Source organism: Dermacentor silvarum, chromosome 9, assembly GCF_013339745.2.
Source record: "Dermacentor silvarum isolate Dsil-2018 chromosome 9, BIME_Dsil_1.4, whole genome shotgun sequence".
NCBI lineage: Eukaryota > Metazoa > Arthropoda > Arachnida > Ixodida > Ixodidae > Dermacentor > Dermacentor silvarum.
In genome coordinates, this window is record NC_051162.1 from 43,064,576 (window position 1) to 43,136,664 (window position 72,089).

The window sequence follows — 72,089 nt, forward strand, 5'->3', positions numbered from 1 at the left end:
CTGAAATGGGCACCCAGGTTGCCATCGCCCTCCCCCAACCACCCAGTCGCGTACGCTGATATCTGGCAGAGACAGACCCGGGAACCTCTGCGTGAATGCCCTTGCCAGACCAGTCGGCAGACGAGAGAGAGTAACACATCAATCGTGCAAACTCGTTAGGTTCCATAAGCTTTTTGTGAAGAAATAATAGTAATTTTTTCCACAATCAGACGTGAGTTGACACCGACGCTGAGGCTAGCGCGTAATTGTGGTTAGTGCTTTATCGAATTTGCCTTCAGAGAGAAAAGTCGTTGCCGAGCAGGTTGAAGAAATGTTGCAGAACGGAGTGATCCAGTAATTCTGAAGCTCCTTGGCTGCACTTTTTATCGTAGTCAAGAAAGAAGACAACTTATGGAGATTCTGTGTGAACTATCGCCGCCTGAACACAGTCGCAAAGAAATATGTGTACCCGCTTTCACGAATAGATGACGCCATCGACTGCCTCCACTCCACGCTGTGTTTCTCTTTTGTCGATTTACGGTCAAGGCATTGGCAAATTTCAATGCTCCCCTCAGACAAGGAGAAGACAGCATTTGTAACACCTGATGGCCTGTTTGAGTTATGCCCTTTGGGTTGTGTGTCATTCCCTCGACATTCAAGTGATCTTGTGGGTACGGTGCCCCGTAGACTCAATTGGGAAACGTGCATGTGAATTTAGATGACGTCATTATATATGGCAAGACAATTCACGAGCACAATGCGCACCTGTCTGCCGTTCTCGACTGTATCCAGCAAGCTGGCCTTATATTAAACTTTAAAACCAGCTGTCATTTCGGTAAGCGTGAAGCCCTCGCTCTAGGATTTCTGGTCCAAAATCGGCATACGATAAAACCCTTAAATGTTTCCCGTGGTTCGCGAATTCCAACAGCCACAGACGGTGAAACACCTACAAAGTTTTCTGGGCCATTGCTCATATTTCCGACGGATTATCAAGAATTTCGCACACCACCCTTTTCCCTGACATCTCCTTCACAGACATCCCTTCTCGATCGCTGACTGCGAGTCTGCGCTTCACCTGAAATTTTTGCTGACTTCTGGACCGGTTATGCGGTGTTTTTATCCGTAGGCTTCGATTGAGCTGCATACTGACGCCAGGGGCGTGGTTGTTGGCGCTGTGCTCGTTCAGATCTGCGGGGGTCGCCAGCATATTATTACCTGCCTCTACTACTTCCAGGGACGGGCGTGAAAAGCAGTTAAGACGCACCATTCGAGACAGTAATACGGCTGTCTCGAATGGTGCGTCTTGTGCACAACACAGTGGGCCCGAAACCCATCGGTGCGCTTTTCACAGTGGCAGTGCAATGTGCGAAACACGGTTCTGTTTAGCGCGCGGTTCTGTTGTCTTATGTACAACGTTTTGCCGGGCCACAAAGTATCTGCGCATCCGTACGTTTGCAATATAACGAACCAGAAAATATTACCGGCACCAGGAAGCACGATAAACGAAGCGTAGGGGACCAAATGATCACAGCACACAAATGCACTGGCAGCCGCCCAAAGTTTCCTATTCAACGGACACTTTATCTAGTACCTATTGGTACTTAATATCATATTATCAATGAACATAGAGCACTTACTGCCTGCTGGCTGTTATCCATGTTGCCTTGGCGCGCCTCTTCTGTCAGCAAAGTTTGAAGCAAAGGCAGAAGAAAAGTGCACTTCCTGCAAAATTACTGCACTCGTCTGCCCGCACGCCCTAGTGCCCGCCACAGAGGGTGCGCGTGAATTTCAGGAAAGGTCCATTGATGCCGGAGCAAAACGCCGCCCCCCTTCCCTCCTCCAGGGTGTCCAGGCCCTTTTGGGCGACGGAAGAGGTTGCGCAACTTCTCCGCTTTCCTTCCTTGCGCGCGCCAGATTAAGCAGCCATCGTCGGCTCCCCTCACGCGCATTCACTCGCATATACAGCACACGGCACGCGGCGAAAGTGTTCTGGTTAATTGGATTTATACTGAACATCAGGGCAGCGATGACAGCAGAAGTGCCCATTGAGTGCCCAAACAATTGCTATCGCAATAAAACACGGAGAAAAATTGATGGACACACGGCCATGCTTCATGCATGCCAGGCAAGAGGTTGTGGTTTCAGCAACTGTTTGTACAGGCCTTGACACTGCATGCACAGCAAATGTTCCAGAAATTTACCACAAGTAGACAACTCGATGACTTCGCAGTTGTTTCAGCCCTGTGAGCAGCAGGAGCAAGGTGTTTCATAAAAATAGCTGAATTTGCAGTGCACGCTTGCACTGAGCCACGCGTAATATCCTGTGGTTTTGGAAGTGGGTTGGCTATTTTGAGGAGAAATGTACTATTAAATCTGAAGGAGGACAAACTCTAATGCTCATGAATTCAGCCGGACCTTCCGGATTCAGAAAAGACTGAAAGACGAGTGGAATACTTGTAAAACTACAAAATGGCAACTTTATTTAATAAATGAAAGGCTGTTTCTAGTAAAGAAGCACCTGCATCGACAGAAGCTGTAAGTTGCAGCAAAAGTTAGACTCAAGAAAGTGAGTGCACTGACGTAGTACGTTACACAAATAATAAACAATATTTCATTACACAGATGAAGGCAGTCATGTTTCATCTCAAACGTTGCTGTCACCTCTTGGCCCCATAAGCGCTGATTATTAAGATACATTCTCACTCTTTGTTATTTGATAACCACAAATTAAGCAATAATAATGAGGTGTAATATCAGCATAAGAGTGCTCTCTTCAGCACCCACTTTGTGACTGATGAAGTGGCTATGTACCCATAAGAACGCATCCAGCTCCACATGGTCACCACTGAATTGCCGTAGTCGCTTACAGGTGCATAGAGCGGTAAACCCCATGACAGAATGCAGAGCGGTGCAATTCGTTTCAGCGTCCAAAGAATTGCTCTTGGCGGTGCTTTTAGCTTTTAATGCTGTCTCACAGTTGTAGCGTATAAATAAAACAGACAAAACGACGCTAACCACGCGATGTGATCGCGCTGTGTGTGTGTGTGTGTGTGTGTGTGTGTGTGTGTGTGTGTGCGCGTGTGTGTGCGTGTGTGTGCGTGTGTGTGCGTGTGTGTGCGTGTGTGTGCGTGTGTGCGTGTGTGCGCGTGTGCGCGTGTGCGCGTGTGCGCGTGTGCGCGTGTGCGCGTGTGCGCGTGTGCGCGTGCGTGTGCGCGTGTGCGTGTGCGTGTGCGTGTGCGTGTGCGTGTGTGTGCGTGTGCGTGCGTGCGTGTGTGTGCGTGTGTGTGTGTGTGTGTGTACTAGTACAAATGAGGTAGTGCTTAACCGGCAAGCGCCAACGTTCAACCTCCGCGGCAGTTGGCTTTTTGGCGCTGAATTTGCGCTCAACCATCGCCGATTGCCGACCGTTACGATCGCGTACTGCAGCCGCCTGATGCACAACGAGGCATCTGCATTCCACTCGAAGCGACCTTGTTCTCGCGCGTGTACTGTGCACATTCCAATGATGTCAAACGCACTGTTTGAAGCCCTAACCCTGCATAGCATCTCATTTCGGTTAACCTCAATGCGCACTGTACACACAGTGGGCTTGGCGGCACGTCCGCGATGGTTAATGCTTACCAACCGCTGCTTTTTGCCATGCAGCTCCTAGGCCTGGCTTCTGTCCGTCTTCTGGATTTTGCCCTTGGAAGCCCTGGTGATTCTATTTCACTTCTGATGAACCACGGCGGCAGCCTCACATGCTCCCCGAGACCCACCCCGTGCTACGTGCACTCGCCTTCTCTGGTTCTTGTCACTGCGCCCACCGTGTGCACAAATGGAACTATCAAGCCATGTCACCTATGTCGGTGACCTTCCTTCGGTCCTCCTATCTTGGTCCGGGTTCCTGTGCCACAACTTCTGCTCCGTCATCATTTCCGCCAAGACAACATACGAGTATATTGCCTCCCCAGCGCCACCCGGCTTTCAGTGGGCTTGGCGGAACGTCAACGATGGTTCGTGCATACCAACAACTTCTTTTTGCCATGCAGGTAAATAATAGCTACTCCCTTTTTTCTAAGCGAACTAGTTCTCGAGCGTTGGTCGTGCTACCAAGTCCGCATTCGATTTGCACCACTGTTTATGACTGCATTTGCATTCTGTTTGACTTGGTACTATTGTCCGGTGATGTTGAATCGAACCCCGGTCCCCTTTCTACCACGGAAAACACTGAACTGCTGGTCAATTTAGTAGAGCTTCACTCCGGGCAGTCAGTTATTCTCGACCAACTAAAATCTATTCAAGTGTCCCTGTCACACCACGAAAAAAAAGATTCCTCGAACATAATTCTAGATTTGCCAACATCGAAACTGAGTGTGCAGCACTCGTGGCTACCAAGGCCGACATTGACAGACTCTGTTCAACAACCACCGCTTGCATGGCCCTTGTGCCTGACCTGATTGCCCGCGCTGAAGACGCCGACAATAGATCTCGTCGTTGCAACCTTGTTTTTATGAGCTTAAAGATTGTCGGAATGAAAACTGGCGAGAGTCTGAAAAGCTAATCATCGATCACTGCATCCAGCACCTTCAGTCGCCTATCGAACCACGTGAAATTGAACGCGCTCATAGGCTCGGAACTTATCATCATGATACGTCAAGACCAATAATTGAGAAATTCGCTCATTTCAAAGACAAAGACCACATCCTTTCTCTAGCTCACAAATTTAGAGGAACAAGTTTTGGCATTTCCGAAGATTTTTCTCCCAAAGTTCGCCAAGTTCGTAAATGCCTCATTGAATTTGGAAAGACTAACAGCGTGCAATTCAAGCTACGTTTCAACCAACTCGTTTGTGGCAACAAAACCTACATTATTGACCAACAAGCCGATAAAGTAGTTGGAACTCAAATGTTAGCAGTTACCAAGATCGAAGCCTCAAACCGCCCCACCTAGTCGCTTTTCTATAACTTTTTTGTGTAGCAATATCCGCAGTGTCATTCCAAAGCGTGTTTCCTTATGTGGCCTGATCGGCTCCTCCTCGTGTAATGTTGTTTTGCTAACGGAAACATGGCTTAACTAGTCTATTCTTTATTCTGAGATTCTGCACCTCCTTCCCGACTTTCACATATTTCGCAAAGATCGGCCCGATGATAATCGTGGTGGTGGCGTCCTTATCGCCACGAGTCGCCAACTACGCTGTATCCCGGTAATCATATCATCATCTCTTGAAATGCTGTGGCTATACAACAGCGACCTTCCCGCGAATCCTTCGTGGCATTTGTTATCGCCCTCCTTCTGCCGACACTTCATTTCTGCCACCTTTCCACGACGCCTTATGCAAGGTAACTACCTCGTATCCCAACAGACCTGTCCTAATTCTAGGCTATTTTGACTTCCCATCAATCGATTGCTCTAATCTAGCTTCCTCGATAGCAAAAAATAACATGGCCAGCGATATCACCAGCACGTGTCTCACATTTGGATTATCCCAAGTTGTCAGTCATCCCACCCGCACCGCAGACCATTCTTCTAATATCTTGGATTTGGTGCTAACTTCACACTCTGAAAACCTTTCCCGTATCACGTATTTGAATGGCCTCAGTGACCATAAAATATTGCACCCTACTTTTTTATGCTATCTATCCACGCAAACGAAAACTAAAAAAACACACACTTTATGACGGAGGTGACTATAACAGCATGACCCGAGATTTAACAACCTTTTACGATACTTTCACGGTTGACTTCTATTTTCCTTCGCTTGAGTCCAACTGGTTACTGTTTATTTATTTATTTATTTATTAAAAATACCCCTAAAGGCCCTCGCGCAGGAGGGTATTACATAGGGGGTGTTCAATACAACAAAAAAATGTTATAAAGTGGGTTTAGTCAAACGTGAAAAGAACAACGCATGAGCGAACACAAATATCACAATAATATTAGCTCCAAATAACACAAAGATAGACATGGAAGAAGCAACAACAAACAAAGAGAGAACAATGTGTCGGAAGTTATACAATAAAAATAGCAATAGTTTTATTTTCACTTCACAACTTCCGTCATTATTAGTTCATGAAATTTAACAGAATCAATGACGGTGGCTATGTGTGATGGCAGTGCGTTCCAGTCAACGATTGTACGTGGAATGAATGATTGTGAATAGTTAAGGGAATGACACGCAAAACGCTTCACTTTGAAAGGATGGTCACGTCTGGGAAGGATGGCAACTGGTGAAGAAAAGAAGTCGTCATGAAGCAATGGGTGATGATAAAGTTTGTGAAACAGTGATAACCGTGAAACTGTGCGTCGTTGAGACAAGTCTGGCAGTTCTGCCCGAATTTTCAATGCTGAGACACTAGAATGACGGGAGTAGTCTGAAAAGATGAAGCGAACTGCGCGGTTTTGAAGTGATTCGATGTTGTTGATTAAGTAAGCTTGGTAAGGGTCCCAAATGGCACATGCATACTCGATTTTAGGCCGTATTAGGGTGATGTAAGCAAGTTTACGTAGGTGCGATGGAGCATGCTTCAAGTTATGTTTTAAGAGACCTAATGAGCGGTTAGCAGATGCGAGTATGACGTTGATGTGATGATTCCAGGATAAGTCTGAACTAAGGTAAACACCAAGGTATTTGTAAGTAGTAGTAAGTTCAACTGCAGTATTATTTAAAGAGTACGAGGTGGCAATGCGATTAGGGCGTTTAGTGAAGGACATAAACTTAGTTTTAGAAGTATTAAGGCACATTAACCATTTAGAGCACCAAGAGGTGACGCAGTCCAGGTCAGCCTGGAGTGCCCGTTCATCATCTTTACATAAAATTTTGCGATAGATCACGCAGTCGTCCGCGAAGAGCCTGATTTGGGATAAAACTGTGTTAGGCAAGTCATTAATAAAAATTAAAAAAAGCAAGGGGCCCAGGACGCTGCCCTGAGGAACGCCTGAGTACACTTTCCCAAGGGATGAGGAACTGTTATTGACGGATGTGAATTGGACTCTTCTTGAAAGGAAATCTTTAATCCATGCGAGTACAAGCGGATGAATATTAACCTGTGTTAATTTGGTTAGCAACCTGTGATGAGGCACACGGTCAAAGGCTTTGGAAAAATCAAGAAAAATTGCGTCAGTTTGTATGCCAGCGTCAACGGAAGAATGTAAATCATGAACGAACCCAGCAAGTTGAGTGTCGCACGAGTAGCCCTTTCGAAAGCCGTGTTGATATTTGAAAATGATGTTATGCTCTTCCAGATAGTTAATTACCTGCGAGTGAATTATATGTTCGAGAAGTTTGCAAATGGTGCTAGTTAATGATATTGGCCTATAATTAAGTGGGGATGAACGATCACCAGATTTAAAGATGGGTGTTCTTTTAGCGATTCTCCAGTCTTCAGGGATTGAACCAGACGACAAGCACTGCGTAAAGAGAGCAGATAAGATGCGATGAATGCCCTGAGCAACATTTTTTAGTATCTTGTTATTGAATCCAAGGTGATCAGATGCTGAAGTCGTTTTAAGTTTGCTGAGTAAGGAAAAGATACCGGCTTCGTCAATAACTATTTCGGGCATTGAGTTAACGGAAAAAGGGATTACAGTTGGCGATGACGTAACGTCCTCTCGAGTAAACACTGACAAAAAGAAATTATTTAGGACCTGCGCGCACTCGTCCTCGGGAATCGCGTCACCGGTAGCATTTGAAAGGGTGATGTCGGGATGATTACAAGGGTTTATTGTGCGCCAAAACTTTCTTGGGTTGTTGGTTAACATTGATGGCAGATCGTGAGTGAAAAAGTTACGGCGGGTTGATTTTAGCAGCGATTGGTACTGACTGTCACAAAATTTGTACCGGGACCAGGAAGCCGATTCTTTATTTTTATTAGCTTGCCTGTAAAGGCGTTTCTTTTTGTTATTAAGTCGCCGAAGCTGGTTATTAAACCAAGGAACTGTGTTAGTACATGTAATTGTTATGACGGGTACAAATTTGTTTATGAGGTCGGCAAATTTATTTTTAAACAAACTCCAGTTTACATCTACTGATCGGGTTTCATGATTGTCGAGAAACACTCCTGCGAAAGTAGACAATTCCTCGTTGATACGATCGTAGTTAGCTCTACCGTAACACCTAATTTGCTTTTTAGTAACGCTTTTTGAAATGGGTGAAAAGTTCAGGTTTCCTGTGATAATGGCGTGATCGGAAAGACCATCATGATGTACAATATCAGAACAAAGATTGGGATGGTTTGTTAAAATTAGGTCAAGGATGTTAGCCGAGGTTGAAGAACGTCGTGTGGGCTGACTGATTAATTGAAACAATGCGAAATCAAGGCAGATGTCCAGGAAAGCACGAGGCTCCGATTCCAAGGAAGCTTCAGATAAGGTAGACCAATCGATAGTGGGAAAATTAAAATCACCAAATATGACTAGCGTTGGATTAGAAAACTTCGATGATATCTCGACTAATACTCTGCGAAATTCGACTGTGAACATATTCATATCAGGGGGACGATAAACAGTACCAATAATTATGTTGGTAGCACCATTCTTCAAAGACACCCATGTAGACTCGAGATATGTATGAATGAAAATGGGAATAGCAATAAGGTCTTTACTAAGGCCAAGAAGAACACCCCCACCTCGGCGGTTTTCACGGTCGCAGCGATACAACTTAAATTCAGAGTCAGTGAGAAGGATGGAATGATCGGGAATGCTGTCATTTAGCCATGTTTCCGTTAGTGCGACGACCGATGCAGAGCATGAATCGACCAGTGAGGAAAGAGGCACGCTTTTGGGCACTACACTTCGGATATTAGTAAACAAAAAACTCGTAGTCATGTTCGTATTAAGATGTACGCGTGAGCAAAAATGCTGATTAGCCCTAGTAGTTGGGCGAAAGACTGCAGAGTGTCAATGGCTGTCGCTATTGCACGGTTTTGAAACAGGCTGAGAAACACGTACAGCGCATTCAGCTTCAGTGTCCCAGAAATACGTGTCATTGTTAATAGTAAGTTTGTTAAAGTTAAGGCGCACGCGGTCACCATCTTTCTTTACCGTTTTAGAGAACTGCCACAGCTTACGTCGGATATCTCGAACAGCTTCTGAGTAGTCACGGGAAACGCTGAATGTCGTGTTTTTCAGCTTGAAGCCGTTGGCCATGACTGTTTCAACTTCCTTTTCGTTGAACAGCTTAGCAATGATAGGCCTCGGTTTAACAGGTGAAAAACGGCCTATGCGGTGCGCCCTAGCTATGGTGGATACGGATATGCCAAGTTTGTTAGTACAAAATTCACGGGCGAGACGCTCGGAGACGTCCCATGCTTCAGATTTGTTCGTATCGCTAATACCGTAAAAAAGAACATTAGAGCGGCGTGAGCGGTTTTCCAGGTCGTCTATTTTTTCTTGCATTTTTGAAATGTCAGGTTGAAAGGAAGTAGAAGCCCCGGGTGATGCTATCGCCTGGCTTTTTGACTCTAGTTCTTCGACACGTTTAGTTAGAGCCTGTAAATCATTCTGCAGTGAAAGATGAATCTGTAAAATTTTGTTAACGCTTTCAAGTAGGTTATTGTTACTGGCCTCAAGCCGCTGTACTGTGTTGAGCACACTTTCAAGCTTCTCTTCTTGGGCCTTAGTCATCGGCCCAGGATTCATCTCAATATCGCCTCCAAGAACCAAAAGACGCCACATGTGCATTGAAACCGCTCGGAAACGCTTCAAAACATGAGGGGGCCACGACACCGCTAACAGACAGACATCATTGCTGCGGTAACAACTGCACTCATAGTAACTGACCTGGAAGAACATGATGGGTGAGTGACACGGCATTGAATCAGCGATGCCGTGGCCCGTGTCTCCGCTGGAATCACCGCGCTTTAAAGGTTCAGGGTCAGCTGACAGCGTAGTACGTTGCCAGACGAAGAAGCGCGTCGTCACCAGAAGTGGCGGCTCGTCCAGCGGCTGAATCCGGGATAGGCCGTCTTCGGTTGGGAAAGCGGCAGCAGCATCAGCAGAGTAGACCGGCGGCAGGGTTGACGCAACGGCCGATAAACAGCTATTCACAGCCAGCAGCACTATCTGGAAGAACATGATGGGTGAGTGACACGGCATTGAATCAGCGATGCCGTGGCCCGTGTCTCCGCTGGAATCACCGCGCTTTAAAGGTTCAGGGTCAGCTGACAGCGTAGTACGTTGCCAGACGAAGAAGCGCGTCGTCACCAGAAGTGGCGGCTCGTCCAGCGGCTGAATCCGGGATAGGCCGTCTTCGGTTGGGAAAGCGGCAGCAGCAGAGTAGACCGGCGGCAGGGTTGACGCAACGGCCGATAAACAGCTATTCACAGCCAGCAGCACTATCTGGAAGAACATGATGGGTGAGTGACACGGCATTGAATCAGCGATGCCGTGGCTGAATTTTTGCGTCTACTTAAAATGTACGTTCCCACCATAACAATATTGAACGGAAACAATCCCTGTGGTTTAATAGCGCACTAAAACGTCTAAACAACAAGAAAAAAAGGTCTCTTTCGTTCCGCAAACTCATCTCAATCCGAACTTAAGTGGGAGAATATTACCTTGCAGTCAAGCAATACGACAAGCAGGTCTCGGAGGCCAAACACGGCTTTTTTTTTTCAACCACGTTGCCCTCTATGTTGCACAATAACCCGAAACGTTTCCGGCAATGCATTAATCCCCGCTGTCTAAGACTGTTTTTCTCCGTGAGAGTTCTGGCTCCCCAGTCCCTGAAACCGAGGTCGCGGATGCTTTAAACACTGCTTTCCGTTCTGTTTTCTCTAATGACTACCCTGAAATTCTTCCAGTATTGCCACCTTCTCCTTATCCCTCCATGGCAAACATTACTTTTGACGTGAATGGAATTGGTAAAATTATTGATTCATTAAAACATTTGTCTTCGTGTTGTACTGACGGCATTAACTCCAAGGAATTAAAAAGCACTAAGCACATAAGTAGTCTTTTTCTAACCTTGAAATTTCAACAGTTTCTCCCAACTGGATCAGTCCCCACTGACTTGAAAGTCGGTAAAAATATTGCCATCGTTAAAAAAGGCGACCTTACAAATCCTAACAACTACCGTCCAATTTACATCACCAGTGTTTGCTGAAAACTCATGCAGCACGTCACACACTCACACATTGCCACTTCTCTGTCAGATGTCAATTTCGTTCGTCCTAACCAGGGCGGATTTCGCAAAGATCAGTCTTGCGACACTCAACTTTCTCTGTTGAGACCACAACAACACAGAAAAGACAATAACCCATGGTTCCTATTAGAGATGGGCAAAACGGCTCACTTCAGTGAGCTGCATGGAACGGCTCAGCTTACTGAAATGAACCGGTTCATTTCAACGGCTCACCGGTTCACTTAAATCTTTAACCTGCGCTATGCATATTCTATAATTATTTGGCTTTGAAAAACGATATATGCATAAGTGAATAACCGTGTCATTGGTAATTTCACTATGTTTGGAGAATATTTTTACATATTTTAAAAGCGTGAATTTTTAGTCGTAATAAAAGAGAGCAAGCGAGCGAGGAAAGGCAGGGAGGTTAACCAGAAGTCAGTAATGAAACTTTGTTTTCTGATATTGGGGATAAAACACTTGTGATACTGTAACAGGCAGAATGCGACGTACTTTCGTCAGAAAAAAATATATATCACTTCATCGTCATTACAGGAGCTTTTCTGTTTTTGTGTTACTGTAAATGAACAGTGGTCAAAATAAGAATGAAAATTCTTGTAAATTACCTTTCAACTTTATTCATTTATTCACATACGCACGCTGACTATAATATGAGTGAGCAGTAATGCCGTACAAAATCAATGTCTAAATATTTCTTGAAAACAATACAAAAATCATATGAGAGATCCACAAAACTCCCGCGCGTACCTGTCGTTTTCTTTTTCTCTCTTGAGCGCACGCGCGATACAGGCGATCATACAAACATGGACCAGGACAAAACAAGAAAAAAAGAAATAAAGTTCTATTACCACACAACATATCATTCGCCTCGCTTTATTGATGTTCTATTAATTCACGCTCAGAAAATGCACAGAAATGGATGCCATGAGAGACATTTTCATGACTACACTAATTAGCACAAATGAAGACCAGGACGTAAACTGTACGTTCACCTGTTGTCTTTAACGACATAGAATACCGTCTTCGAAGTGTTCTTGCGCCAGCGCACGGATTAGTGACAGTCGTCACTAATCGTTCGAACACCAGCAGACAACGAACCGTACCATCCTTTGCCAAATAAAGCTTCTTTACTTCTCCATTCGGTGGCATCAAGTGCCACACCATAGGACGCACAAAAACCAAAAGGACGAGCAGCGAGTGTCTGCCCACGTCGGCAACCACTCGTCGGTCAAAAAACGAAACCTCGAAACCCAACAGAAGACCCGGCTCTCGTCGTTTCTCTTTCGCACCCGCTTGTCTTCGCGCCTGCGGGGGAGAAACGATGGTATTCACAAATAAACCCATCACTGTTTTGATGATCCAAATATCATCTCACTATCAGGGAGGGTGCAGTCTACTTGATTGGAGCAGTATTTGGGGGGGGGGGGGGAGGGTTGCTACGCAGCGCTCCGCAACACCCCAATGAACGCAGCTTCGCGTCGGCGTTTGTGCCCCCGTGCCGTGGCGGAAGCCGTGGTGCTGGGCGCCGACGCGAAGCTGCGTTCATTGGGGTGTTGCGGAACGCTGCGTAGCAACACCCCAAAAAAATACTGCTCCAGTCAAGTAGACTGCACCCTCCCTGATAGTGAGATGATATTTGGATCATCAAAACAGTGATGCGTTTATTTGTGAATACCATCGTTTCTCCCTCGCAGGCGCGAAGACAAGCGGGTGCGAAAGAGAAACGATGAGAGCCGGGTCTTCTGTTGGGTTTCGAGGTTTCGTTTTTTGACCGACGAGTGGTGGTCGACGTGGGCAGACACTCGCTGCTCGTCCTTTAGGTTTTTGTGCGTACTATGGTGTGGCACTTAATGCCACGGAATTAATAAAACGTGAATAAAACGTGGCCAATGATCTGTTGTGTGGTAATAGAACTTTATTTTTTTCTTGTTTTGTCCTGGTCCATGTTTGTATGATCGCCTGTATCGCGCGTGCGCTCAAGAGAGAAAAAAAAAACGACAAGTACGCGCGGGTGGTGGCTAGTCACCACCAGCCCAGCGTTTTCTTTGTCAACGCCTCCTCCGTTCCAACGACGGAGGCTAGAAACATGGTACGCACGAGCGGCGCAGCGTGGCGCCAGCGGTCGAGTACTGTATCTTCTAGCAATTGGAAAGTCGCGACCGGCAGTGCCCCGCCCCCGCTGTACCTACTAGCAATTGTAAAGTCACGTCCGGGCTTGGTTGACCAGGGCTTGTTGTGGTTCTGGGTCCGAGCTGGACAGGGTCGCCTCCCACTCGACTATCGTCGGATTATGCTTGGCCAATATTTTCGGATTATGTTGGCACGCCCAGACTAAGTGGTATAACCTGGCCGTCTGGGGACAGAATTTACATGGCGGATTGTACGTCGTATGATCTATCTTTGATAACACATAAGGATTGTGAAAGGACAATGTTTGTAAGCGTCTCCATGCTACCTGCGTTTCCGTATCTAATTTGGGATCAGGCGGTGGTAAAGTGGGTCTACTCAGCCGGAGGTGTTGCAGGATCACAGAATATGAAAAAGGGGCTGGGGATCGTCCTGGTCAGCGAGAAGTTTTGCTGTGGAGGAATCGGCGGAGTCCCGTTGAGAACCGGCTCCCTTTCTTCAAAAGAACCGCCGCTCACCTTTACTGAAGCAAGGCTCACACATTCTTAGAAAGCGCGGCTCACAAGATCCGGCTCGCTCCTGAGCAACCCATCTGTAGTTCCTATTTCAATTACTCGTGGTACATTTTGCAGAGAGTACACATAACTATTTCAAAGCAAACGAATAAACGGCACAAGCAAAAGAAAACTACCCAATTAAGCACGGTAAGTACTTCAGCTATTCTTCAAGCAGTTTGGAAGGCGTTAACAGAAGCGGACACCTTTAAGAATAAAGAAATCCGCCGAGTAAGTCGGAAAGGTAGCACAAGAAGTACCAGAAGTACTAGAATCATCAAAAAAGAAAAAAAAATGCAGAACACGGCTGCAAATTCAATTATTCCTGCATTCTAGATGACGCGAAAAGGATAAAAAGTCATAGGCCTGCGCGGCACACGCAGCACAGTCGCAGCGTAAGCTGGTTGAGCGGCGCAAGAGTAGCTCCAATTTCGGCACCACGCACAACAGGGTCTTCGCGGCAAAGTTCTCCACCTCGATTTTGACGAGAACGATCTGAACTGTCCGCCCGGCGTCGAGCTGCGGCTTGTAATGCTCTCTGCACAGCAGTCCACTGAGCCCGATGATGCCTGGTTGTAGCCGCGCACGTAGCTCTACGATTAGCTTCTTCAGCAGCGGTTCATACCTTGCGAGGAGATGCAATAACGTGTACCGAAGAGGTACCCACAATACGTGGCGCACATCTAACATCGGGATAGCGTTGATTGCGCCTCTCGTCTGAATTGCATCTCGTCGCACGCGGCGGTTTCAAGCACGTTAACTAGATGGCGCCACCATACTGGTGGAGGCTCGGGTCGTCTACGCCTGCGCGCCGCGTGTTTAAAGGAATATTTCTGCTGCGTGACAGCAAGCGCTTCCGTGGCTCAGTCGTAAAGCATCTGACTCTTGCCATCCAACCTGGGTTCGATCCCGGTGGAGAGCGGGTACTTTTTTTCGCATTTCCGGCGATAGCGGTTACGGCCAAACCCGGCAACGGCATCATCCCGAACTATAACAGCTTACGCTGTAATAAATGATTCAAAGAGGTACATAATCTCTAAACATTGCTTGATACGCGTTCTACTGGGCATACACCTGTCACCAACCTTCTTCCCACAACAAGCATCAATGCATCGCCGTCGTCCTTGTAAAACTGTGCATCCTCCTGAATTGGAATTTCGCGTTTCGGAATAGCGTGTGAACGATAACGTGCATAAACATAAAGATTGCACGACAATAAAGGTGGATAAACAGGTACACTTGGTGAGATGAATCGTTGCACACGATGAATGTAAACAAAATTGGATGCATTGCCATCAGTTGCAAAGCATTTTATGGACGGCTTTACTAAAACTTACCGTCGAATATATTTCAACATGTGCGATGGATCGGCATATTTGTTTCTTTTTATTCTCTGGAGCACCAAAGTATTTATGATGCTGCCACTAGCCCATTGCAATACGTTCAGTTGAAAGTAACATTGTACTTTAAATAAATAAATACGCCCGAATAAGTAACAGAGTGCGCGAAAAATAGCGTATTATTTATCTAGGTTGGATCTCTAGGCAGCGCTTCAGGGGTGATATCAATGGAGCTGAGAAGCTATCCCATCGGAGCAGTGAAGAAATGTTTACGCCATTAGAGCAGCTCCACTTTGCTCGAGCTGACCTCGTTTTCCTGTCATCCGGCATCCTGTCTGCGGGGTGGACGTTGCAACACAAAGGGCCTCGAGGAAGCGTCGCGAAGCAGCTGGCGTCGGTGGTATATTGGTAGCATAGCTCCCTTCCAAGCAGTTGACCCGGGTTCGATTCCCGGCCGACGCAGGAATTTTTTTTTATTTCAGAAGCTCAAATAATATCTTAAGATAGCATTGTTTTTATACAAAGAAACAAGGTGTTAGCCTTTGCGGAATATAATGTTTCGCTGATCAGCCACGTTGGTGGCGCCATCTTGTGGCTACACTTGGTGAAATGAATCATTGCACACGATGAATGTAAACAAAATTGGATGCATTGCCATCAGTTGCAAAGCATTTTATGGGCCGCTTTACTAAAACTTAGCGTCGAATATATTTCAACATGTGCGATGGATCAGCATATTTGTTTCTTTTTATTCTCTGGAGCACCAAAGTATTTATGATGCTGCCACCAGCCTATTGCAATACGTTCAGTTGAAAGTAACATTGTACTTTAAATAAATAAATACGCCCGAATAAGTAACAGAGTGCGCGAAAAATAGCGTATTATTTATCTAGGTTGGATCTCTAGGCAGCGCTTCAGGGGTGATATCAACGAAGATGAGAAGTTATCCCATCGGAGCAGTGAAGAAATGATTACGCCTTTAGAGCAGCTCCACTTTGCTAGAGCTGACCTCGTTTCTCCCGTCATCCGGCATCCTGTCTGCGGGGTGGACGTTGCAACATGAAGGGCTACGAGGAAGCGTTGCGAAGCAGCTGGCGTCGGTGGTATAGTGGTTAGCATAGCTGCCTTCCAAGCAGTTGACCCGGGTTCGATTCCCGGCCGACGCAGGAATTTCTTTTTATTTCAGAAGCCCGAATAATATGTCAAGATAGCATTGTTTTTATACGAAGAAACAAGGTGTTAGCCTTTGCGGAATATAATGTTTCGCTGATCAGCCACGTTGGTGGCGCCATCTTGTGGCTATGACATTCACCATAGAGGACACGGTAATATTGGACTGAGTCGCCAAATTATGCGCAACTGCTGGTGGAAAACGCTTCGGCAGCGACATAATCGTGAACATTCCATCATATTAAAATTTTATTGGACGAGAACACTTGAGTAGCACAACAACTTTTCGAACACGGTTTTAGTTGAATACAATGCCACAATATGTCTCTGCCAGCGTTACTGCCGGTGTCCACAGCCACCGTATAACTCTGTATACGCTGTGAAGGATGGTACGTTGGCTGGCAAGCTAAAACTCCCTGTGTTCACTTTATTGATCTCTCTTTCTAAATATATTGTCCCACCTGAGCATGCTGAATATAGTTATGTATATGTGTATGTATGCTGAATAGGTACGTATATATTCCTAGAAACTTGGAATACAACATGAACGCCGATGAAAGCCGTTTGTGTCACAAAAAGAAACTAATCTATATTTCAGCATCGACTAGCGCAAAAAACGCGATAGCACCAAAGTAAGCGCAAAAGATACGCTCTTTTATTGCAGCTGACTTCCACTGTCGGTACCTTAAAGCAACCAAATAAAGAAAAACAGCGCCACTACCTTTGGACGGCGGTGTGTCTGTGGGAAACAAATTCTGCGCCGATTCAGCCACGTGCACAAAAAAAGTTATTACGCGAGAACTGTTTGTAAGAGCAGGTGTGCGCCTGTCATTGTGAAGGTAGTGAATGACAATGGAACAGAGAAGACAGATGCGCTGAACGTTTTGACTAAGGGAAATTTTAACGCGATAGCGTTTAGGGCCCCGTGTCGGAGAAAATCCTGCGTCAGCGTGGGCGCGGGCCGGCGTCGTTGGCGGAAATCATCATCCCGAACAACCCCGACCGCGCAGGCCCTCCGCGTGGCGCAAGGCGTTAGTGAACAAGATTGAATTTATCAAAGTGAAATCCGTCAGAAAAATCGTAAAGTGCGACTTAACCACAACCTACGGACGCGATAGCGTGTGACTGTAATGTGAATATACCAGAAAACATAATTCAATTGCTTGGAAGCCTGATAATCAGCTAGGAATCTTTGAATGCTATCCCGTTTCACTATTAAAGGGGAAGCCTAAGCGTACGTCCTCTAAATTTTTTGCGGCTCTTCTTCCATTGCCCTTCTCCTTATTACAGCGAATCTTTGGATGGATAGGCGAAATCGCCTGTCCACAGAAAACTATCATCACCAGCATTGGCTCGAGCGTCATTATCTTCTCCTGCAGCTGGCTCTATGGCTCGGGCTTGTGCTCGGCATGCGCTCGTACCACTGTGTGCCCGCGTTCGTCATTGTCATGTGCTTCCACAGCTGGCTGCGTTGCCGCTCATCATTCCAGCGTAGAATTTCACTTCTCTTCTGCCATCGTAATGAGGAGGCCGCTTTAACGGGGGTATGAACCATTGCTTAAGGGTGTATGAGCCGTTCATTGTCTTACATAACGGACACTGCGGGCGTTATTGAGGTAGAGTGCTTTATGTAGAATAACGACATTATATACAACAGCCTGTGCATGCAAGTGTACACCAATTTGGGCTTCTCCGTGCTTCCAGTGTGTGACATATGAAGTTTTGATTGCAAGTGCAGGTAGTGTGTTCTGTGTTCTGGTTACTGGTCACATAAATCAGTAGCTCCATTTGTTTGGTAGTAAACACGTTCTTGTCAGAGACTATGAGTACTCAAATGTAATAAGTACGTCATATTCTGTGATATAAATATACAAGATTTCAAGCATGTCAACGGTAAGGGAAGTCTGTAGCCTTAGTGTTATCTGCTACGTACTGAACGAAGTCCCATTATGCATGCTATTTTCAAGTGCTTGTAGCAACGGCTGCGACGTTACAGCTAATTACTATGTCGTGTGTCCTGTATTTTTTTTTTTTGTCTTTATGTACCTGATGATAGAAAATGCCTGGAGCTAAATAATAGGTGTTTCTTACCAAATGTTGGCGCCGCTTTGACTTTGCGGGTTGTAAAGCGCCCCTTCCTGGACTTGTTGAGCCTCCTCTTCCAGCGCCTTTGTCTAATTCGGTCCTGAGCTTTGCCCATTGAAGCATTCTCGTTGAATGTAACACAGTGAGCTGAGTCCTGTGGGAAAAAAGTAACATTCGTGAAATCATTGTGAACATGAAAATGTAATGGTAAACACCTTGAACAGAAATCTGTCTGCCTGGGTAAAACGTATATCCTAAAAGGTGAGTCTCCAGGCAACATTTCTTCTAAGCAAAAACTAACCCACCAATTCGAGTTAAATTCAGTTTCCTCGTCAGGGGCGACTCACTAGCAACAGCATAAAGGCAACTGTATGCAACTTCGGAAAAACGCATGTGCATGACGACTCAGCACATGGCACCTTCTTCATTTAACGACTGCCTCTCTGACAAGTGTTTTAGTATCATTGTTTATTACTAAAAAATCTGGCTGACCACACGCATTCACACAAATCTGCTTTTCACTGTTATGAATAGCACACCTGTGCTTGCAATGCCCGAGTGAAGGCCTCCACAACACTGTCAAGACGATGCACCTTATTGCCTTGCTGCACATCGATTGAGCAACATAACATTGTCATATCATTCTGTCAGTTCACTGAAATTGCAGTGATGCAGTGGTGAGAACACATTCATAAGTGTGATGCCTACAGACAGAGGGCGAAAGAAACGTTTATTGTTGAAACAGTGTCCCGAGTGAGAGAAATATTTTATACACCCGTTTTCTTCTGCAGAAAGCATGCATGACTATCCGTGACATGCATAACATTTACATTAAAACGCACTTGTTTTCATAGTAGGTCCTGAATATGCAGTCGACTTGGGAGCAAAGCGGTTCAGCAGGCTATTAAACTACTCTAACGACAATGTCTGGACCATAGGAGACAGCTGGCGGAGGTCACTCAGAAGGCGAGGGTTCCCTAGAATAGCCTGCAGTTTCGTGAAGGTGGGAGATCCTGTTGGAAATAAAGATTCCGTAACTTTTGTTGAACTTGGCTTAGAAATGAATTGCAATTCTGTAACACCTGGTGAAGGTGCATTTAGAAAGCTACAAATAGCATAGATTGCTATGAATCCGAATTACCTCTTGTCATCCATTTCTTGTTGTCAAGAGGCCCATGCATGCAGTCTGTGAAGGGTCCTTCATGCCCGTTGTGTTGGTTACGTATGTGATCCAGCAAGCTTCGCCACATGCCCACAATGAGGTCCCCGTCACCATGACTTGCTGCAGCCACGAAGTACAAGTGGTTTATTATACTCCTACTCCTAGAAGTATGGAGCCACAGTTGCGATGCTTATTTGCAATGCTCAGTTTCTTATTTATACTTGCATGAAACAATAACATAAACTCAACTTCTGTAAACCAGAACAAAATCAAATAGCTTTGACATCGAAATTTACCTTTATTTAATTACCAGTTCAACAATGGTTTCCATAAAATGATGAGCAATAGTCGATGTTTCGTAGCCGATGCCCACTCATTTTGTTTCCTTTGTGTTGCATGTGGCGGTTACAATGACTCTGTGAAAATTGGTCTGCGAGTTTAAACTAGCTCTTATTCTTTTATTTTATTCAGTTCCCAAGCCCCAGGGTATTTTCGAACTAACAATAATACACCTAATCAAAACGTAGGTTTGGAGACCTCAAAGCAGCACAAATTGTCCACGAGCTGACTTTGTTGGGGGATTTACTCTAGTGAACTTTCAAAACATTTGTGTCAGCTAAGCAAAGCCATAATTATTCCGTGACATCAAAACACTGCAGTTTTGCACTCATGCGAAATGACTCTAAAGGCATAAGTTACAATGATGAGGGAAATGCACCACTTTTTAGAAATGCTGAGCAAATTGAAGTTGAAATTCCCAAAATACGTTTGCCAGAAAATTCGTCGCAGGTAGTGTAGTTTGGGCAGATGGGCACATCCATTAGCCAGTAGTATACAATAGAGGGGCTTTCGTGGCCCATTCTACAATGGCGTATCTCGATACCCATGTTCAAAATGCAATTTGTTTTTATGTATTAACTGGTCTTTTTGCTCGTTTTCCTCAACAGGAAAACGGTGCACTGCTGAATTTCGAAACCATGTACAAAACACCTGCATTTGCCTGTACATTTACGTTTACCTGGCAGAGTAACAATATTTTTATTGCTATAGTGCATCACATATTTTTAAAGAGACAATTTTCTATTTCATTTTGTGCATTTTTATTGCTATTAAGAAATAAAAGAACAGCATAATTATAGGCCATTTAATGCTTATCTTTCCATTTGTAAGTCCAAAATTTTTAATTTTGTGCACTCACATAAAAAGTGCGGTGCTTTTTAATATTCAGCATTTTCTTATCCCAATATAGCTTTCACATTGAAGTGACACACTTTTTAGCGTAAAACAATGTGTGAACTGTCATAATTATCTTTATTTTCTGGTGCTCCTCACATAATAGGACAAACATTCGAAGCCTGCATTTTTAACTCTAAATAGCTCTTGGATTAGTGTGCGTTCATAGATATCTTACTCAGCATTACAAGGTTGCTAGCCCAACTCTTGTCTCTGAGTAATCGCATTCCTCTAACGATGCACTTTTTATTTCGAATACACTTGAAACATACGCATGTAATAGCTAAAACTAAGTCGAATTAAGGCGGTCACAATAATTGCAAGACATACTGTACAGAAATGCTGCGAAATAATTTGACCACTGCGATAATCGTAGCTGCAAGAACAGAGATATGGCGAGCATCTTTACCAGTGATACGGGGCTTGGAAGAAATACGTCTATCCACTGCCTTGCATTACTGTCTGAACAGTGCACTTACCCATCACTTAGGATGTTATATTACATCAAATGGAATTAGGTTCATTCCATATGACACAAGTCAGAAAGCAAGTACGTGGTTTATAGATACCCTTGGCAATGGGCCAGAGGTCAAAGTAATGCTTCATGCCTGGCCTCTCCTTTCGACAATAGCTCCTGATGGCAGGGTGTCGGTCTACAAGGAATACTAACAGGTGCAGTGTGAGCATATAAATTGAAGGCAAACTATAAAGTTCATCTGCAACCGCGCTAAAAACTATTGTTCTTCAATTTTCATCCCCCATTTTATATGTAGCAAGTAAGGCAACCAAGCCTAGACAGCGGTCTCTCATTCACAATCACAACAAAAATTAGTGCATCACACGGGAACGAAGCACTGTAGGTATGCATGGTGTACCTTGTTTTAAAATTAGCTCATGGTATTCTCAGATATATGGAAATACTTACTGCTGGAGGGCGTCACTCGTGTGAAACAATTCATTACTAAACGAACGGAGTGGCATGAATCTATGGCCAGCAGCCAGTCAACTTGTGCTCATTACTAAAACGTAATCCAATGCATTGGATGGGAATGGAAACATGACTGCACTCATTTCATGTAACGTGAAGTGATGTTCATCAACTGTACGTGTAATATTAGTATTTAATCCAATAATTTGTTTTAGTGCAAAGTGCTCGATTGACACTTCTATAATCGTTCTACTTGCTTAGCGTCCGCACTGTCGTCTGCTAAGTATGAGATGAGTATAATAATTACTAGGCCAAGCATTACTTGCTGCATTGCACTTCCACATAAACTTCTGTAGGGTGCCGTACATGTATGCATGGAAAATGCTGAGCATAAATAAAGCAATTAAATACCTCCACTTGTTACCTGTAGTGATGGAATCTATGCTGACACCTTGCTTGTCAAGCCTCTGCAGGCTCCTGGCAAGCCCCTCCTTCTCCATAGCATTGCTGCTCGATACAGCAGCTGACTGCATGGGGATACGTACATGTCATCATCAGCCTCTAGCACCAACTTGCTTTATTTTATAGAGTTTGCACTTACACACCTCGTGAACCTGAATTTGTTCGCAATGTAAGATGCGCTTCACCGCAGTGATACATACATATGTTCCGTATTTCGCACTATGTCCCGGTGAGTCACAGCGGACATGCCGAGCCAGGTCCACATCCACGCCAGCCACTCTGCTTAGCAGCTGGGTCTGCTGTTCTTTGTAAAGCAACACAGAAGGATGCGACACACTGTAGTAACACCGGCTTTGACAAACGCAAAATAATGTCGACACTGCTCTTTTGCAGAGTTGCAACCATGCCAGTACACAATTCGCCCAAATAGCCATTCATCTGGACGTGCCTCGTAAACATCTTATGTGAGCTTTTGTTACTACAATGTACTGTTTTCTAAATTTTGGGTATTAAAAAGCAAATATAAGTGCGTAATTAGAGATGAAAAAAATTGTTCAATGAAGGCACAATTCCCCACTTTCTTGCACAATGAGTAACACTAATTTTTAGCACACTTGCATTAATAGGCACTTGTCACAAATTCTTCAACAGCCCACTGTCGTTTTGACAAATCTATACCTAACTTCACGAAGTACTGAATACACATTCATCCTTCTTGCATTGCAGGCAAAATTGTTGATACCACGAAATGAGTAGCCGTGGTCTCACTTTCAGCATTACATTTTACCATGCAGTACAATGACCTATGTTTAAGTATTCATTAGATGTGGTCTGCCTATTTACATTGTATTTTAGCACAGTTTATTAGAAAAATAATTCCAAGGTTCCAATAATGCAAATGTTTCTGCTGGATAGGGCTGCACTTTAATTTAGTTATTTGAGGATTAACATGCATGCTTAGAAACTGCACTTTACCCTACCTTGGTGTACACTGATTTAATGCAGCATGAATAAGACTTATTCTTGTTGATTACATGAGCTACTAGATTGAAAAATCAAATTATCTAACATAGTGCTTCAAAGATAATAACATTGCTTGCCTTTTCTACAGCTGGCACCATATAGAAAGCCTGATATTTAACAAGTTGTCTAGCTGATGGCCCGCACATTAAAAGACTGAAGAAGTCGCAATGTTTGGGACACTGTGCAGCCTGAAAACAGCAGTGCCGCTGCCATTGAAACATTTCCCACTGGTTTGTCTCCAATTAGCGGCTGGCTCTTCGATGACGTGACATGCCTACAGTTGTCACAGCTGCTCCTGACCGTGACCATTAAGCCCACGACAGAAAATTTGCTGGTATATTGATTGTGGCAGAAACTGCACGCCACCGGAAGGAGCTGTCTCAAACAGCTCAAAAAACCATGAACTTTCGCTCCTCACGAAAGGTTGTGACCAGGTTTTGGTTTTCACTTGTATGCGCTGTTCGAGTTCGTGGCTGAATATGGCGGTCGAATGCCAGGGGCGGCACTACTGAAGCGTCGGCTGTTGGGTCCTTGCCGTTGGCAGACGCCAATTCAACTGGCCCATACACCCACTGCACATAGCAAAAATCACACTTGTTATAACGATGATTAGATAATTATATTATACGGAATGCTCTTGCATTCATTGTGCGCAAGCTTTCAAATTCTCAACACCGCAGGCTACAACATTTTATCGTCCAAAGAGGAAGAACCATGCACTGTCGCATTCGTCTAACTACGTTGTATGATTTGCTTTATATAAAATTGCAGTCATAGAGCACAAACGCCACATTTCACTATAGTTTACCTTGCAAACGTGTCTTCGAAGGATTCAAGAGTTGGTTTGTAGGTTTCATCACCAGCAGCTTCTCGGAACTCGCACTCCACAGCGGGCATTCTCAAAATCAGCGCAGGAGAAGCAGCTACATCTGCATCCTCTTGTGTTCTTGCCAAGATGACTTCGGCAGAACTAGCTCTCTGCGTGCCTATAGACACCAGCAGACGTGCAGCGAAGTGGGCCTGCGTGGCTGTTTGATTTCACTACATTACGTCACTATCGCAAACATACCTTGTTTTTCATATGACATACAGCGCACAGTAATATACATGACTGGTGCCAACTGTAGCTGCTTTTCTTATTGTAAACCCTCTTTCTGAAGTCTAGTGACTACGTAGAAACAAACACTTTACATGAACAAGGAAAGAGAGTCTTATAGTACTCATTATGTTGTTGTGACAAAGTGTAGTCATGCTTACCAACACTCTTTTGAAGATGCCGTGATGTCTGCACTCTTATTGTGCGTTGTTCTGGCCCTGTTTGCGTTCCCACAGAATGCAGTACACGAGGGCTGTGGTCAGCTGCCACCCCAGTCTGCGTTCCCACAGTAGACACAGCCTGACTGTATCTGCATTCACACGGCACAACCTGCAAACAATGTACTCTTATGAGGCATGACTAATTCATCGCTAGTTGTCAATACTCCAGTATGAATTACATTGAATAAGGGAAAGAACGGCCTTCATTATATATTACAGAATTGATGCAGGAAATTAACATTGTTTCTTTGTGAAATAAACTATAATTAAGTGAGAATTATCTACTTACAGTTCATTATATAAACTGTTTATTTCTGCTAATATTTGCTTAAAGCCATTGTCTGTTAGAACCACGAAAATTTAGTGCAACAAGTGCATAACACTTCGAAAGCTATGCATAATAATGAAAACACTGACAAAAAACAGTGAAGAAAGCGTCAATTTCAGCTCTTATGAAACATTCTGTGCGTGTGTGCATGTGTGTGTATACAGGGCGGGGAGAACTTGGCGAATTAATCTAGAATGCTGCATGCACTGTATAACAATAAACAACGTTTAATTCTTGTGCCAATTGAAGCAACACTCATTTTCAAAGAACTCACGGAACTAATTGTTTATACCTGAAATGAAAAAAAAAATAAAACACTCGAATCACGATACTCACTGGCTGTGAAATCGGCGATGCCTCAATAGTGCTGGCACCCAATGCTGCAGCTGGAGTTGGCTTGGTCTATGATATCTGCAGTCACAAATCAGTAAGGCATACAATTGAGATCTAGGACATGCTGCACACGACTCGTTAGTGTCGAGTCGACGTCTTTATTTCTCACCACGAATATCACGCTGCCACAATAGCCCTGCGCACCAATCCTCAGCAGCTGACATAAAATGGGTTTATGATATGACAACAGAGTGCAATGCATCATCCGGAGTTTTGTTTTGCTCTTATTCTACTTTTCTTTCCAGTCGAGTGACGGCTATTCGGCAGCGTGAATGCTGATGAAGAAAAAAAATGTGCGAAAAGCGTTTCGCAACATGACACCATGTAGCTCAGCGCCGGTGCACCACTGTTTAAACTGAACGCGCGACGTAAAATCTTACATGTGATCGCATGGTTCGTGGTCGGGCATATGGTGCAGCACGAACAGTGGTGTGAAGATAAAGAACCGATTACTCGGCCACTCCAAAAACATGACATCACACTACATAGAGGAGCATTTATAAAAACTTACCGGCCTTTTTGGAAGGAAGAGAGTTGGCAGCGCATTTGGCCTCAGGCGGGGTGTCAGACCGCATCCCAACTCCTGCAGTAGGCGTGGGTCGTGACGGTATTCTTCGGCACGGAAGTGTCGCCCACATACACGTAAATCGACATTGCGCTTTGATTCTGCCGAAACGCCAATGCGCTCAAGCCAGGCATTGCGCAGGGCGTCGTCATAAGGCAGCCGGTGTCGCGTCGTTTCGTTTTCCCAGTCGGCGCTTTTGCAGCCAAGCACCGCAGACGGGTGCCTTTTAGCCATTGCAAAACACTATCGGACTCTGTTCGCGCAGCTGATCAATCCGCTAAGCACGACTGCGTTAGAACGTGAGCGATTTGGCACTTGCGTTGCGGGCTGTAGTTACCGATTCGCAAGGGACGACGAAGAGCAGGTAGCACGCGTACTTTCTAGCAGACTAACCGGAAGTCATAGGTTCTTGTTCGACCAATGGGCATCGTCACCGCCGTTCACATCGCCAGATGCACCCTGGTGACATCGTGACGACCGCTGGAGATACCGGAAAGGCCAGGAGAGAAGGACGGCATTGGTTTTTTTTTTGTGTGTGTGTGTGGCGCGTCCGCGGCGCGTAACGCTGAAGCGTTTGGCATCGTTGATCGTGACGGCATTCTGAACTCTATGCACGCGTTTACTTGAAATGTTAAAAAAATGTCTGAGGTGGTTTAGGGGCCCTTTAACGCTATCCCGGAGTGTGCGTAGGCTAGCGCGAAATTTCCCGCCGTTCTCTCGACCCGGGATGATTACGCCGTTGGGGCTGTTCCACGTGGCTCGAGTTGACCTCGTTTCTTCATTCATCCGGCCTGCCGTCTGCGGGCGGAAGTTGCGATATAAAAGGCTACAAGGAAGCGATTTGAGACAGCCGGCGTCGGTGGTATAGTGGTTAGCATAGCTGCCTTCCAAGCAGTTGACCCGGGTTCGATTCCCGGCCGACGCACATTTTTTTTTATATCCAATAATTTTTGTTTTTCTTTTTTCAATCGTGGTACAATTCTAGTACGCTGTAACCGTGGCTCGGGCTCAGTTCTGACGTTGCCTATTCAAGTACATGTAAAACGCAAGAATGCTTTTCTTGGCTAAACACGGCGCCGATTTCAATGAAATTTGTTGCGTTTGACAGAAAAACACTAAACTCTAGTGACTCTTGGAAGCGAAATTTTGATTTAGGGCCTGAATCTTTTTAAACGAATTTTCAAATGTTCGTAAGTTTCCGAAAAATATAAGTACGACGTTCACAAATTCGTAGCTCTGCACCTTGAACACACATCGCAGTTCTGTAAACTGCACCTATTAGAGCACCCTAAGCAGACGAATTTGATATGGCAATTTATATCTTACGTGAATTTGTTACATCGTTTACAAAATTATTGCAGAAGTTCTACTCACAACTTACTGGTCTATGTGTTTGCCATACATAATATATCAATTTTGTCCGCTTTCGATGTACTATTAGGTGCAATATACCCTTTCTCATTGCTTAGGTACAGAGTTGTACACTTGATAGTTTTGTTTTCTGAAAAGTTGCGATTCCTGCCAATTCTTATTAAAAATTGATGGCCTAAATAAAAAATTAGCAACGAACTTTCACTACATTCTAACTCTTTTCTTTCAAATGCAACAAAAACATCATAAAATTTGGTGCAGTGGTTGCCGAGAAAAACGATTTTTTCTTTCCCATTTATTTAGACAGGAGGCCTCGAGCTAAAGCTTACTCTTAAGAGAAAGCGTTTAGCTCGAGAGCAGCTCCAGTGTTCAGATGCATGTAAAACACAGAAATGCTTTTACATGACAATTGCTGGACCGATTTGAATCTAATTTGTTGCACTTGAGAGAGAAAGGTAAACTTTAGCGACTGTAGGAAGCAGAATGTTGATTTAGGGCCTCGAGGTTCTAAGATATCTTTCTTAGGGTTGGTAAGTTTACCAAACAAAGAAGTAATGAACTTTACAAATCCGTACCTCGGCACCAAGTAGAGTTATCGGAGTTCTGTAAACTTCATGTGTACTTTATTCATTTATTTATTCGTAATACCTCAAAGGCTCCATTAAACAGCAGAATAAATGAGGCATTGGCAAAAAGAAGAAATGGCGGGTCCGGCTAGGTGGCGTGACTTCAAAAATTGTCTTCTTCAACGGCAGTTTTGAAACGAGAAATGTCGGTGACTACGCAGATGTTAAAAAGAATGGTATTCCACACTCTGGAATTTGTGTAAAAAAATGTTGATATGTAGTTGAACGGCCACGTGTTGGATGAATAGTATTAGGATGCGTTTGGCGGGAGAAATGATGCACTCGAATGATGATTTGGTTACCTGGGGACAGTGAATCAAAGAACCGGGAAAATAAACAGACGAGCAGTTTCGCGTCGGAAAGCGAGCGAGGGAAGCGCAACCCTTCCCTACCAGAAAATGGCGGTAAGCGAAGCTTGTCCTGGGTGCACCTAAACTAAACATGATGCGACGGCTGCCACAGAGTTATTTCAATTATTGGGTTTCTTCTGCTACGCGGCGTGAGGTGGCCGTAAGCCCTTAACTTTCGGCCACCTCCGAAGCCCAGTTGGCGGTCTCCAGCTGGACCGCGGGATCCGAGCTGCACACCGCTACCTCCCCGTCTGAAGTGTTATTAAGTTCGAGTGCCACCCTAGGTTTGCGCCCGGGGCCGTCGCTCAATATATGTGTCAGGTCTGCTTTATAGGCGTCGCAGTTCTTGCATTTAGGTGAGAAGCAGCCCGGATATATTAGCGAATACTTGTAAGGGTTGGCAAATGAGCCAGTACTGCCTCCAGGTCACCTGTTGCAGTTTATCCAGTGATTTATGTGGAGGGGGGTATTTTTGTCTACCTTCACGGTAGTGCATAGTAATTTCGTGGAAAGTCACCATGCGATCCCTCGCTGAACCCAGGTCGAGGCCTCCCACCGCCCGGCTGACGAAACTTTGGGCATAATTGTGGGCAGACTCATTTCCTGGGTGCAAGGAATGTGCTGGGACCCAGATGATTTGAATCTGGCGATCAGGTGGTTGATATTTGTTTAGGATTTTCATGGCCGGTTTGTGGATTTTGCCACTGGCAAAGTTTCTAACTGCAGTTTTGGAATCGTTGAAAATGTTTTCCGCGGTGGCAGTTATAGCTGTGGCTATAAATGGCACATTTATAGCCACAGCTATAACTGCCTCTTCTGATTCCTCTGCATGCATGCAACTAATTGCTGCTGCGGAGTGGGCCTGACCTTGATATCTCGACTTCGGTATTCCGCAACGTCGACGTGGACTATATCCTGCAGACCCGAGTAGTGTTTATGTAGAGCTTTAGCTCTTGCTCTCCTTCTGTCCTGGTGATGTTATGGATGCATGTTTTTTGGGGATTGGGGCGATCCTTAAATTTATGTAGTATGTTAGGGGAAGTTTGCACATTGAGGTTTGTGTGGATCTATATAGGATCTCCAGATCCTCCAGTATGTGTCTTCCTACTTGAGTTTTGGATAGCCTCTCCAGTTGGGCTAGCTTGTGTGCCTAGACAAGCTCCTCTAGGGTATTGTGAATTCCCAATTCAAGGAGCTTCTCATTAGCCGTGTATCTAGGGAGGTGAAGGGCTGATTTGTATGATTGTTTAATCAAGCAATCGATTTTTTTCTTTTCAGCCGGTTAGAGGTGCAGGTAAGGAAGGGAATATACTATGTGGCTCAGGACAAAGGCTTGGACAAGTAGCCTGAGATCCGCTTCCGTCGTGCCTTTATGCTTGTTTCCTACTGGCCTGTTTGTTTGGCTAACGCATCCTATGATTTTGCTCAGGGTGAATGCGTTCTTTCCGTTGTTTTTTGTACGAGCATCCCCAGGATTCTACGAGTGTGCACCTCTTGTACGTACATGCCATCTACCATCACCTTGATGTCCGGGTCAGGTGTCTTTGCTCGTGGTTGCGCCTTTATAATCAGTTCTGACTTTTGGGGGGAGCATGACAGACCTATTTGATTCGCATGATATGACACTCGGTCTGCTCCTGCTTGTAGTGTTTCCTTTATCTCACTATCACTTCCGGTATTAGCCCAGAGGGTGAGATCGTCAGCGTATAGTGAGTGTCTCAAACCAGGGATTGTGCTAAGTGCAGTAGCTAGCGGTATAAGAGAGATGTTAAATAGGAAAGGGGATAGTACTGATCCCTGTGGAGTTCTTTGCTGCCAAGTTGCAATATGGAAGATGCGACGGAGCCTAGCTGCAGTTCGGCAGTTCTGTCGGAGAGGAAGGCTTTGATATAGGTGTATGTTTTGTGTCCGACATTGAATTTCTCCAATGCAAGCAGGATTGCCTCATGCTTAATGTTGTCAAAGGCTTTTGTTAGATCTAGGGCTACTAGTTCTTTTCCTATGAATACGGTGTACGACCTCTGCTGAGTGTCCTAGCATGATGTCTTGTGTTGATAGATTTTCTCTAAAGCCTATCATGGTGTGCGGGAAGTAATTCTTGTCATCCATGTGGCTCTTTAGTCTGCTTAGAATTACGTGCTCGAGTACTTTGCCTAAGCCGGAGGTGAGAGATATGGGCATGAGGTTCTGCAAGTCAAGCTTCTTTCCCGGTTTCGGGATGAAGACGACCTTTGCACGCCTCAAGGATGAGAGGAGTTCCCCTCTTCCCCAACATTCGTTGAAATGTTCAGTAATTGCTTCAATCGAGGCATCATCTAAGTTTCTTAGTGATTTGTTCGTAACACCGTCCGCGCCTGGAGACGAGAAGGTCCGAAGTCTTTGAAGTGCTGCTCGCACTTCAGACTCTTGGATTTCCTCGTCCAGTTTGTGGTTCGGGGCTCCCAAGTAGCTCGGCAGAGAGACTTTGTTTGATGTGTCTACGTATCTCTGTCTGAGTTCCGACGAGTTCTTTATCTGTGAGCGTATGGTTATGCACTAGTCTAATGATGTTTTTACTGTGCGCAATTTTGCTGTTCCCCGGATCCAGCAGGTGTCTGAGGATCTGCCAAGTATCCTTGAGTCCTAGTTTGCCACTCATTTGGTCACAGACTTGGCCTCATTCTTGCCTGGCAAGCTGTTCTGCATATTCTTCTATCTCTTTGGATAGCTTTGCAATTTTAATCGGCAGTAGTCGATTGAGTTTCTGCGTTTGCCACCATCTCTGCAAACTGTCGTATGCTTCCCACATATGCAGCAGCCGACTGTTCACAGTTTGTGGTGCTTCTGAGGATGCGATTGATTTCATCAGAAAAATTGTAAAGTACGACTTTACCATTCGGCGTCGGATTCGCCGTCGGATTGTTTACCAATCGGCGTCGGAATGTAATTTGAATGTACGAGAGAACCTAATTCTGCTACGAGGAAACTCAAACACAAACCACCTTTTCCAGCATTTCTACCAGACCTGCGCGCGTCGGGGCAATAGCAAACATTTAATAAAACAATGAAGAATGGGTAAGGGCCTTCACATTTTAATATAAGACCACTTATATTGTCCCTGAAAAAACCTCTTTCCAGCAATGCATTTCAGCTTAAAAGTGAAGCCGACTTTAAGAGGATCGGTGTAAGCTTGGTCTTTGTACGCTGGCTTTCCCACGTTCAGTGTTGCAGTGAATGAAGCCTACTTGCCGTATGCGAACGATGCGATGCGAACGGGTCCCGATAGCTCTATCGCGTTCTGCTCTTAAAGGCGAAGCTTAAGCGTCCTCCAATTTCGTCCTTGGTGTACCTCGATTTATAACTACGCCTTCTAAGGCATCCTGACCTCGCTTCGAAAAGTCAGGAGCTTCGCTTTGAGTTATCATAAATTGATTCTTTCCTGATTTGTTTTTAACAGCGAAGCTGTTTAAGCCAGTTGTAATTTGTGGTGCGTAGCCGTGGTAGCCATGGCAACCCGGAAGAGCAGGAGGAGGAGACCGCATGCATGCGCCTTCCCGACCCCTGCCTCTCTTCTCTCCCCGGCGCGCTGAGCCAGGAGAAAAAAAAAGGCGAAAGCTTGCACTAGGCCGCGCAAAGCTAAAGACACAGCGAAGCAGGCCTATTGATATCGTACGGCTAGCCTCCAACACGTTCGGCGTCGGCAAGCAGCGGCATTCTTGGCACTGTGCCAACCTTGCTTAGCCTGCCTGCGTTTGTGGCCAGCCAGGAACGCTGTCGCTCGTAGGCGCCCACGCATCCAGCGCTTGTCACGCGAAATGTCTCGAAAGGGAAGGTACCTCCGAAAATGATCGCTCGAGAATACTTTCCCACGTGCGTAGTTAAGTTAAACCAAGTTAAGACCTAGCAGCAACCAAGTTCATACCGAGCAGTAGCCGCCAGTAGCTTCGCTGTGCCTAAGCTTTGCGTGACCGAGTGCAAACTTGTTTCCTTGACTAACTACCTTAAGGTAGTTAGTCATAGCAGGTTGCTTTTCCCTTGCCGCCACCCATGACATTGTCTCAGCATCTCTCACTTTGCGTTTCACGTTCTTTGTTGACGTGTTGCTGACCATACCGCTCGCATACTTTCTAGTTCTTTTCCTCCACTTTGAGTCAATGTTTCGCCCATACAAATACCTGAACACCCTCTTGCACCCCATTTTCTTTCTTCAATATTCCTCAGTCGTTCTTCAAAATCAATTTTACTCCGAGCCTTACTCAAAAATTTTCCAGCCATATCACCCTGCACAGCTTATTTAGTAGTCTTCCCGTGAGCGCCCAATGCGAGGCGTCCCACTGACCTTTGGTTGCGATCGAGTCCGGATTGTACCCCTGACTTTAAGCAAACAACAGTATTTCCAAATGTAAATCCTGGAACCATTACACCTTTCCACATACCCTGGAGTACCTCGTACATATTGTATACACATAGCGCTCTGTGTTTCATTATGGCCACATTTCTCTTCCCTTTTGCTGTTACTGTTTTCTCCTGTGTCTCCAGATATCTATCGTCTTCGTTTATCCATACACCAAGGTATTTGTATTCTTTTACCTGATGTATTTCCTGGCCCTGAATCAACACTGTCTGTTCACTGTTCTCGTTGAACACCATAAAACCTCATTTTTAACACTAAATTTTAATAACTTCTCACATTCTTCTCAATAGATATCAGCCAGACGTTGCATATCACTTTGCTTGTTAGCAAGCAACACTATGTGGTCCGCATAAAATAAACCTGGAAGCTGCTGCTCAACTATTGTGCTGGCTTGTTTGCATGAGCGGTTAAACACGATATTGATTCCTTCTAGCGCTCTTTCCGTCCTTACCACGTACATCGTAAACACCAGCGGCGATAAATGGCAACCCTGTCCCTTGTTGATATCAACTTTATCCTCGCTCGTCATCCCTTCCCATTCAACGCAAACAGTATTTTCTCGGTAAATCTTTATCAATAGCAGTATACAGTCGTTGCCCATACCTTCCCCTTCTAGAATATTCCACAAAATGCTGCGATCTACGTTGTCATACGCTCCGGTAATGTCTAGAATAGTCACATATAGCGGTCTCCTTTCTATTCTGGATATTTCAATACACTGAGTCAGGACAAATAAGTTATCATCCAGCCGCCTACCGATTCTGAAGCCTTTCGGAAGTTCTCTCAATATGCCATTATTCTCTGCCCATGCTTGCAGCTTCAATTTAAACGCCTGCATTGATAACCTGTATATTACCGATGTAATGGTCAGCAGTCGATAAGAGTTAAATTTATCTTTTTCCTCCCTTACCATTATAAATTAATTTCATCCTACTTTGTCTCCAACTGTCCCGTATTCGCCTATGTTGTAAGCATTTTGCTACTGCTTTCAACAGAGCTTGCTTACTTTATGGTCCTAGCTCATTAATCAGTCTAACGGGAACCTCGTCTAAACCTGTGGCTGTGCGTTTAGGAATTTTCTCTTCAGCTTTCTTCCAGTTGAAATTACTCAGCACCAACTCCTTTTCCGTCTGGTTCTCGTTCATTCTCGTTTTTTCCTCAGAAACCACCTCGCCATTGCCCTGAAATGATTGGGCTGTTATTTTTCGAACATACTTTAATGTCACGTCCCCTTCCAGTTTATTTCCATCTTCGTCAAGGATATGTTGCTGTACTGTTCCCAACTTCCCGCCTAATACGTTAATGTGGTTCCGAAGTATTCTAGGTGCGGCCTTTTTTTTCGTACGTATTTCTGACAATCAACGTTCACTTTCACCTTTAATCTTTGTTTGATGTAATATTTGAACCATTATTTTTCCCGCGGTATATTTCCCATTTTCTGTCTATTTTATCCTGCGGCAACTGTGAATTTTTTGCCTGTCTGTGTTCTCCTGATGCTTTCTTTCTTTCGTCGATCGCCTCCCGTATCTCCCTGTTCCACCAGCTTTCCAGCTTCCTTTTTCCTTTCCAACAAGCATGTTGCTTCTCATTCATTTCCTTCGTCATTACACTTACAAGCTCACCATATTCCGACTCCTTGCATGGCCATTTGTCAAGTTCTTTCTCGACTCTCGTGGCTATATTTGCTATTTGTTTATCGTTCAAATTTGGGCTGGTCATTCTTCGTTCCTTGCTCTCTTTCCCAACTACATATCCCATTTTCAAAATGATGCGTTTATGGTCACTCCATATGCTGCTATCCCCTTCCTCGTCAATGACTATTTCTTTCAACTTATCATAAATTCCTTCTGTCATCAGACAGTAATCGATGGCCGATTGTCCATTTCCGCCTTCCCATGTGATCTGGCCATCACATTTTGGCCCTGTGTTCACGATAACGAGGGCATGTTGCTCACAGAGATCTAGCATTAACCTCCCCTTGTTGTCGGTATAACCGTCTAGATCCTGTATGTGGGCATTCATGTCACCCAACAGGATAATTTCGCCCTGCATCCGGAAACTCTTAATATCCGCACTTAGGCATTTCACTAACTCCTGATTCTTTTTTTTGCAATTTTTCCCTGTCTATAAATACGTCACTCCACGCCACGCCTACATGAGATGCGAGCGCCACCTATCGGTAAAGTTGGAAGATAGGCGCGACGACGGCATATGGCCTCAGAGATTGAAAGATTTCGGAGGCTATGGTAGACAGCCTGTACTGCTTGTCTGTTTCGCTGCAGATTGGCGGACATGGGAAGTAAAAATACAACGCGCTACTGGCTTCAATTGCGCTGCCTCTCGCAGTTTCCGGACGCACACACACATTGAATTAATTAGGTACCCTAGTAACCCTACCCTACGTATGCGAAATTCAAAGCGTAATGGAATAGCGTCCCACACGTAAACTACGCTATCACGCTATACTAAAACTCTCTTTCTGCAAAGTTCGTTTGTGGAACGGTAACGCTATTTCCCTTAGTCCCGCTGTTACGCTAACGTTAAAATAAAACTGTCCCTCCATTGGAACCCACTTATTCTCGCATTAAAGCTTGTTGCTGCTTTACACGGCCTTTGCGTTGCTATCGAAACGCTCTGGACCAAAGGAGATTTAAACCTCCCCGTCTGAGACTAATCTGGCGTTAATCTTACAACGGTCAGACCGGCTCATACACTGAAGAGCTCCATCGGTAAAGTTCGTCGTCGTCACCACCAGACTGAATGCCACCACGCTACGCGGTGATTTCGAGCCTTTATCACCCCAGCAATTCGCAATCTTGATTTATATATTTGTGGAAGCATAGTATTTGCAACGGTCTCTGATATTGCACAATTCTCTGTAGGCTCCAGGCCTTTGGGCATCACAAACAGTTGTCTTCATTACCTGTGCCACTTGTTTGTGCCTCTAAAACAATATTGCTTCTCTGCCTATAGCTGAATCCATATCCGTGTGTTTAACAATAAGCTTGTTCCATGTCCTCTCTGCCCCATCATCATTGCACATAAACTTTGTCTACATTGTATATCATCAGCAGCAGCAGCAGCCCATTTTTATGTCCACTGCAGGACGAAGGCCTCTCCCTGCGATCTCCAGTTACCCCTGCCTTGCGCTAGCTCAGTTCAATTTCTACCTGCAAATTTCCTCATTTCATCACCCCACCTAGTTTTCTGTCGTCCTCGACTGCGCTTTCCTTCTCTTGGCAGCCATTCCGTAACTTTAATGGTCCACTGGTTATCCACCCTACGCAATAAATGGCCTGCCCAGTAAATTGTATATACTCGACATCATTTTATATAATGTGACAATTAGTTTATGTGTAACTGTGCGTTTCCATGGTTCTATGTGGCTATATCTGTTAGTGTGGACTCGGACATTTCTTTGAAAACGTGCCGTGTAAACAATGATCCGCACTTTGTAAATGTTATCGCCCTGGTGGAAATGTGCCGTCAATGTGACTCAGAGTTCGTCTCGTCTTTTGTTTAAATAAGCTTTTCCCAGACGACCAAGAAGATAAAGACAGCAACATTCTGCTGACGTTCCTGCGTGTTACATGTCAGTGACGTCCACCTGTTCACGCCATAGCGCCTACAGTGTCGTGGACTCCCTCGAAGGCCCAAGAATTTGTTGTCCCTGCGGGCATGATCGGTTCGATGGCCTCAATAGTTGGCCTCTTTTGAGCCCTACTACGTTCAGCATATGGGAGGACTCAACTTCCAAGGGACCTTCAAAAGTATGGCTCTCATAACGCTAATCGTCAATGCTGACCGCCTTGCCATCGGTGGCGAGCGTTGTCCTGTCGTTCCCGTCGGCCCGCAGGTGACCAACGTAGCCTCCCTTTTCTTGCCGTCGTTCCGAACCAAGTCATACAGGAAGGTTATGTCTGTCAACGCCGATCTTATTAACGGAACACGGCGTCCTCACAGGTACCTGCTTAATTCAGATGGAGATGAGTGCCACAAACACTGTCCCCTATTACATGTGATTCTTCAGCCATCGAGTGAGATTTCACCACCCCGGTTTACAACGTGTTTCTCGTCATTGAGGCTCCAGCGGCTAATACCGTGCACAGCACACCGCGCCGCTCTATGGCCATTTTCGTGTTCACGGCCCCGAACGCGAAGGATGTCATCAACCTTGTCGGCGTTGCGGAGATGGTCACCCTGCGTTCGTGTGCCCTGTGCAGCGCCCTCAGACGCTGCTGCTCGTGCCTTTCCCCTCCCCCCCACCGGCGTCAGCTGCGGTCGTGACTGCGCGTTGCACTGTTGCTGAAGAAATTGTCTTGACTTCACATAAGCCAGCATCCGCAAATGACAAAGCAGAAGCAAGCCGCTCGTGCATTCACAACCAAGGATCACAACACGCCATGTTCGTCGGCCTGCCTAGCCGCAGAGGACGCGCATGATGTGATCGAAGGACGGCTGCCACCATCAGCGTTCTTCATCACGTTGAAGTTTTAAACATCGCGAAAACACCGGACCATATGACTTATACACTGGATAAACCAAGGAAACTTGCTGTGGCTTCACCTGCCTCAATTGAGTCGCTTCCAACGCTGCGCCTGAGTTGTGGCTCTTCTGCGAAAGCTGTTACGCCGTTGCGTCTGGATAAGCCCCCGGCTACTTAGGTTGTCGGTGGGCCCGCGTGTGCAGCTAGGGCCCGCGTGTGCATGACCAGGCCCTGCCTGTAAGAAAAAAAAAACCTTTTTTTTACTTACAGATTGTACCGTATCTGTCAGCCTCACCTTCTCGTGGTTTAATCAGCTGCAGTATCTAAGCAATAAAAGACCGAAATCTTTGTTTCTCCCACGGGAACATCAGTAATCCGGCCCATTGCCTGTGCTACTGTTTTTCTGGTGGTGCGCATGCACTTACCTTGATTTGTACGATATGGTTCTATGATGTCATTTAGCATGCAAATATACAGGGCGTTTCATTTTAGCTGAACAAAATTTTTAAAGATTGCCTGTAGCATATAGCACAGTTATAATCCTTGATCTAAACTACTCGATGAGGCGGCCATTACTTCCACGAGAAATCAAAACGCCAAATTGAAGAATTAACATAATGACGCTAATTAACGTTTTAAATAATTATTTTATGGCACATCTTTCAATCTACGAATTATAGCCACCGAGTTCGCAAGGCGTATCCACTTGGAACGAATTCTCAGGAATAAACCAGCTTCGAGATAACTTTCAAAGTGTCCGACGAAATCAATCAAATAAAATCAATTTATTGTCCAGTTTACATGGTGGACGGTCATTTTGGACTAAAAGCTACATATGTAGCTTGACGTGACCCAAAAGACCAGGTGGGGCAATAGTACAGCAAACAGTGTGTACAAATGCACAATAATTCACATACATTTCCAGCTGTCGCTGGAATTCCTCATAGACGAAATAGCTATGAACGGAAAGACAAAGGATATTTGCGTCACGGCGAGTTAACAGAATTGGAAAAAGTTCTAACAGAATGCATTTTAAACAACACTACAATAACAATACTAGCTATACAATACAAGGCAACACCAGCTATACAACATAGCATGAGACTGAATTTTACAAGATCAACATTTGCTAACAAAACGAAACAGGATTTACATTATATACTCAGAACCATACACAAAGACAGAATAATCACATCAGATACATTACAAGCGACCAAAGTGTCAGCTGAGTTCTTTCTTACTGAAATTACCGTCATTTTTGTATCTGTTCAAAGTGAATGGTAGAGGTAATGTATTAACGACTGATGCTTATAGAGTGTTCTGAAGTATGGAATTGACCATATCTCAGGATTTCTTGCGTTCGCATTAATGCGACGACGCTCTAAGGAGGCTAATTGTTTTATGTAGTTCCAAGCTAATTCTGACATGGATGGCCCAATGGATGGTCAAAACGCCTAATTGAATATTTAACATAATTACGCGAATTAACTTTTAATTAATTATTTAAGGGAACATCTTTCAATTTACGAATTATAGCCGCTGAGTTCGCAAGGCGCATCCACTTGGAACGAATTCTCAGGACTGAACTAGTTTCGAGATATTAATTTTCAATGTGTCTGACGAAATGCATGGGCGTTCCAGTTAACTTGTTAAGGAAAACGCTGTTTTATGCATTGAAGCACAAAAGTAACTGGCCTTAGCGCTAAAATAATGCCATAGTATCGACACTGATAGTAGTGCGATCGCAAAAGCGGTAACATGGAAATGGTTTGAGGAGTGGTTCTTTGTATAATTTATTTTTCCTTACGCGGAAACAATGTTCGTTTCTGCGGAAAAAAAATTGCGTAGCTTGCACTGGCGGCGCAATGCTAAAGAGACAGCGGAGATGATGGGCACCTAGCTATAGTCCTGGCTTTTGGGCTAGACTGAGCACTACCAAGTCATCCCCAGCATTTCCCGGAATTTATTTATTATTGATTGATTATCGATTAGCTATTGATTGGCTATCGATTGTCTATTACAAGATATTGGCCACCTACTTGGGATAGGCTAAGCACTACCAAGTTATCCGAATTTAGTGATTATTGATCCATTATCAATTAGCTTTTGATTGGCTGTTGATTAGTTATGGTAAAGTTTTGACCACGTATTCGGGCTGGGCTATGCACTACCAAGTAATCCCCAGCATTTTCAGGAAGTTATTGATTATTGATCTATTATCGACTAGCTATTGATTGGCTATCAATTGCCCATCGATAGGCAATTAGTCGCCACCATTCTTAGCTAGACATATCCAGGCTCAGCTTTGCTAGTTCACAGGTGTATGTGCCATTGCTCTTGGAACCTTTCTGCACTGCTGCCAGGATCGGCCCACATTTTTGGATTCAGCGGACACATTAGGCCCGGCTGAAACAGCTCCGCTGTTAAAAATGAGAACTTCGTCTGTTTTAATATTTTCTTTGATGCGATATAGTCATCTGATAAGATATGCAGTCAAGAGAGCGGTGTGGATCTGAGAACAAACTGGGATAACCGATATTCTAGTTGACATTAAGCGGAAAAAAATGAATCTGGGCAGGCCATGTAATGCGTAGGATGGATAGCCGATGGACCATTAGAGATACAGAATGGATAACAAGAGAAGGGAAGCGCAGTCCAGGACGGCAGAAAACTAGGTGGGGTGATGAAGTTAGGAAATTCGCAGGCGCAAATTGGAATCAGCTAGCGCAAGACAGGGTTAATTGGAGATCGCAGGGAGAGGCCTTTGTCCTGCAGTGGACATAAATATAGGCTGATGATGATGATGATGATGATGACGATGATAGTCATCTTGCACGTGTCACTTCAGCTTGGCACAGAATGCATTGAACCATGCAATGCATAACAGTCGCGTGTGCTCGAAGGCCTACTTAGGCCCTTGAATGAGCGGGCCCGAGTCTGGCCCGGGCCCGTGGCTTCAAGCCCGAGTCCGGCCCGGGCCTGCGGCCTCAAGCCCGAGCCCGGCCCGCCGACAAACACTTCGGACGGCCCGGCCTGGCCCGCGGGCCGGCCCGGGCCCGTGCAGTGCTCTTACGGCGCCTCCGGAAAGGGAGAACTTCAGTTTGCGTTTTGTGCAGAGGGCCCTAGATGGCGCCACAGTACCCGTGGCCAATGCGAGGTAACATGCATGGTCGCTTCGGGGCCGCGAAGGCGGCTCAAAATAAACAAAAAACTCAGCCTTCACGCTATAACAAGCACAAAAAGATAAAAACGGCGAGCAAATAAGCGATTTTGACGATACAGCCATATATGTATGTATAATGTATATATATATATATATATATATATATATATATATATATATATTGTAATGACGAAGTTAGCACAAGCGTCGCTGTGGTCGCATGGCTCCTGAAGTGAGGAAGAGAAAGACGAAAGGATCGGTGTCGCTGGTTTTGCCTTGCGCTGGACCTAACGGGATCAAACGTCAATAAACCCCATATCATTTGGTGGAGGTGCTGGGTATCCTAACAACTCGCCTTGGAACTCCGCAGCTGCACTCTGCCCTCCGCTACCCCCACGACCATGCCAGACGACGCCGGTGAGCGACCCACTTCGTCAACTGTGCAAGTCACCTGCGGTGCCGTTCGTGAACGAGACCCGGCTGTGTTCAGTAGCACCGCTGATACCGACGTCGACGACTGGCTTTCGTCGTACGAAAGGGTGAGCAACCTCAACCAATGGGACGATCGGACAAAGCTCACCAAGGTTATTTTTTTATCTTGCGGGTGTCGCCCACCTCTGGTTCCGCAACCATGAAGCAACCATTGCGACATGGAATGACTTTAAGACTGCATTCGCGGAGGTATTTGGCCGTCCTGCGGTGCGAAAGCTTCGCGCTGAACAGCGCCTTCGCCACCGAGCGCAACAGCCAGGCGAGACTTTCACTAGTTACATCGAGGACGTCATAGATCTCTACAACCGCGTGAGCCGAACGATGACTGAGGAAGATAAGATTAAAGAAATCCTCAAGGGCATTGATGACGACGCTTTTCAGATGCTCATGGCCAAGAATCCTACCACCGTTGCAGCCGTAGTCACATATTGCCAAAGCTTCGATGAATTACGCCGGCAACGAGCGCTCGCCCGCCAAACTGTTCCTCAAGTGGCCTCCCTTTCCAGTTTGGTGACTGCTCACGGACAGGCTGATGACGGGTCTCTGCTGCCTCAGATCAAAGCCTTCATTCGTGAAGAGGTGGCCCGCCAGCTCTCGCTGCTCCCTCTAACCCAGGAGCCTGTCCAACCTTTGTCCTCGGCCGGGCAGCAGGTCATCCGCGAGCAGGTTGCAGAGGCCCTTCCACCAGTCCAACAGATTGCTGCACCAGCTCAGATTGCTGCACCTTTGACGTACGCTGAAGTCGTGTCGCTTCCTAGACCAACGACACTCCCCTACTCGGTGCCGCTACCGCGCCCAGCGCTTCTCCCTGTCCCTCAAATGCCCCCTCATTACTTCCGGCCGCAAGATCCATGGCGCACGCGGGACAATCGGCCGATATGCTTCTCGTGTGGTATCGCGGGACATGTGGCGCGCTTTTGTCGCCGTCGCCTGCCGCGTCAGGACGTCGTCGTTGAGCCACAGGTACCTGCATCCCACCAGCATGCTGATTCGAACCCATCGCCGAACTTCTGGACCGGTTGTCAGAACTTCAGCCCCCGTCGTTCACCATCACCGCCTTGCCGTTCGATATCACCGATGCGTCGTCGCCCGCCTTCCAACGAGGGAAACTAAATGCTGTAGCTTCGGAGGCAAGAGCTGCACGCTTGTCGAAATCCCCAAGACCTCCGCTATCGCCGCAAAACGTTATAGAAATACAGGTTGAAGGAGCCGCTACATTCGCACTCATCGACACGAGCGCTGCGGTTTCCGTCATACGTGAGACTCTTTGTCGTAAGATTAGGAAGGTCACCACATCACTTTCTGGCCTTGTACTTCGTACTGCCACCACGGAGCCCATCGAACCTTCAGCCGCATGCACCGCTAGGATTCAGGACGTAGTTTACACAATTGAGTTCCTTGTTCTGCCTTCTGCTCCCATGATGTCATCCTGGGATGGGACTTTCTGTCGCGTCACCGTGCCGTCATTGACTGTGCCCGTGCCGAAGTTGCTCTGTCTGTCGTTAACACCACTCTGCCTGCCGCCTCTCCTGCCCCCTTAAAGATTATTGTCACCGCCGATACTGATCTGCCACCAAGCACTTCAACACCAGTCGCTTTGTTGTGTCCATCGGCGCCCGACGCCTCGGTACTGTTCACGCCTTCATCTGTTTTTCTTCACCGCAAATCTCTACCACTTCCATTCGCCGTTCTTGACGTAGCCGCTGGTACAACAATTATGCTAGTGGACAACCCGTTCCAATTCCCGCTGACTCTGCTTCGCGACGAGTGCCTCGGCTGTGTCGAACCTATTGACATGTCTGAGTGTTTAGACGTGCCTGGCTCCTCTTCTGGCCTTTCGCTCGACGCCATGACACCATTTCCGAAAAGCTCCCGATTGGCTACCGAAGTCTTTGATTCATGCGTTAACGCCAACCTTTCCCTCGAGCACCGCGAGCAACTCCTGTCTCTGCTAGATACTTTCCGTTCTTCTTTCGACTGTACGGAACACGCCTTGGGTCGTACGAACAGTGTTTCCCACCACATCAACACCGGCTCCCACTCTCCCCTCAGACAACGCCCCTATCGCGTTTCAGCGGCGGAGCGTCGTATAATCAACGACCAAGTGTATGACATGCTCGAGCGTGGCGTCGTCCAACCATCCCAGAGTCCGTGGTCTTCTCCAGTTGTGCTAGTGCGAAAAAAGATGGTTCTATTCGTTTCTGTGTCGATTACCGCCGCCTAAACAAAGTCACACGGAAGGACGTCTACCCTTTACCCCGAATTGACGATGCACTCGATTGTTTACAAGGCGCTGAGTACTTCTCGTCATTGGACCTACGATCTGGCTACTGGCAGGTTCGCATGGCCGAATGCGATCGACCGAAGACAGCGTTTGTCACCCATGATGGGCTATATGAATTTACCGTCATGCCATTCGGGCTCTGTAATGCGCCCGCAACTTTCGAGCGCATGATGGATAACATACGTCGCGGTCTCAAATGGAACATTTGCCTATGCTACCTGGATGACATCGTCGTGTTTTCTTCAGACTACTCGACGCACCTCTGACGTCTCCACCAAGTTTTGACATGTCTTAAGAACGCTGGTCTTCAGCTGAATATCAAAAAGTGTCGCTTTGCAGCTCGCACCTTGACTATCTTGTGCCACGTTGTGTCCAAAGACGGTGTCCTCCTTGATCCTGCGAAACTTCGAGCTGTCGCCGACTTCCCTAAGCCGACGTCACTGAAGACCCTCCGGAGCTTCATCGGCCTTTGTTCTTATTTTCGTCGCTTTGTGCGCAATTTCGCGACCGTTATCGCACCTTTGACGCGACTTCTCACCGTGGGCACCGACATGTCTCACTGGTCTCGTGAATGTGATGACGCATTCCAGACGCTACGCCAGCTGCTCACAACTCCGCCGATTCTCCGGCACTACGATCCCCGGGCGCCTACGGAGGTGCACACTGATGCAAGCGGCGTTGGCCTTGGTGCGGTGCTCGCGCAACGGAAGCCTGGCTATCACGAGTATGTTGTCGCCTACGCGAGCCGGACCCTCACAAAGGCTGAGCCAACTATTCAACCACTGAGAAAGAGTGCCTGGCTATAGTCTGGGCTCTTGTCAAGTTCCGACCCTGCCTTTATGGCCGCCCGTTTTATGTCGTCACGGACCACCACGCTCTTTGCTGTTTGTCGACTTTGAAAGATCCCTCGAGCCGCCTCGGTCGGTGGGCCCTCTGACTTCAAGAGTATGATATCCAAGTGGTATACAGGTCTGGCCGCAAGCATTCTGACGCGGACGCGCTTTCTCGCTCTCCTCTACCCCCCGATACAGCGTCTCTCTCGGCACAGTACACCGCTATCTCAGCGCTCAGCGTCGAGTCCATGCATTCGGAGCAACGGAAGGATCCGTGGATTGTTGCCCTTCTCGACCTTCTGTCGGATTCCACCGCCAATCCGCCCTCCCGCGCGCTCCGCCGTCAAGCCTCTCATTTTACCGTGCGAGACAACCTGCTCTACGCCGCAACTATATACCGGGTGGTCGCAAGTGGCTTCTCGTAATACCTCGTCACATGCGCTCCGACATCTGCGCTGCTTTTCATGCCGACCCACAGAGTGCTCACGCAGGCATGCTGAAAACTTACGCAAGGTTGCGCCAACGCTTATACTGGCGCGGTATGTACAGCTTTGTCCTAAAGTATATCCGTGCTTGCGAAGCATGCCAACAACGCAAGATTCCTCCGCAACGCTCGACCGGCGCTCTTCAGCCTTTACCTTGCCCCGCGCGGCCTTTCGATCGGGTCGGCATCGACGTTTACGGCCCACTCCCATGCCGTAAACGTCGATTATCCACCGTCTGGAAGCCGGTGGATAATCGTTGGTGTTGACCATCTCACCCGATATGCTGAGACTGCCGCCCTCCCTGCTGCTACAGCACGTGATGTTGCTTTCTTCATCCTGCGCAATTTCGTGCTTCGACATGGCGCTCCTCGAGAACTCCTCAGTGACAGAGGACGTGTCTTTCTTTCCCAAGTGGTCGAAGCTCTGCTTGCCAAGAGCCACGTCGTCCACCGTACATCAACCGCGTACCATCCGCAAACCAATGGATTAACTGAGCGCTTCAATCGCACTCTTGGCGACATGTTCACTGCATACGTCGCGTCGGACCACTCCAACTGGGACATGGTTCTCCCCTTTGTCACCTATGCTTACAATACCGCGACTGAAGCGACCACAGGCTTTTCACCATTCTTTTTATTGATTGTATGGACGAGAACCCTCGTGCACGCTCGATACAGTATTTCCATACCAACATGACGCCTCTGAATATCGACCCATAACAGAAGTAGCCAGGTACGCTGAAGAATGCCGCCAACCTGCCCGTACTTCACGACGGAGGGTCAAGCCCACCAGCGAAATCGACATGACACCGACCTGAGCCCTACCACTTTCCGTGTCGGCTCCCTCGTCTGGTTGTGGATTCCGCCTCACGTTCCCGGTCTTTCGTCTAAGCTGCTGGCTCAATACCACGGACCTTACCGGATCGTCGCCTGTACATCTGCTGTAAACTCTGTGGTCGAACTTCTCACGCTGTCTGACGATCTGCGGCGTCGTGGTCGCGAGACTGTGCACGTCAGCCGTCTTAAACCGTATTACGATCCCTCTATCGTGTCGTGACCGTGAGTCGCCAGTATGGCTAGTCTTCTTTCGTGGGGCCATTGTAATGACGAAGTTAGCGCAAGCATCGCTGTGGTCGCGTGGCTCCTGGCGTGGCTCCTGGCGCTGGCGTTTGGCTGGAACGGCTCGGGTGCTCTTTGCGCTGGACCTAACGGGATCATTCGCCAATAAACCCCATATATATATATATATATATATATATATATATATATATATATATATATATATATCTGTTGAATATGTTCAATTCACCACCTCGAAGGCTTGCCATAGGGGGATGCCTTCACATTCAGACATGTGAAATCGTGCATTTAAGCATATGACATTGAAGTCGCGTTGAAATATGCCAGAAGTTAGTTCTCTTTGTTGAAGGAATGTTTACCTAGTTAGTCAAAAATAACATATTAGCCGTAGTATTACAGCAGTAAAACGTACTGTCGATTGCCGTCTCGAACATTCGAAGCAATTAATTATCGGTCGTTGATTTCGCATAAAACGATGTGCGATGAATACAATCTTTGTTAACGCTAGCTTGTCGCACATAAAGCAGTGAATTTTAGCGAAGTGCCAGCAGCCAAGTTTGAGGCACCGACGACGCTTTAGGGCATGAAAAACCATCCTGGTTTGGCACCGCGAGAAGGGTAGACATATTTTATGGGGTGGGTATGTGCTTCCGATTCTTCGCTGTTCCCATCCGAGTGATATTTTTCACTGTCTGTGTCTTACATAGTCGCCGAGAGACAGCATTACGGCTTCGTCCTTTAAGGAACACGTCCATTTAGATGCGTGGAGTCTTTACGAGCGTAGCCAGTCCACACAGTGGTTGCGGTGCTCGGCTGCTGACTGAAGGTCGCCGACTCGATTCCGGCCGCGGCGGTCGCATTTCGATGGAGGCGAAATGCTAGAGACCCGTGTACTGTACGCTGTCAATGCACGTTAAAGAACACCAGATTTTCGAAGTTTCCGGAGCCCTCATATGGCATGCCTCATAATCATATCGTGGTTTAGCACGTAAAACCCCAAATATTGCCACTGTTACAAGCGTAGATCTCGCATGGGGAGAGAATTTTCCCGTCTTACACGGCTACGTTTGGTGGCAGGAAGGTGCGAACGGTCCGCAGGCGCCTTTCTTTTTTTCTGTCTTTGTCAAGGGAGCAGGGCAGTCGGGAAACTTCGTCGGCATGGCATCCTTTGTTAGAGCCGCCTTTCGTGGTGCACTCACAAGATCGTGTAATTTGTAGACTGCTTCCCACGTCTTCGTCACGTACCTCAACTCGAAGTGCTTCTCGTTCCTTGCGCGGATTCGCATGACGCCTTATCTTCAGGCAGTCCGCTTCTCGGGGTGCAGCAAAAAGCTAAATTTTTACAGCGAAGCTGTTAAGGGCTCACGTTTCGATAATCGCGTCCGGCAATAGAAAAAAAAAACTCTCATTGGCCGTATGCGGTATGTGCGAGTGAAAGCGAGCGAGGACGAAGGACGGTCGCTTTCGCGGGGAGCGAACGCACGGCGGAGAGATTGTGGTTGTGAAGACCGCCTCGTTCTCTTCACAACCACAATCTCTCTCTCCGCCGTGCGTTTGCTCCCCGCGAAAGCGACCGTCCTTCGTCCTCGCTCGCTTTCACTCGCACATACCGCATACGGCCAATGAGAGTTTTGTAGCGTTAGCTACACTGGCCTAGCCAAGCCCGTTTCGAGCGGCACATCCAGAGCCGTGCTGCGCATGCGCAAGCATCAGTGATGTCACACGGCTTGCGCACCGGAGCCACCGGAGCCGGCACCTCTCGCGCACTCCGCCGCCGCCGCGCGCGACTCACCGCCGCCGGTCTGCGCATTCCAGAGGAGTGACGTCGTAGCCGTGGTAGACGCACTGGCGCCGGCGCGCGCTCGGTGCGCAGTCGCCGTCTGACACTGCGCTGGAGCCGCTGCGCTTCTGACTGGCGTTTGCCAGTGTGGTATAGCCATGGAGAAGGAGAGCGCAAATGCTGCTCAACAGCGCAGAAGAACGGAGAAGCTTGACTCATCGGATCCCGAAGTAGTTGCCTGGCAATTAGCGGTTGAGCGTAGGAGACAACCAGGAAAGCTAAGAATAATCAGCTGAACCTTTGCTAACGCTACGTATATCCTGGCATAGCCGAGCTAAGCCACTGCAACTTTTTTTATTGCGATAGCAATTATACGGACACTTCAACCGGATTTCTGCCGTCGGCGTCGCCATCGCCGTAGCCGTGGCCGTCGCCGTCGCCGTGAGGTTCCCTATAGATAAAAGCTTCGCCGCGCGCCGTATGCCCGAGCGGAAGCGTGCGGGGACGCGCGCTATCACGGAGAGCGAACGCACTCAATCTCCCACGCGCAAGCAAGGAAGCGGGAAGCCAGCGCCGTAGGGAGCGGGGGGGGGGGGCGCACTTCTCTGCCAACAACCGCGCTCGTCGCTCGCTCGCACCGTCGCTTGTCTCCACACGGCTCTGACCTTAATGCGCCGTGCATTCGCCGCTCAGTTTCCGTTGAAGCGATAGACCGCACGTACCTTCGCCCGTTGCTGCGGCGTATGTGCTTGCTGCCAGCGTTTTGACAGTCGTTGTCTGCAGTCATTCAGTGTCATCTATTCATGTTTGTTTGTGCGCGCTCACACCACGCTTGTTCAATCAGTTAGTAATAGTCGGGCCACATTTTCCAACGCACGCTACACATGCAATGCTGCCCGGGTCGGCAGTGCAGCGCTACAGGTGTGTCCCTTCGCACGCGCTGCCCACGGGAAGCGCTTCTCATCAACACCACCGTTTCACACGCGCCTTCTCGTGGTCATCGAGTCTCTCTTCATGTCGGTCTACTTACGCCGCAGCACACCTGCTTACTTAATCAGCTCATGTTTACTACAATTCATATTGCTACCAAAGCCGCTCACCTTACTTCGTATGACATTGCTGTGTTGCTATCGCATTCACTGCTTCGCCCTTAGGGCGAAACTGTGACATTTTTTTTTCTATTGCCGGAGCGACGATCAGCGGAGCGACGATCAGCGAGCAAACGCGACTTCCCAATGGAAGGGGAGGGTGGGCGAGGAGGGCATCGAGACACTCTAGACTGCGTGTGCGTGCCCGCTGTCCCACTGCCAGCGCTCCAGAGCCTAATCAACCACCGCCGATCGGGGCTTACGGGGGCCCTGCTCAGATCGAATTTCTCGGCATTGGCTACCGCGGGGGTCACCATCTCATTTCATTGGCTGCCTTCCCATGTGGGAATAGCCGGTAATGAGGCAGCGGATACCCTCGCCAAAACTACCCACCATCCTGAAGTGCTGCTCACACGAGCAGTCGCTTCCTCAGATTTTTCAAGGCAGCGCCTGAAAAAACTGCTCACAATCGTCCACCCGGATGCCAAAGTGGCAAATGGCAGCGGTCCCAGGCCACTTCCAGAGTGTGGCCTCACCAGGAGGGAACGCGCAACGTTGCTTCGACTGCGCACGGGCTGTGTCTGGACGGCGGCGCGGCTGCACGCCAAGGGACGCTCCACATCACCGGCCTGCGAACGTTGTGGCGACCCCCAGACCCTCGAGCACCTTCTCTGTGCTTGCCCAGCGCTGGCACAGGGCCGCTCAAGGTTCATCACTGCCTACAGACAACAGGGTCTACCTGCTGCGACAACCAGCGACCTCCTGTTCCCGCCGCCTCCCCACCTCCGAGCTCTCCATAGCCTTTTGGAGTTTGTGGAACTGAACGGAATCTCCGCCCATCGCTAAGCGCTCGCCCCTAGCAGGCCACCGCCTCTATCACCAGCCTCCTCCATGATCGGATGAGACTCTTGCTGCTTCTCCTTCTCTTAATCCCTCCCTTCCTTTCAACATCTTTATCTCGTTTTCCCCTTCCCCTGACGCTGCGCCGTGTTCCCTATTGGGCAGCAGAAATAAGCGTCATTTTCTTCTTCAATAAAATCATTACTCCCGCTGTCCCACTGCGGCGCATGCGCGCAGCCCAGCCTAGGGAGCCTACAGGCAACGCCGTTTTGACTGTGGTTATGTGTGGTCACACAAACAACGCGCGCAACTGTTGACGGCGGCGTTTTGTCCGCGTTCGCACCGAATGCGGGCGGCGTTGGTGGCGTGTTTATGAAGGACGTACCAACCTTTGCCGTACACCCTATAGCGGTGTACCGTAGCGACCATAAGGCCATGGTCCCTGTGGTCACTAATTAAATGAAAACCACGAGATCATATATATTGTTACGGGGTGTGTAGAAGGCGTTTGGTGCATGGAGCCGTAGGGCAAGTGGGTGCCGATACTACACGTCGTCCTTCTCTTCCTCGCTGCTCTCCTAATGTTGTTGAACTTGTTGCTGCTGATGCTGCCGCTCCACTACCTTTGACGCACTGTAACATGGCTCCTCTCGCAGACGAAGCCCTCCGGGCGAGTAGTCAGTGCGGCTTTCGTTGAATAAACGGCTTCAGGCGGGCTACATGCGGGATGTCGTTCTTGGATGACCGTCTCCCGCGGGAAGTGAGGCGCGCAATTCTATAATTTACCTCGCTGAGACGCTCAAGCACAATAAACGGTCCAACATAGTCAGCGAGCAGTTTTTGACATAGACCGCGTTTGCGCACGGGAGTCCATAGCCACACTAAGTCACCCGGATCGTAAGTGACTTGCGGGTGTCGACTATCGTATCGGGATTTGTACTGATTTTGTGAAGCTAGAGTACGTAATCGAGCGATGCGCCGAGCCTCCTCCGCTGGGCAGAGAGTTTCCGCGATACAAGCGTCGTCGTGACTACCAAAAGGAAAGATAGTGTCCAATGTGTACCTCAGCGGACGAGCGTAAAGCAGGAAAAACGGACTGTATCCAGTGGTCTCATGTTGCGTGGTGTTGTATGCGTATGTGACGAACGGCAATACTTCGTCCCAGTTCTTGTGGTCCGAGCTTACGTACATGGAAATCATGTTCACAAGTGTTCTGTTCGTGCGTTCTGTCAGACCATTGGTTTGCGGGTGATAAGGCGTTGAGTGTCGCAGGTTGGAGGCGCACAAACGTAGAACTTCTTCAACATCAGCTCTAAACTGACGGCCACGGTCGTTAATGATCACTCGAGGGGGACCATGCCAAAGTATAATGCACTGCAGCATAAGCTGCGAAACCTCGCCTGCAGTTGCTGAGGGTAGTGCTGCCGTCTCGCAGAACCGAGTCGGGGTAGTCGGCACATACTATGATCCAGCGGTTGCCTCTGGAAGAACGTGGGAACGGTCCAATGAGATCGATGCCTACTTGCTCAAAGGGAGAACTGGGTGGCACCACAGGCTGTAAGAAACCGGCTGGAGCTGCAGTAGGTCTCTTGTGGCTTTGACACTCGGCACAAGTGGCTACGTATGTCTCCGTGGTCTGGCGCGTTTGCGGCCAGTAAAATCTTTCTTTGGCACGATGGAGTGTCCGCGTGGAGCCTAAATGACCGTGAAGTTGGATCATCGTGCACGACACGCAAAACAAAACAGCGGAGGGCTCCTGGCACCACCAGAAGAAACCGTGCACCTGTCGCGGAGAGATTCTTATACAACAGTCCATCCCGAACACAAAAACTACATGATGTCGACTCTTTCGCGGCAGAGAAAAGTGGCTCTAAACTTGGGTCATCACGTTGCTTTCTAGCGAAGGCTGTGGACATCAGGGAAATCACGGTGAACGGATGCGAAACTGTCAGCGTCGCATTCTGTTGTACTAAGAGGCATCCGGGAAAGGCAATCGGCATCAGCATGTCGTCGGCCGCTCTTGTAGGATACAGTGACGCTGTACTCTTGCAGACGCAGGGCCCATCGTGCAAGGCGTCTAGATGGATCGCGAAGATTCACGAGCCAGCACAAAGAACGATGATCTGTAACGATCGTGAAGTGACGCCCATACAGGTACTACTGAAATCGCTGCACCGCAAAAATAACAGCAAGACATTCCTGCTCAGTCACCGTGTAGTTACGCTCGGGTTTGCTTAATGACCGACTTTCGTAGGCAATGACGTGTTCTGTGTCATCCAAGCGCTGAATCAGAACAGCACTAAGACCTACACCACTCGCATCTGTGTGTGGACTTCTGTTGGCGCGGAAGGATTGAAGTGTCGGAGGATCGGTCGCGACGTCAGCAGAAACTTCAGCTGTCAAAAGGAAGCAGAACAATCAGGCATCCACTCGAAAGCGGCGTTCTTGTGCAGCAGGCTTGTTAAGGGATAAGCGACGTCAGCAAATCGAGGAATGAACCACCGAAAATAGGAGCAGAGCCCTAGAAAGCTGCGAAGTTGTTTGACAGACTGAGCTGGTTCAAATGCTTCAACAGCCACGGTCTTCGCAGGGTCAGGCCGGACGCCATCTTTGTCCACAAAATATCCCAACACCAAGGCTTGGCGCTCACCAAAATGGCACTTTTTAGAGTTGAGCACAAGACAAGCCTTCTGTATGCAGCTGAGTACAATACCGAGACGCGTGTTGTGCTCGTGAAATGTGCGTCCAAAAATAATAACATCGTCGAGGTAGCACATGGATCTCCCACTTTAGACATCGCAGAATAGTATCCATGAATCGTTCGAAGGTGGCGGGTGCGTTGCACAAGCCGAACGGCATGACATTGAATTCAAAAAGTCCATCGGATGTTACGAACGCCGTTTTTTTTCCTTATCCTCGGCATGCATCGGGATTTGCCAGTAGCCTGATCTCAAGTGTACAGAACAAAAGTAAGAAGCCGAATGAAGGCAGTCTAAGGCATCATCTATACGTGGAAGTGGGTAGACATCTTTCTTGGTAACATTGTTTAGCCGCCGATAATCAACACAGCATCACCAACTGCCATCTTTCTTTTTAACGAGAATGAAAAGTGCAGCCCAGGGACTCGCGGACTCCTGAATTATCCCCTTGTGCAGCATTTCCTGAACTTGCTCGCCAATTATCTTGCGCTCAGTCGAGAATACTCTGTACGGCTTCTATCGTATAGGGTGCGCTGATCCGGTATTTATACGATGGCGTACTCGAGACGTCGGAATTTGGGACGTCGTGTCAGTCTGGGAAAAGTCAAACACATGCGAGTGCTTGGATAGACATCCAATAACGTGTAGCGCTCACTCGTGCTGAGCGACCTGCTCACCATCTGAAGTAGTTTCGAGTCCGATGGGCAGGGATGGAGGGACTCGTCTGCAGCTCATTGTACAGCCAGTAACGCCGGTGTCTCTTCTTTGAAGAGAGCGAGCTTCATGCCAGAAGGGAGAATTATGGGCTGGGCCGCATACGTCATTGCCCACAATCCAGAGTGTCCTTCAACTACCGACACTAAACAATGCGGAACCAAAACGTTCTTCTTTACACAGGCCGAATGCAGAGGCTCCGTTGCGGCATCAAATGTGGTGGGGTTGGTACCAGAGCAAATGACCGGAACGCATACAGCGCATAGTGACGATGTCCTCCGAAACACAAAAGGCACCTTCTTCACCTGGCGAGTTCTCTATGAGTTCTGTCATAACCTCGTGTTGTACCGAAAGCTCCCCACTTCGACAGTCAGCGGTTGCACCACACTCCTGCAAGAAATCGATGCCTAAAATAACATCATGGGTGAATCGAGGAATAACGCGAATTCAGTGGTAAATACTTTCGCACACAAACACACATCCGCAGTACAAACACCGATCGGGCACAACGTGTCACCACTAACACTGCGAAACGTGGAAATATTGTTCCATGAAAACATCACTTTTTGTCCCAGTAGGGCTTTAAAATTTAAGCTTATCACGGAAATTGTTGCCCCAGTATCCACTAGAGCCATTGTAGGTATATCGTTAACAAGCACGTGAACTTTGTTCTTCAGCATGAAAACTGGCGGAGCAATGTCGGTTGGCAGCGAACGGTATCCAGCGACCTCACCCCCATCGGCCGCACTACCTAGTTTTCCGGTGGTGGGGATAGCAGGCGACGCCGCGGCGATGGAGATCGCCGAGTACGTGGAGCAGGCGGTGGCGTTAAGCTGCGATCGGAGGCTGGTGACGGGTTACCGGAAGCTACCTTCAAGAATTCCACGATTGGTTGGCGGGCGTGGAGACCATGACGTGGAAAAGGGTCGATAATTTGACTGGTACGTCGCTCGGGAAGGTTCTTCTCGGAAAGGTCGGTGGCAGTCGCAAAACCTGGCGATGTGGCCATGGACACCGCAACTATAGCACACACGAGGAGGCCGAAATTCACGGTGCTGCTCAAAGCCTTCATTTCCGCCAGCGAGCATAGGTATCTGTCATGATCGTCATATTATCTGTTCCCTGCATAAGTGGTACGGTACCGTTGTGCCGGATAAGAAGTGCGGCGCTGCTGCTCGTTGTTGAAGCGTGGCCGGTTGGTGGGTGCAGATGGAAGCACAGCTCTATAATCGTCCACGTTCGCCGCATTAATAGAGGGTTGCCACGACTCAGGTGGTAGTTCGGGCTCGTTGCCTCGCGAGTCGCCGCTACCACAGCAGCCGATTTCGTGGCACAGGAGGAGCTCTTCCCGAACTATGTGTCGTATTGCTGACGTCAGATCGGATAGTGTGCTCGCGTAAACGCAGGCCAATGTCGGCACATTAGCCAAACGGCCAAATTTCGGTGCCACGCGACGCATCTTCAGTGCTTCAAACGTGCGGCAATGTTGGATGACGTCGGCCACAGATGTCAGGTTTTCTTTAGCTATCAAGAACTGGTATACATCGTCAGCTATGCCCTTTGTAGGAAACTAACGATACGCGAAGAAACCAGACAGAGAGCTCATCGTTCCAACTTCTTCTCTTCGCAGTGCCCGTCTGCGCGCGTTTATTCGTCTTTTTCTACACCCTTAATAGAGTGTACTAGATTGGGGGAGTGGGTCCAACGAGGGCTCTGCGCTGAGGCATTTTTTATGGAAAATCCAGGTGGCGCCACCGTCAATTTCTTCCGAATGAGCGGCCCCACTCACCGGCCGGACGCTTGTCGCGTCGGAGACCCTACCGCAGCTGCATGGAGCTTTGACAGGCGGATACTCGGTGGCGGTAACACTCAGATTATTCCCCACCGATCTATTGTAAATAAAATGGCAAAATAGCGACGGAAAGAACGCAAACGACGCAACAACGACGGTGCGTCGAGCAGACGACAGCTACTCAACCCGCGAGCTCGCCTCAGCCAATGAGCGCTGCCGAAATAGCCGGAGCCAACGTTTATTGGCCGGAGATTCAGAAGAAGGCGACGGCAGCGCCGCCACATTTTCCGTGTTTTTTGGTTCACCCTTGCCGCTTGCTAAGGCGTCCGCTGGACCCACTTCCCCTTCCTAGTACACTCTACCCTTAAGAAGATGACCCACCTTATCTTCATCGGACATGCTAGAATTCGCGAGTCTACATAGCTTGAGGACCTCTTCTATGTCCATAGTACAAGTCTCGCCAGAGAGTTGGGTCCTTTGGGTCGAAGTCTGTTCAGCTTGCTTCTTCCTCGCTGCAGAGTCCCCAAAGCACTTTTTCAGGTCGTAAGCGTGCTTAGATACCCAGTACCTTCCACCACTCTGTTATGGGGTGTATAGAAGGCGTTTATTGCAGGGAGCCGTAGGGCAAGTGGGTTCTCTTCGTCGCTGCTCTCCTAATGTTGTTGCTGCTGCCGCTCCACTACCTTTGACGCACTGTAACAATATTTTTCATTCTTTAATAGTTCAAATAACCAATTACACCATCAGATCTTAATAGTCATAATTTGAAATACATAATTCTCACCATAGTACAGCTGCGCTGGTCTTCCACCTCAACCCCAGTGGAAGGGCTGACAGTTTTTTCTGACGCATTTTACTTTGAGAAATTCCATTAATTCACCAGCGCCTCTGCGCCACACGGAGGGCCTGCGTGGTCGGGGTGGTTCGGGATGATTTTCTTAGCCGCGGACGCAGACGCCGAGACCTACGCTGAATTTTCTGCGACACGGGGTCCCTTAACGCTGAAAGAGAATACTAGCGCGCTCGACCTGAGCGGCCGCGGTAGCACAGCTCCAGAGATCCCGCAGCGCCATAGCTGGCTGGTCTAAATAAACCATGGCCACGGCAGCTACCTCTTCGCGCTGCCTCCCACAAATTGGTGACACTGGACGACCGAGCCCAGCCATGCCAGCCTCAATGAAGCCACTCTACCAAGGCGAGAGTGACGTGGCCACACGCGTTCCGGCAATCGCCCCGCGGTTGTAGGATGTTCGGGAATTCTACATCGACATGCCGGAGATCAGATTCATCCAGCTGGGCAGCCACTTCCGTCTCAACAAGGTTCCAGGATCCGGCTGCGTCGCAGGCTCCCACCGCCACCCCCTCGGCCCCGACTTGTACGAGGACTTGTGGCCAGCCGTCCTTGCTGACTACGTCACCTCGAGCGCTCAGTCACTGCAGCTCTCGCCATTTGAACCATCGCGTCATTCCACGTCTTGTCGTCCCACATCGCCTGCGTCCACCCGTGCCGATCGTCAGCACTCGCCGGCCCCAGCATCAAAACTCTACTCGGTCCTTGAGCCCTTCTCAAAGGCAGCTGCGCGACGACTCTTATGAAGGAATTCACTGTGCCAAATGTGCGCGCTTTCGGTTACTCTACGACCCGCCGCTGTCCTTCCTTGGACGTTCCCGCAAGCTGTCTGCTGTCCGTTCGGGGGCACCTAGCTCACTCATCATCGACCCGAGATCCCGCGATACCATGGCTGGCCGGGCTAAATAAACCGTGGCAACGGCGGCTACCTCTTCGCGCCGCCTCTCGGCTGCCACGACTTCCAGGCCCAACGAGCCTTATTCGGGCACGGCCGGGCGGCGCCTGTCGCCACTGGGATCCCCACATAGGGACTTCCACCTCGTATTTGTAAATACCAGTCCCTTACGGGTTGGTCCAAGCATACCTCCTGTCCCTCCATAGCCTAATAAATGTTTTCACCACCTCCCACAAGGTGAAGCAATAAGAGATGGGGTCAGTACACGTAAGCAGAGACATGGGTACGTCGGTATGTGAGAGCCGCGATCACACAAAAAGGGGAAGGCTAATTCAACGACCAGATCTCTAGCATCCAGAGTAAGCCTAACCCTAACCGTGCTGTACTGCTTTGTTTTGTTTTAGAGCGCAGCTCTTAAGCGCCCGCTCCTACGGCGAGCGTCGGCGTTCTCCCTCGGCGTAACCGAGTGAACGAGCACAGCGAAAGATGAAAGGGAACGCGGAGCGCAGCGTGAGAAGAAAAGCGTGGTGCCGCGCAAGACTTGCGACGACCGCCACGAGATGGCGCCAAATGAGTGCGCGGTCTAAATCCCCTTGATAATTTTAAAGTACCGCCACTCTTTGTACTCTGCCGCTGGCGCGCGACCTCCTCGCCCCTCGCGAGTCCCTTCCGCGGCAGCCGGTCTCGCGCCCGTTTTCCTGCACAATGATTGGTCTCGATGCCGTTGCCTTTGGAAACGAGCGGAGCTTGTGTTTTGCTTTTTCGTTCGCGCCATTTTGCGCCTTAGCTCGGTTGGCTCGGCGAATAGAGAACGTCGCACGCTAACATTGCACGCTGTTTCGTACACTGTCTGCTAGCGCTATGCTGTGCTGCTGGGCATATAACTGCAGCAAAAAGCGTGATGATGGTAATGCAGTTTTTACGATACCGCAAGGAAAGCGTGATGGCTTGCGCAACATTGCACAACATTGGCTTGCACAACATTTGCCGAAAGATCTTTGTTCCGACAAGGAACAGTATTGTTTGCGAGGTAAGGTTGCTTACCATTGCTCATATCAAAGCATCCCTAAAGCTGCATTTTTTTTCAATTCTTCCGGCCTGCTCATTAGCGTTTTTGTTGAGGCAAATTGTTCGCTGCATAAAAATGGGGTTCTCCTCAGAATGCTGAATATTCTGCTGGGACTCCATCACCTCGCACGTCGGCAACTGTTATTCAATCGGAAATGCAGCATTATAGATTCTGCTTTCCACTGAATCAATATACCCAAAGATACAGGCTCTCGATCGCACTTTTCGTGATTGTTAAGACCCGTTGCCTGTTTTACTGAAAATCGGAATCGAAGCTTGTAGAGGAGCTATTTACAGCTTCGATGTGTGTGTCAGTCACTTAAATACAATGAATGCAGGGCCTGAAAAAAATTGTGGGAAGTATACCCGTGGTATTTCAGATGATGAGCGCCAGCTAGTCCACTTTTTAAGGCGAGACCCTTATTTGGATATGTTTCAAGGTGAGCGTTTGAGGTACAGAAAGTAACGTGACCTAATGAAGGCCAGAAGCGAGCCAAATCATGTCCAGCCGTGGATAATAGATTATTAATGATTAGCAAAGTAAATTCATGACGAATAATGATTGGATTAAGGTGGTTTAAGGTCAATTAAAATGTATAAAGGAGGATTAGGGTGGAATAAGGTCTAATAAGGTGGATTAAGGAGGATTAAGGTCAATTAAGGTGTGTTAAGGAGGATTAGGGTGTATTTAGGTGGTTTAAGGTATATTAAGGTGTATTAAGGAGAATTAGAGTGCATTAAGGTCGAATAAGGTGCGCGAAGGTGGATTAGTGTGGATTGAGGTGAATTACAGTAGATTTTACAAGACTCGCATTCGCGTTTCTTAGGCGATAGCTAAGGACACCTGGTAATCTTTTTCAGTTCTTCAATTTGCTTTGAACAGGGCTGCCATGCACGCGTGTGTGGGTGACGATTATTATTTGGTTTTCTCACGGATACAGGCAATGTGCAGGAAGTGATCGCGCACCCTTGCTGTTGACATTTAGGCGGAGGCCGGGAATCTTCGCTTTAATAGCGAATGCGTTACAATCACCTTTCTTCGGTTTTGTTCTGTGGGTGAACCTTTCCCATCCATGTAACACGAGCCGATGTCATTGTATCAATGCGCTTTGATTGCTAAGGTTGAGCAATAAATACTGATTATGGTTATGATGTAGCAATGCAGGGAATATTATGTAGGCAATAATGTCAAGCACTGCAGCGTATTAGCCACTTGTACTTGTATAAAAGACATTTTATTCATCCTGCCTGAGGGATTAACTCTTCGATAAATGTTCTAGCTACATTTCACTGAAGACTAAGTTGAGCCGCGCATATTACAAGAACTTGAAAAAAAAGCTGAAGCCCAACGCAGTTCCAACAATTTTCTCCCACCGACCTGCCGTGAAGCACAGGAAGCCCCCTCGACAGCGGCATGAACCTCGAACTGACAGTAGCGATTGCTGCTGCTTTCTCCTTGTCACGCCTCTCATAATTTCAGCAATAATGATCTCGGTCGCTCAACGACGCAGCCAACGACACTATGATCCTTTATGCAGAGCCTGTCGCCACCGCATGCTTGCCTGCAATCTACAATGCATCGGCAATAGGGCCCCCCGCTAATCAAAATCACAATTTTAACTATCCTACTACATAATTCAACGGTATGTCGGTGTGAACTATCAAAATACCTTATCCAGAGGCGTTTCTTTTGCGTTAAAATATAGAATGCCTTCTCCCATACGTATACCGAGTATTTTTAAGTTTCATTGACACTGACACCTAAAGAATAATCTGTAAATACCTTTCCTCAGCTTCTGTTATTGCGGGCGATGAGTGGTTGCCGGCACCGCTTCATCGCACTGAAATTGCTCAACCGTCCTATTCAATGCAGAAACCACAGCGCTAAAGCTACTTTGACATTAGAACAAACACATGGACGGACGATGCACTGGTCAGTAATTCATTATAAGAAGGCATGCTGAATATAATACCTGCGGTGCACATGCGCGCGAATGCAAGAAAAAACTGCCAAATACAGAGCGATTTGCCACAAGCAATACTAGATCAGGTGCACAAAGTAAAGCAGCGTATCATGTGGCAGAAAAAATCACTGGAGTATAGAACTCGCCTCAAAGCTCCTTTTACATCAGTGTGTGTCATTCATACGGCTTTAAGATGAAACCAACCTCCTCATAAACGTTGCCTTCAGCATTCTCCATACTGTTATCACCATTTCTCAAAATGTTCTACGCCACTAGGGCGCGCAAGGGGCCCAAAATTATGCGCGTCCATCAAATTCGGCGGCCCGTCCGCGAGAGCCCAGGCGCAATAGCGTGCCGTGCGCAGCACGCGCAGCCGGCGGGCGAGAAGAATCAAGGAGGAAAGCGCGGCGGGGAGGAGAGTGTCGCTACTTTCAAATTATCAAGGGGTTTTAGCGCGGTCTAGCGCAGTCATCTTTTCACCGATGGCATGCACGGAGGTTATACCCTAATACTTCTCGAGTGGAGGTGGCTCACCGAAAGTGACTCTATTCGCCCCCATCTTGCTCGGGGCAAAAAGCGCGCGCCGCTGTGGTTAATCGTCGTAGGAGAGCACCGAGTGTGCTGCTGCGCTGCTGTTGTAATGGTACTTCATGATTCTGGCATGCTTTTCGAGAGCATTGCAGCACCTCAGTAGGCCATGGTTAAATCGTGTGCTACTTTCGCGAATAACATTTCACCTATAACAGACGACGAGAATAACATTTCACTTGTAAGTACACCTTTATCTTTGTTTCCTTAGGGCCGTCTGTGTGATCTGTGTTTTCGTCAGTAGGGAAACCAGTGGGAGCGTGCACGTACATACGTGTATGTACTACATTACAGTCGTCTCGATGCTTAATTTACGCCTTAAAAATGCATTGGCGCGTCTCTGCGTGTGGTTGGGCTGGGATTTCACCGCTAGCTTGCAGCGCGCTCGAGTTGGGCTCAAATACGCATGCGGTCTGGTGGTACGTACCGCAATGTGTCTGTTGGTAGCAGGATTTAAGCACAACGTTGCTCATGTACCGAACATTAGTTAGTAGTGGGTACTAGTAAGCAAGTGTCGATGAGCTTTAAATTTCGAGTTTGTTAATGCGTAACCATTCTTACCCCAGCTCCGTCACGGGAAAAGTGTGATGCCTTGTATCTGCACAAAATGCGTAATTTGCGAAGTTAAGACACTCAATAGTTATAGTATTGCAAATGTAGATCATTTGTAGCGTTATAAGCGAAGAGAACCAATTTAAACCTATAAAAAACGCTTAACCTTGCACTCAGCCGCGCAACGCTTGAAACAGCGAAGCTCGGCGATCGTAGCTCAGCATTTTCCGGAAATGCGCGCAAACTTTTCATCTTATTACTCATGATGATGATAATTTATTGTCCCGCGTCTCGGACTTACGACCATCACTGCGCGTTGCATAGCGCAGCTTGCAACACCGACACCGCGTTGCAATGCCGACAACGCGTTCCAGCAGACCCGCTCCGTGAATGCGTCTCTCTCTCTCTCTCTCGCTCTCATAGTGCGCAAAACCTCTTCACCTCGCAGAGCACGAGCGTGCGAACGCGCCAGCTGTGGACGAAGACGACGACACTCGAACGCAATCATATGGTTCGTATAAACACATGCTCTGCGAGCGTGGCTGTATAGCCTTTACAAACAATAAACAGTGTTCAATGGTTTCAGGCAAGTCACATAGGCGACAGTTAACTGACGAAACGAAAATATTCTTTTTATGCAGCCATGTTTTAACGGGCAATGTTTCAGTGTGTAATTTGTAAAAAAATTTTTGTAGAAAGGGGATGCCATTTTATTTTAGGCTGTTATCCATAGAAATTTGCAAAAATATTTTTATCTAAATTCTCACAGTATCCGATATCTTGTTGCTCCGTATGAAGATGTTCCATTCGATATGTTTTTACTGATAGGCCTGCATAGCCTATGTAAATCTCGTATGGAAGACCGAAATGCAGAAAAAAACAATTTCCTCGAGATCGCATTTCGTCCAGATGATCATGCACTTAAAGGACATTTACGACCAAGAAGAATGTCAGCCGGCTTGGTATCCGCTTTTGATTAGGCGTTCAACTTCCTCTTACAAGTTTTTGCTGTGAAGGACGGTGTTGCTGTGTGTGACGTTTTCTTCATATGGACTGCTCGTTAAAGTTTGATTACTTATATCCACCTGGTGCTCATATTATTGTAAATAGTTCCTGTACATACAACATTTCATTCATTGTAATAAATACCATGTTAAAAAAGTGGCTGTATAGCCTAGTGGTAACGACGCTGGCTTTGGGACCGGGCGTTCGCGGGTTCGAATCCCGCTTCGGCAAGAAAGTTCTTGATAGTTTCTTAATACGAACCACAAATTACAGCGGCCTTAAACAGCTTCGCTGTTTGGCTCCATGGAATATGCATGGGGAAGCTTATTCGCAACTCAAATGAACTGCAGGGGGCGCTGCGAGAACTGGCCGCGTCTGGCTACACTGTGCAACATGGCGGTTATACGGAGGTCCCCGCGTCGCCGAAACCATTGTGTTTGATGTACAGTACACTGTAGTTTGATTATTTTCGTGCGGTGTGATGCCGGTTTGCGCTGTTTTGTGGAAGGAAAGCGTGTAGCTTACGCCGACCAAATCATTTTAGCTGATCTAAGATAGGCACAGTGGGTAATGAGGCTGAAGTGGTCGCACGGTGTGGGCAAACATCTGGCGTGACAGCGGACCCGCACGAGATTCTGATGAACATCACCGATGTATTCTTGAACCCATTGGTCGTGGAACCGAAGTATACTCGTGCATTGTTGGACGGTCGGAAATGTACAAGCAAGTTTCTGCTGCTTTGATTCACTGTTAAGACGCGGATAGATAGTCCGGTGTTTCGAGCGTGCGAGACAGCGGCCGGCCAAGTTGGATACGTCACGCTAGCCTCGCCAGGATTGCCGAAATCTTACAACCTGCTCAGTTTGCAACGTTTAACATGGCCCGCAGCAGCACACGTACGGACTTGCTCGATCAGCTGTTGCCGCTGTACATGCGGATAAATGTGCAGCCGGCGCGCACTTTCTCACTGTTGTTGCCTTAACACATTTTCGTGCGGCGAAGGCGCAAACTCTGCACGCTCTTTTCGGTCCAGAGAGCAAGCGAAACTAAATCAAGCTTTGCACCTTATCGCGAGCATGCACTACGTATCTGTGGCGACCCTTTCCCGCTACTTTTGCGTTCCTGTTATCTATTTTACGTTCGAGATTTGCGCGACGTGACTGCTGCTTCACTTAGCTGTAGTTATTGCAGTAGTTGGCGCATTGTTTCTCTCGTAGAGAACAAAACGATAAATAAGAAACCCGAAAGATCTGCTTACTACAATAAAAACACATTTGCACACCATGTACAGGTATGGCTTGTGCTGAGCTAGTGGCCTGACCATGACTGATTATTACTCCCCGCTGTCTACGAACATGTCGCTTATGGCTGCTGTGTAAACTAATGAAATAAAACAAATGTTGCTGTGTAAGTTAAAGTTAACTAAGCTAATGCATTATCAATCTAATCCTGCACTTTAAGTGGCCAAAACTGTGTTCGCCTCTGAACTGCCAATTTCCTTCAGACACTGATAAGAGATACAATTGCTTTCATAATTGCGCATTTTCAAATGAGCGCCTACTAATTTGCACTAGTTACACGGGTAGCGTGCCAGGTCGCAAGGAAGGCGTACCGCTATGCCGCCCCATAGTTATTTTGCACGCTGGTGCGTACATGTTGTGCTTACATAGAACGATTTACCGACGTTACTCGGGAGTTCGTGAAACTCCGATGTACCGATTTTCGCTTATGTACCATACTCGGTAGTTCCACGTTGTGCGCTGCATGTATCCGATGTAGCAGCTATAATCAAGGAAAGCTTGAATACCGCGGCGACATTTGCATCATAAACTGCATAAGCACACAGGCTATCACATGAAACTGCATGTTGCAGCACGCATACGCTGAACGTTATCACGATGGCAGTAACAACCTCAACGCAAACTTTCTGAAGTTCGTTGAAGCGCTTTACTGCAAACATAGTACAAGCAACAGGATCGCGTTCTCTTCACACAAACAAACCGACCCTCGCCTAGAAAAAAATGAGAACTTTCTCGAGCAAGATGTTGTGAACACAAAAATTGCCGTTGTCGCAGCTTATATGATAAGATTCGCAATCCATGTAGCTCTTCCGATCCGCAAAACTGCAAAACGCAGCATAATTCCACGGCCGTGTGGAGTTTCGTAGATCATATGGTGACTCCATCGTACTAGAAGCGCACCCGATCGCAATGCGAAGTTACGGTGGCTAGCCACCGTAGCGAAGGCTACGGACGGAGCGTCTGCTCCGACGCTTGGACCTCCGTACGCTGTTTCCGGCGCTCGCCGCTAGGTGTCGCATGAATTGCTGGAGTCGCGAATAGTTCGAGTTGGCCAACTTAAAATTTGGGTTTGCCCAACTTAATTTAGGAGTGGACCAACTTGAATTTTGTGGGTGGCCCAACAAGTGGCCTACACCCAAATTTCAGTTAGCCCACCCTCAAACTTAAGTTGACCTACCCACAAATTTCAATTAGCCCACCCCCAAATGTCAAGCATGCCCACGCCTAAATTTAGGTTGGCCCACTCCCAAATTTCGAGTTGGCCCACACCTACTATAATTTTTCCCATGTATTTTCTAAGGCGCACTATGTATCCCTATGCGCATTCTCTCTCATAATTTTTTTGGGGCGGGGTGGTAAATTGTTTCTTATCACTTATAAAGCTACCACTGATCGACATGTATTTACTTTACCATAACGATTAAATATGTGAACTTTGGAAATTACGTATTTTTGCGCAGATACAAGGCGTTACACTTATCACTTGATGGGGCTGGGGTATTAAAATAAGCTAATATTAAAACGCTTTAACGCACACGAAAAATAACGTCGTATCATATATTACTGTAAGTAAATTGGTGCATCGCAATTAAAATATTTATGTAAGATAAAGAAATTTTTCTGTAATTTTTTATCGGGAAACCGAAAACGCACTCAAGCGCCGCGCGTATTTCGCGGCCATCTATATGCAGGGCATGCCGTCTTTTGCCCCCGGCAATATGGCCGCCGGTGGCGTCACTCACTCCTGTAGGTGGCCGCAGTGGCTGCCACTCCATATGTTCTAGTATATATAACCTCCTTGATGGCATGCGGCGAGCGCATCCAACGGTCGATAGCTGCGCGAGCGGAGGTCTGTCTGCGGCGGCTGCTGTGAATCGTGCCCACGCGTTACCCACGCGCTGTCTGTCGTGATCTCCCGATTAGAGAGGCAGACACAGGCACACTTCGCTCCGTTTGCAACGGCAAGCACCAGGCGGATTGTCCACCTTAGCCAATATATCGCGAAAACACGAATAGAACTCCGCTCAAACACGTATAGAGCTCCGATCTCCTCACTGGCGTCATTCTGGAAATTCATCCCAAGTGGATACGTCTGACAAGCTCACCGGCTCCAATCCGTAAATCGCAATATGTGTCGTAAAGTAATTACCTAAGAAGTTCATTAGTCAATTTTTGTTAATTAGTTCAATATGAGTTTTGATTTCTGGTGTTACTAATGTCCGCCTCATCGAATAACCCAGCTCAATGATAAGAATTATGTTACCGGCCATAGACGATTTCTAAAAAATCTCTAAAACTTAAAAATGAACACCTTGTATAACGCTTCGGCGCTTCAGCGTGCTACGCTATTGCTGCGACAAATCCCTAGTCCATTGACTTAAAAAATGTCACAGTTTCGCCCTAAGGGCGAAGCAATGAATGCGATAGCAACACAGCAATGTCATACGAAGTAAGGTGAGCGGCGTTGTTAGCAATATGAATTGTAGTAAACATGAGCTGATTAAGTAAGCAGGTGTGCTGCGGCGTAAGTAGACCGACATGAAGAGAGACTCGATGACCACGAGAAGGCGCGTGTGAAACGGTGGTGTTGATGAGAAGCGCTTCCCGTGGGCAGCGCGTCCGAAGGGACACACCTGTAGCGCTGCACTGCCGATCCGGGCAGCATTGCATTTGTAGCGTGCGTTGGAAAATGTGGCCCGACTATTACTAACTGAATGAACAAGCGCGGTGTGAGCGCGCACAAACAAACATGAATAGATCACACTGAATGACTGCAGACAACGACTGCCAAAACGCTCGCAGCAAGCGCATACGCTTGCTGTAACGGAAGTAAAGGAATACGTTTATCTAGGTCAATTACTCACAGGGGACCCTGATCACGAGAAAGAAATTTACAGGAGAATAAAATTGGGTTGGAGTGTATACGCCAGGCATTACCAAATCCTGACTGGGAGCTGTGATGAGCAGGTTCTTTCGTGTTATATTTTCTGGCGGTTCTCTGAGGCGGAGCCTCCCAGAACCCAATCGGGGACAAAGCCGTTTGTTGATAAACACACAAACTTTTAATAAAACTAGAACGAAAAGAAAACCCTAAACCAAACACACAAAGATAACATGAAAACATGTAGCTAGAATGCTAATGATATGAGGCAAGTTCGGGCAGGCTGCGGGTGTGAGTATGCACTACAGTCACGGTGCGGCGAAGCGGAGACGACGAGAGAAGCGTTGTTGGTCTCACCAAAGGTCGCTGTATCGGACCGGCTACCAGAGCGTGGCAGCTCTGGCTCGGAGGGAGAAGACAGGCGGCTCGGCAGCACGGGCCGATGGTGGTGGCGTTCTGGTCGGGCAGCTGATCGTGGCACTCGGGCTCGTAGCCCGTCAGCTCACGTTCTGCCCACGGACGCAGACGCTCACCGGCCTCGGGCAGCAGCAGTTGACTATCGGGCAGGGTGGCGATGCCCGGGAAGGCAGGCGGCTTGGCAGCAGGGGTTGACGGCGGCGGCGTTCTGGCCGGGCAGCTGGTCGTGGAGCTCGGGCCCGTAGCCCGACAGCTCTCGTTCTGCCCACGGGCGGAGACGCTTGCCGGCCTCGGGCAGCAGTTCCCGAACGGATGGAGTGGCGGCGCCCAGGAATGGGTTGGCAGGAGGCCCCGGCCGGGTGAAGTCCTGGTGGCTCGGGTACGGAACCCGACGGCCGTCTTCAACTCCCGATCCGGTGGCCGACCTTGTCCTGGTGCCGCTTCTGGAACTCCTCCCCCTACTGCCAGCGCGGCTCCTTTTTCTGCTGCTCTGGTCGATTCGTCGATTTTTCATTGGCTGCTCGAGGCTCCGTGTTCCTTTGTGATTGGATTCGCTTTCTTTTGGTGTTTTTCTTGTGCTGCGTGTTCACGCGCCGGACGGTCTTCGGCGTCGTCGTTTTCGGCGCGGCGTGGTAGAGCGGCGCGCGCTCTCCTTGTCGTCTGCTTCTTGTTTAAATGTACCGCACCTTGTCGCACACCACAAATATCACCGTCGCGCACCACACATCACAGAGCTTACCACTGTCGTTGAAAAGAAAAATGTACAATCATTGCATTCTACTGGTGCTAACATATGGGGCAGAAACTTGGAGGTTAACAAAGAAGCTCGAGAAAAAGTTAAGGACAGCACAAAGAGTGATGGAACGAAAAATCTTAGGACTAACGTTAAGAGATAGGAAGAGAGCGGTGTGGATCAGAGAACAAACGGGGATTCTAGTTGACATTAAGCGGAAGAAATGGAGCTGGGCAGGCCATGTAATGCGTAGGATGGATAACCGGTGGACCATTAGGGTTACAGAGTGGATACCAAGAGAAGGGAAGCGCAGTCGAGGTCGGCAGAAAACCAGATGGGATGATGAAGTTAGGAAATTTGCAGGCGCCAGTTGGAATACGCTAGCGCAAGACAGGGGTAATTGGAGATCGCAGGGAGAGGCCTTCGTCCTGCAGTGGACATAAAATATAGGATGATGATGATGATGATGATATTCACATTCACTTAAAAAATCTCGCGCCCGGTGCCGGGATTCGAAACTCGGCTCCCCAGTGTGGCAGCCAGGTCATCTATCAATTAGGCCACAACCGCATGTACGCGTCTCAGGTGCAAACACCAACCAGCACTTTCAGATAGTTGCCACATATTGATTATGATGATCAGTTTCATACTATGACTGATCCACTATTTCCATACTATGACCCATGTCGGGAAATTGACCCAGAAGCGTGTATACGTGTTGATTATGATGACGATGATTTCCATACAATGGCACATAACCACAACGGAGGGTTGGCCAAGAAGTAGGTGGTACAATGGCACATTTGCCTAAAAGCAGAAGGTACATATCATCGCAATGCCTACTAGCTCTTTGAGATGTTTGCCGGGTGTTGATGACGATTATGATTACCATACTATGCTATCGCACATGCCCACGAGGGGGACTGACCAAGAAGCGGCCGGTACTTTTAAAGCAAAAAAGTGCCGCAGTTTCGCCCGAAAGGCGAAGCATCAATTGCGATAGCAATTAGTAGATAACTATACAGAATAGGGATAGTAGTTTTATCGGCTGCATAAACTTGGACACATTCGCTTACTAACGCGCACACAAGCAAACATGAATAGATCACACTCGATGACGGCAGACAACCACTGCTAAAACGCTGGCGTGAGCAAGCGCGACCGCAGCAGCGAGCGAAGACTCGTGCGGTCTATGGCTTCAACGGAGACTGAGCGGCGAAAGCACAGCGCATACAAAGGTCAGAGCTGTGTGGAGATCGCTTTTAAGATACAATGAGTGCGACAGCCCGCAGCGGCGCAAAGTACAGGTAAGCAGATGCTGGCAGAGTAGAAGCCGCGCCTCCTCTCTCCCGCGCTGCCTTCCCGCTTTCCTCCTTTCGCGTGGGTGATTGAGTCGCCAGTTCCCCTTGCGCCTGGTCTCAAGATACACATTTGGGGCCGCTGCGCACCATTGCCCCCCTCTCTCTCCCTCCCATCCCCCCACGACCTTTCGCGCAACGGAAGAAGTCGCGTTTGCTCTCCGCCGTGCGTTCGCTCTCCGTGAAAGCGGCCGTCCCTCGTGCGCTTTGACTCGCACATACAACATAGAAGCGCAGTCACGATTTTATCGCCTTTGGACTTTATACGGAACCTGACGGCGACGACAACGACGATGGTGACGGCGACGCCGACAGTAGAAATCCGCTTGGAGTGTCCATATAATTGCTATTGCAATAATAAAAATGTCACAGTTTCGCCCTAAGGACGAAGCAATGAATGTGATAGCAACACAGCAATGTCATACGAAGTAAGGCGAGCGGCTTTGGTAGCAATATGAATTGTAGTAAACATGAGCTGATTAAGTAAGCAGGTGTGCTGCGGCGTAAGTAGACCGACATGAACAGAGAATCGATGACCACGAGAAGGCGCGTGTGAAACGGTGGTGTTGATGAGAAGCGCTTCCCGTGGGCAGCGCGTGCGAATGGACCCACCTGTAGCGCTGCACTGCCGATCCGGGCAGCATTGCATGTGTAGCGTGTGTTGGAAAATGTGGCCCGACTATTACTAACTGAATGAACAAGCGTGGTGTGAGCGCGCACAAACAAACACGAATAGATCACACTGAATGACTGCAGACAACGACTGCCAAAACGCTGGCAACAAGCATACGCCGCAGCGGGCGAAGCTACGTGCGGTCTATCGCTTCAACGGAAACTGAGCGGCGAATGTACGGCGCATAAAGGTCAGAGCCGTGTGGAGATAAGAGACGGTGCGGACGAGCGACGAGCGCGGTTGTTGAAAGAGTAGAAGTGCCCCCCCCCCCCGCTCCCTCCGGCGCTGGCTTCCTGCTTCCTTGCTTGCGCGTGGGAGATGAGTGCGTTCGCTCTCCGTGATAGCGCGCGTCCCCGCACGCTTCCGCTCGGGCATACGGCGCGCGGCGAAGATTTTATCTATAGGGAACCTCACGGCGACGGCGACGCCGACGGCAGAAATCCGGTTGAAGTGTCCATATAACTGTTATCGCAATAATAAAAGAAGAAATACGAGCCTACATAAGGTTTGTCACTTTGGGTAGCATAGGGTATGCGAGAGAATAAGCCAGTTTCCTTTATGCAGAAGATGCCGGAATGAAATTGCAAAATTTATAGCATTTCATACCCGCTTCACATGGATTCCAGTAAGTACGTTGGACGTGCATAATTTTCCTTTTGTCTCTCGTCGATTTCAGTGCGTCCATGAGCAATCAACTACCGCCATCTGCAGTCAAAGATGGGAAGTAGCCGAGGCTTCGGTTGGCGGCACCTCGCGGGACGACGGTTGAGCCAAGCACGTTGAGTGTGAGCCGTCTCTTGCTACGCCGCCTTGAAAAGCGGCGCGAAGTGAACGAGACGAGGCAACCCCAAGTTTTCGCGCGCGACACCAGAGACTATCGCTGCCCTAGCGCGCTGATTAGAACGTCGACAGTCACCTTCTGTCCTGTGGGAGTGACAGCTTGCCCGCTTCCGTTGAAGCATGTGCTATCGGTAGGTTGCGTTTCGATGGTGACAAACTTAGCCTCGTCATGTCGCAAGTTTGTTCCACAGCATATTTGCAGCGAAGTTGTATATGCCTAGGCGAAACACTCCTGGTCCGACCGCAGAAACCCTCCAGCGGAAATAAACCTATCGAAAACTCGCGTCTCATTCACTTGGTATATACCAAAATTAGCATGGAAGGGTACGAATGTATGACTAACATAACTGAAAAGTCATGATATCAATAGCATCACATGCTCGTCAGTTACGTCACGATAAACGATAATAAAATCACGTGCCGTGCATACCCGCCTTGGATATGCGGGTATGAGCCAGGGATATGGTTGTATGAGCCAGGGACAAGAAAGAAAGAAAGAAAGAAAGAAAGACGGAAATAAAGAAATCACGTGTGGCTCATACCCGCATTGAATATACGGTGGTGTGATTTACCGAGACCAGGAGCGGGAGAGAGATCTCGTCGGCGTCGAGCCAATGCCTCGGCAGAAGATAGTGCCCGCGATGCGGAGCGCAAGCTGCAAGGTCGGGTCGATCCGGCGGCTCGTGTGGCCGAGCTAGACAAAGACGTAAGCAATAATTAAGAAAGATTAATGAACCGTCGGGATTAACCCAATGACAAACACCGGGGCCTCACACTTCAGCTTCGCTGGTTTACCACCTGTACGGGGCGCGTGGGCGGTGTAATGTTTCTTGTTTCGTTTCAGTAGCCAAACGGCCTCGAACATATGAAACACTCAGACGAGCCCGTGAAACTGATCATTTCAGCGAAATTCGCCGATGAGACAAGCGCCGAGCTGTACGCAGAGTCAAATTGCGTCATTTATCTGTTCATATGCCTTTCTTTTATTCGTGTCGTGTTATGAATTGAGCCGTCCATACGTATACAGTGATAAAGTTCAGTGAGCTCCCTATATAGAGGCGCGTTCACTAAATGCTGGCCCCTTTGAGGCAGAAGCTTGCGCGCTGCATGAGCAGCTGATGAGAAACATGGTCGTGGTCAAGTGCACAATGAGGACTTTGAAAGGGCTGTAAGTAGGATAGCGTGTTTCGGCACCAATGAAAAGGGTAAGTCTCACGAATGCCTTCCACGAATTCTGTGCGAGGTCTCCGAGTCTGTGAGCCGGCCACGTGTCAGAACGGCAGCTGTAGTAGTTTCACACAATTTCTAATTCGTTGACGAACCTTTCAAGAGGAAGCCTGTTTCAGCACCAATCCCACAAGAAGCTGTAAGCAATTCGAATCATTTTAAGTATCGAAAACGTGTTCTGAAAATCGAACAACGCGCTAAACATTAGCCAGCTTCGTGTTTCGAATATAGCGATTGTTTTTATTGCGATAGCAATTATATGGACACTCTAAGCGCGTTTCTGCCGTCGGCGTCGTTGTCACCGAGATGTCCGATGTGGTCCGGCGAAATGTGCTGGCGTTCCAGTTACTTCTTTTAAGAAAACGCTGTTTTATGCATTGAAGCTCATAAGTAACTGGAAAACCAATGCATATCGTCAGACACTTTGAAAATTAATATCTCGAAACTACTGCAGTAAAGGGAATTGGTTCCAAGTGGATACGCCTGGTGAACTCTCCGGCTATAATTCATACATTTTAAATATGTGCCATAAAGTAATTATTTAAATAGTCAATTTGCATAATATAACAATTATTTATTCGATCGTTTATTTCTTGTAGAACTAATGGCCTCACCGAGTAATTTAGATCGAGGGTTAGAATTGTGCTATCTGCCACAGGCTATTTTGAACAATTTCGGAACTTCTAAAATAGAACACCCACTATAAGCTTGAGTAATTGCCATGGGTCGGCCCGGTACTGCAGTGACTTAGAGAGTGGCCTTTGATACGTTACTGCGCAGTTTCCGTAACATTCACCTAGCAGAAGTCCCGTTTACAAATGCAGCGGCGTGAGGCGGTTTTGCATCGCTGTGTTCAGGGTATTTCAGGTGTCTGTGTCGTGCGCTAATTTCGCGTGTGTAGGAAGTGTGGAGGAGGCAGCAGAGGAGAAGCAGTGAGCTTGCTGAGCTTGCTGTTTAACTTCAACACCTGGTGTCGAGAATTGTGCCGTTGCGAGTCACTAATTGTTTGGCAATGAAAGCGTAGTGTTGTATATACTTTTATAGAATTGAAGTGTGGACATAAACGAGAACATTAACAATTGCGAAACTACTACAATGCATCGTTATACCTCCAGGTTCACCTGTAGTTCATGTTCAAATAGTTCTTTTATTTCAGTGCAAGGAAAGAAAAAAAAGACCACAAAGAAGCAGACGACGACTAGTCTGTGCGTGTTTCTCTGTAGTCATTATCTTTTCTTGCTCTGAAAAAAATTATCTGAAGTTGCATAACGACCCACTAGGCCGACGTGGAGTTCCGTTACAACCTACAGTTGTAACAACGGCATAATTCCGACTGCAAAGCGTACACGTTGGACTACTCCAAGCTTAAGAAACCGGCTACAGCACGTCAGACTTCGATGTTTCAAAGGACGTAAAGGGGAACATGGTTTCTTCTGTATCAGTATATTACCCTTCCACAATACCGAAAACACCA

At 47.6% G+C, this 72,089-nt stretch overlaps 3 non-coding genes across 3 annotated transcripts; all 3 read left to right on the plus strand.

Annotated features, from left to right (window-relative positions):
- Nucleotides 1-15,513: 15,513 nt before the first annotated feature.
- On the plus strand, nt 15,514-15,584 carry Trnag-ucc (transfer RNA glycine (anticodon UCC)). Its single transcript has one exon. It is a non-coding gene; the product is annotated as a tRNA-Gly (tRNA).
- Nucleotides 15,585-16,216: 632 nt separating this feature from the next.
- Nucleotides 16,217-16,288, plus strand: Trnag-ucc (transfer RNA glycine (anticodon UCC)). Its single transcript has one exon. It is a non-coding gene; the product is annotated as a tRNA-Gly (tRNA).
- Nucleotides 16,289-26,641: 10,353 nt separating this feature from the next.
- Trnag-ucc (transfer RNA glycine (anticodon UCC)) lies at nt 26,642-26,713 on the plus strand. Its single transcript has one exon. It is a non-coding gene; the product is annotated as a tRNA-Gly (tRNA).
- The last annotated feature ends 45,376 nt before the right edge of the window (nt 26,714-72,089 follow it).